Raw genomic sequence first — 70,599 nt, forward strand, 5'->3', positions numbered from 1 at the left:
TTACCTGATCTTGACACGACCTGATCTAGCCTTCTCACTAAACAAGGTTTGTCAGTATCTTCATGCTCCAACTACAGAACATTGGACAGTTGTTAAGCGTATTCTCAGATATGTGAAAGATACATTAAAACTTGGGATCACCTTTACAAAATCATCATCCACACTTCTTAGTGCCTTTTCAGATGCAGACTGGGCTGGTGACTTGGATGATAGGAGATCCAGAGGTGGTTTTGCTATATTTGTTGGACCAAATTTGGTTTCTTGGAGTGCTAGAAAACAAGAAACAGTATCTCGGTCCAATACTGAAGCTGAGTATAAAGCTTTAGTCAATGTCACAGCTGAATTAATTTGGATTGAAGCTCTTCTTGCTGAACTTGGAGTAAGGTTGTTAAAAAAACCAAGTCTTTGGTGTGACATTCTAGCAACTACCTATTTGTCTGCAAATGCAGTGTTTCATGCTCGCACCAAGCATATTGAAATTGATTTCCATTCTGTTCGAGAGAGAGTAGCTAAAAATAGACTAACCATTCATTTTATTTCAAGCAAAGATCAAGTGGCAGATGGTTTCACAAAGGCTCTACCAGTAAAGAAGCTAGATGAATTTAAGCGTAATCTCAACCTTTTGAAAGATTTAGATTAAGGGAGGGTGTTAAAATATGTATCAGGAGGCCTTTTGTGTTCTTTGTATTGGGCTTCATACGGGCTGTGTATGGAGTCCTATCTCTGTAAACAATCTCCGATCGTATCTCTATAAAACGATGGCATCGTTCTGCCCTATATAACACGAACCCGTGACCGAGACAAAGGAATACCGCTAATACCCACGACTAAGACGTGTTCAAATGCCGATCCTATTGATCTGCTGGCAACTCACAAAAAGCGTTTAAAGTTAACTACTTTGCTAACTAAAAAACTAACAATTTAACTGAAGAAAAACAACAGGTGCAACAACTAGCTTATCCAACAAATTCATCACTCCAGCATGGCGGAGCTGGTATAGAAGCGTTGGGTTAACCCAGCGAAATTCATCTATTCCTCATTGAATTAGTCCTTCAAGATTTTCTTATTAGTGGAAGAATATACCATAAGTAACATAGCCGACCCCAATGAAAACCTGCTCTAGCTTCGCCCCTTCCAGCAAGGCCTTTCATCCCTCTCAACATCCCAAATCCAATCCATCATCATCCATCCTCTCGCAGACGAAGTAGATGCAGTGAGAATAGAAACGTTGCCGCTTCTGCATGTATCATAACCACGGAAGGGCACAATTATCTCAAAAGCTGTCAAACCGACTGTTGCTCCTACTAGTTCTACAGCCTACTAGCCCTTCACTAAAATGACACATCATGTCAGCCGTTGTAGTTTCAAGCTTAACAGCACAGCAACATGCTGCTGCTACTCCCGACTGAAAGTAGTCTGTTACCATCTACGAGAAACGCAAAAAAGGGCTTCGGTTTCGCAGAAACGGCAACGCCCATGCATCAGTTCTTCTTCAGCTTCATCGCCTCCCTGAAAGCGCAAGCCCATCAGAACACCAACGGGACCGATCACTAGGCTCAGTTTCATAAGGTTACTATGATACTATCCTTTTGTCAGTTGGAGAAAAGTAAGCCGTGGTTCTCTAGAAATATGGTTGATCTCTCTTACCAGAACAGCTTGTCCATCTCGTCGTTCTCGGGGTCCAGCTCGAGGCCGCGCGTAAGGACCTCACAAGCTTTCTCATACTCCTGAGGAAACACGGTTTAAGTGCATGCATGGCCAGCCAAATGTGAGAATGCAAGAGATCTCTAGTGCACCTTCAGCATGATCAGGGCTTCTCCTTCGCGGTGGTGCGCCTCTGCCGAGTCTTTGTTACTTAGCTTGCATTTGATCGCGTCCTCCAGAGCCTTCTGCCCATCACCTAAGCGGAGCCAGCAGAGGCTCCTGTTGGCGAGCATTTTACGGTCAGAAGGATCAGCCCTGAGTGCCTGTAAGAATGAACACAACAATGTCAGCATACTGTTGCTACCAAAAAAAAACTGTTGCTGCAACATTAGAGACATGCTGCTTGCTAACTCAAAGATTTGCCATGTTTATTAGGTGGCATTGGGTTGTAAATAAAACTGAACGTTCTATCAAAAGAAAAGATAAATGGAGGACACATCATCCCAGATTAATAGTCACATTTCACACATTAAGCTAGCAGGTCTAATGAGATGATGATACTAGTCATTCAACAGATTAACTTTCTATAAGGTAGACTACCACAATAATGTACCTTTGTGTAGAGCACCGATGCATTTGTGTAATCCTGTTTTTCAAATGCTTCATCCCCTTGTTGTTTCAGGTCAGACTTCCTCATTGCAACCGCCTCATCATCCTGAGCAACATACAGTAACTTCGGTCATACATTCAGAAGTTCGATGCGTGAAATTAATTATATAATATAAGTGATTTTCGTATTTGAGATCAAGTCAAAGAGTATGGGAAACAATTAATTTCCCTTACAGAGCTGCTACAAGATTACATGGGGCAGTTAGTGGGACAGAACTGATGGGGAATGAGCAATCATAATTGCCAGAGTACCATACCATTAGCTGCATGCTCTCCAGTTTGGCATGATTGATTATCCCATCAACGCTCCAGTCTGCTACATCTGGAATTGGGGAGGTGAAAGGAAATAGAAGCTCGACATCTTCCTTTGTAGCATACAAAGCAGCTAACTCTATTGGCATTCTACCACACTGTCAAGCAAAAGAAGAAAGCTTACTAAGCAGTACTGAAGCCTGAAAGTAAATGGTTCCTTCGACGTAAACATTACTATGCTAGCCAAATAGACATCACAAAATGATTTAATACCACAAAACAAATGCCTAACGAAGCCACTAGTTTAGAATAGAGCTCTTACTTTTTTTCCAACTATTAGTTCGGCACCAGTAAGATGGGCCTAGATAGCATCCTATAACTTCCTGTATATGAAATAGATGCCAAACAGAAAAGGAAACATTGACATGCTTCGGTAAAAACTATAAAGGCAACTGATAGTAGTTAAGCTAATCATACGACACAGTAGTGTCAACCTTATTTATGTTAATTTTAAAATTAGCCCATTCAACTGATGCCCGAATGCTTTAAGACTCGAGCACTATTTTGGACAAAACTAGAGTTATTGGCTTTCACCTTCAGTTCCCTTTGCACATAGACTTGTACTGCCATATTTTCAGAAACTAGAAAGACATTATGTAATACAATTGTGACACACCAGTGTAACTTACTGTTAATACTAGTCTACTACAAATTCAAGCAGATCATTATGATATCATGAAAAAAAAAGAATGTCACCTCATCAGGACGATTTGGGTTTGCACCAGCTTCCAACAAGCACTTAACGATTTCAGTTAAGCCTTCGGTTGCAGCTCTTGCCAAGCAATTATTAATACCATTAACATTAGCTCCAGCCTACCAAACATACATGTAGAAGTCAAGGTAAACATACTGTTTATCCATATAAATTGCTGCTCGTCTCAGATATGACCAAACGCAACATCAGTAGTCAATTAGAGTAAGTCTCTCTTGTGTGGAAAAGCACATCAGTAGAAAATACCATACCTGAATCAACAGCTTTGCACAAGGCGTAGCAGAAGCAAATATTGCAGCATCTACAGGTGCTAATTGACAAGAAGGCACAAGCTTGTTGATCTGTAAGACACAAAGAACTGCTATAAACATTTCCATGCCATAGTAATGATAGACAGGCAAAGTTTTGTAGACAGGTCCTTGAGAGAGCAAAATTTAGGCCACATATTGTATGTTCGTTACATTGACAAAACTAATTTCAAGTACGGAGTAAAATAAATATAACATATGGCATGTAAGCTAGGTCAACAGATAAGAAAACGGTTATAAGCACATTACATCTGCATGGTGCTCCAACAAAACCTCCACAGTGCTCTCATATCCTTTAATAGCAGCAAAATGCAGTGGTGTCCCTTCTTCTGATTTGCCATGGACGTCAGCTCCTCTAGAAAGCAGCAGTTTTACTATTTCACACTTCCCTGGACATGGAAGGCTGAATATCAGAGCAATATACAAAAAAAATCCATCTTTGGCCAACCAAGTTTTGAGCAGATAGAGCAAAAAAGGAGAATATTTTTTCACACTTAAGAAACATAGTATAGTGGCAACAAAAGGTTGTTGTGAACAACATGCATGTTTGGACGAGGAGGATTCAAATGCTGGAAAATCTTGAGTTTCAGAGGGTAGAATAAAACAGCACAAGGTAAGAATATGTGATGGCAGTGACAGAACATAGAAGACACACCAAAATATCTAAAGTGAACAGGCTGATGGAGATGTAAAGTGTAAAGACCAGACGTGATTTGATGACAGTAAATTACAACAGACCTACAGGAATTGCAAGCAATCGAACAGAGCAGGATTCAGGATCATGGTAAAATCCCAAGGACACACTTCATCAGGTAATTAATGGGAAACAAAAAAAGAAACATGACATATAAGGATCCTTGCATTGTACCTTTGGTTGCAGCTAGTGTAAGAACAGTGTGGCCCTGCTCATTTTCCTGGTGGAGGTCAGCGCCACGGTCAAGAAGGAACCTGACGGCAGGCAGGTTGCCGCCGGCCACGGCGTGCTCCAGGGGGGTCTTCTTGCCTAGCGCGCGCGCGCAACAAGCAGAGCAACGGACGCAGTTAACCATCAATGAGCTAATGCTGCATGCGTTGGATGCGAAGAAGAAAACTGATTACTTGGGGAGGCGTCCCACATGTTGACGTCCATCCCGACGTCGTCGACGAGGTAGCGGCAGGCGGCGAGCCTGCCGAGCCCGCCCACGGCGGCGTGGAGGGCGTTCATGCCGCGGTAGGTGGTGGCGGCCACCGTGGCGCTGACCCCGCGCCTGCCGCTCGTGTCCAGCCTCCTCGCGATCTCTGCAGTTTGGTGAGGTTATTAGGAGATCGGTCGGCGCGGAAGGAGGAGGGGGAGCAGAAAAGGGCAGCTTTTTGGGGGTGGGGGGGAGGGAATCAGTTAGTAGTTACCCTTGAGGCGGCCGACGTTGCCGTAGTAGGCGGCGACCAGGAAGCGCGCCTCCGGTGGCCACCCGTCCTCATCTGCGCAGGCGAATGGACACAGAAACAGAGCATCGGTGCGCCGATCGAAGGGGAGATGAAATTAGGTGGGGTTATAGCACTGGGTAAAAGAGGGAGGGAGGACCTTCGCCGTGGAGTTGCTCGAAGAGGTTGGGTAGCGGGGTGTCGAGGAGGTCCATGGCCATGCTCCTCCGGCGGCGGCTCGCTCTATATCTCGAAGGAGAAAGGGGGAACGCCGGGTGTGGAAGGTAGCGGAGAACTCGAAAAGGAAACTGTGAGAAGAATTGGGGCGCGAGCGGGAAGGGGAAAAGGAAGCTGCAGACGGGAGGCGCAACGCAATGGGGGGTCGACACGTGCCCCCGCGGCTCTGAGCCTCTGAGCATGGCAGCAGAGCCGGCCCGTGCTGCCTTTTTGCCTTGGACTCTTGCTTGACCACGCCCACGGCATTCATCCGCATGCTACTTCATTTGAATTGTTTGGAATTCGCATTCGATTTTCAGATATACACACAAGAGAATTCCATTTTGGTTTGTTTGTTTTGACTTCTCTTTCACGTTTCCTTTCCCTAGGCGATTAGGGCTTCTTCCTCCCGACAAACTTGGTTCGACGGAGAGTTCACTATCCTTGTTCGGTTACCCGGTGGGCACCTGTGGCCATTGGGCGTGGGTGGAGTCTAAATTTTTACCTGCCACCCGCACCTACACCCGTACGTACATGGGTACATATTTTATACAATACCCACACCGAACAGGTAAAAAAACCATGGGTAATACCCACCCGGATCAGAGCAAGTGAAAAAGTGACATCAGAACAGACCACGCAAATGAAGAGAAACAACAATGCAACATATGTATAAGAAAAGAAACAACACAACCTATATCAAAAAAATCAGCATTTTAGTACAGCCCAATATATATGAAAGAACACAACATTTCAGCCCAACATAAGTTGCAAAAGAACATACCAACTATAATTCAAACACGTCAACTCCATAGATTCACAGAAATTTAAAGGTTCGAATGAGGTAACATAAATAACGCCTTCCTCTTCCAAAATAACGGTTCGAACGAGATAACATGCTAGGTGGGTATGCGAGTATGAGTTTTGCATTCCCATACCCACACCCGCCACACACATTGGGTAGAGACCTTTTACCATTTACTTACTTATGGGTTAAAATTTTCTGCCATACCCTTACCCTAATGGGTAAAAATCCGATGGGTAAGCGGTTGATGGGTACCCATTGCTATCGGGAGTTCGGTTTGAAATTTAGGCCAATTTGGGTGCAGATTCATGAGCTCCGAGAGGTGACAACTATGGCAGTTGATGGCAATAGAGGTAAATATGCAAGGGTTCAGGTCGAATGTGATGTTCGATGACCGCTAACGACAGTGGCGGAGCTTCATTGAAACAAAACCGGGCCACAGCCCGTCCAGCTCAACTCAAAACGCTGAAGAATGAGATATAAATTGGCCCATAAAATAAAATAAAAAATATGTTTTTCTTCGGGCTGGCCCGCCCAAGAATCTGGCCGAAGCTCCGCTACTGGCTAACGAGGTTCGCATCGATTCGTCCTAAGGGTGGCGACACCATTTCATGATAAGACACAGAGAAACATGCGTACTTTTGTTCGTTAGGTGGTACGGCATGAACATCAATAATGTGGGAGATGAGTGCATGTAGAAAAATACTTCAACTTTTATCAACATAGGAGCAAGATCCAATGATAAAAGTGAAGGCGATAGCGAGGTAAATATAGTTGCAGCATACAAACTTTCAAATTTTCGCGTAAAAAGCAAAGGCCTTTCATCCCGCTAAACATCCTAAATTCAACCCATCCTCATCCAATATCCTCTCACAAAAAAAAAAAAAAAAAAAAAAAACTGGATGCAGTGAGAGTAGAAAAGTTGTTGCATCTGCATGTATCATAGCCACCCAGGGCACAAACATCTCAAAAACTGCCAGTAACCCACTGCTGCTTCTACTAGTTCCAGAGTCTACTAGACCGTCACCAAAATGACACCATGAGCCATTGTAGTATGCAGCCTTAACAGCAACATGCTGCTACTACTCCTGACTTAAAGTAGTCTGTAATCATGTCAGAGAACACAAAAAAGGGCTTCGACTTCGCAGCGTCGCGGACGTGCAGGCATCACTTCTTCTTCAGCTTCATCGCCTCCCTGAAAGCACAAGCCGATCAGAATATCAAACGGAACGATCACTAGGCTCAGTTTCATAAGGTCACTATCCTTTTGTCAGTTCGAGAAAAGTAAGCCTTGGTTCTCTAGAAAAAAAAAAAGTAAGCCTTGGTTCTCTTACCAGAACAACTTGTCCATCTCGTCGTTCTCGGGGTCCAGCTCCAGGCCGCGCGTAAGAACCTCGCAAGCTTTCTCATACTCCTGAGGAAACACAGATTAAGTGCATACGTGGCCAACCAAATGTGAGAATGCAAGAAATGTGATCTCTAGCGCACCTTCAGCATCATCAGGGCTTCTCCTTCGCGGTGGTGCGCCTCTGCCCAGTCCCTGTTACTTATCTTGCATTTGATCGCGTCCTCCAGAGCCTTCTGCCCGTCTCCTAAGCGGAGCCAGCAGCGACTCCTGTTGGCGAGCATTTTACAATCGTAAGGATCAGCCCTGAGTGCCTGTAAGAATGAACACAAGTATGTCAGTATATTGCTGCTGCCACATTAAAGACATGCTGTTAAGATTTTTGCCATGTTTATTAGGTGAAATTGGGCTATAGATAAAACTTACTATTCCTTCAAAAGAAAAGATAAATCCCAGATTAATACATTCACACTTCACACACTAAGCTAGATCCAGTGAGATGATGATAATCGTCATTCAACAGATTAACTTTCTATGAGGTAGACAAACACAATAATACCTTTGTGTAGAGCACCGACGCCTTTGTGTAATCCTGATTCTCAAATGCTTCATCCCCTTGCTGTTTCAGGTCAGACTTTCTCATGTTAACCGCATCATCATCCTGAGCAACGTACAGTAACTTTAGTCATACATTCAAAAGTTTGATGCATGAAAATTAATGATATAATTGAGTGATTTGATGTAAAGTCAAAGAGTATGGCAAACAATTCTTTTCTGTTTACAGACTGCTAAAATACTGCATGGGGCAGTTAGTGGGACTGAACTGATGGTGAAAGCGCAATTATAATTGCCATAAAAATAACATACCATTAGCTGCATGTTCTCCAGTTTGGCATGATTGATTATGCCATCAACGCTCCAGTCTGCAACATTTGGAATTGGGGACGTGAACGGAAACAGCAGCTCGACGTCTTCCCTTCTACCATACACAGCGGCTAACTCTATCGGCATTCGACCACGCTGTCAAGCAAAAGAAGAAAGCTTACTAAGCAATACTGAAGTTAAATAAGCAAGAAAAGTGAAATGGTCCCCTGGTAATGTAAGCATTACTATGCTAGCCAAATGGACATCACAAAATGATAATACCACAAAACAAATGCTAATGAAGCAACTAGTCTAGAACGCAGCTTGTAGCCTTGTACTCTCTTTTTCTTCAAACTATTAGTTTGGTACCGATAGGCCTAGATAGCATCCTATAACTTCCTGTGTATGAAATATATGCCAAACAGAAAAGGAAACATTGATATATGCTTCTGTAAAAACTATAAAGGCAACTGAAAGTACTCAAGCTAATCATACGACAGAGTAGTGTCAAAATTATTTATCTTGATTTTAAAGTTATCCCATTCAACTGATGCCCACATACTCTAAGACTCAAGCACTATTTTGGACAAAACTAGACTTATTGGCTTGCACCTTCGGTTCCCTTTATGCATAGACTTGTAATGCCATATTTTCAGAAAGTACAAGACACGATGTAATAGAATTGTGCCACACCAGTAGTCTACTAGATGTCCAGAACTGACGCTGCAAATTCAAGCAGCCAAGTATGATATCGTGAAAAAAAATAAGAATGTCACCTCATCAGGACGATTTGGGTCTGCACCTGCCTCCAACAAGCACTTAGTGATTTCAGTTAAGCCATCCTTTGCAGCTCTTGCCAAGCAATGATTAACACCATTCACATTAGCTCCAGCCTACCAAACATACATGCACAAGACAGGATAAACATACAGTTTATCCATATAAATTGATGCTCATCTTAGATATGACCAAACGTAACATCAGCAGTTAATTAGAGAGTCTCTCTTGCATGGAAAAGCACATCCGTAGACAATGCCATACCTGAATCAATAGCTTTGCACAAGGCGTAGAAGCAGCAAATACTGCAGCTTCCACAGGTGTTAATAGACAAGAAGGCACAAGCTTGTTGATCTGTAAGACACAAGGACTACTATAAACATTTCCATGCCATAATAATGACACATGGGTCCTTGAGAAAGCAAATTTTAAGCCATAGCATGTATTGGCATAACTAATTTCAATTAAAACAAATATAACACAGGTCATGTAGTGTCAAACCATAAGAAAACGGTTTAAGAACAGTACATCTGCATGGTGCTCCAACAAAACCTCCACAGTACTCTCATGTCCTTTAAAAGCAGCCAAATGCAGTGGTGTCCCTTCTTCTGATTTGGCGTCGACATCAGCTCCTCTAGAAAGCAGCAGCTTTACTATTTCAGACTTGCCTGGAGAAGTATATAGAAGACCGAAGATCAGAACAATGTACAACTACAATCAAATCATCTTTGGCCAGCCAAGTTTGATTTTGAGCAGATAAGAGAATTTTACACTTGAGAAATATAATAATATATAGGGGCAACAGAAGGTTGTTGTGAACAAGTTTCAACGGCTACAGTAGCACGGTGTAATATTTTCGGATGAACGAGTTTCAGTATGTTTGTATGAATATATATGTTTCAGTTGCTAGAAAGAAATAGCACAAGGTAACATGTTTGGACGAGCAAGTTTCAGTCAGATGCTAAAAAATATAAGTTTCAGTGAGTAGAATAAAAATAGCACAAGGTAACATGTTTGGACCAGCAAGTTTTAGATGCTAAAAGAATCGTAAGTTTCAGTGAGTAGAACAAAATAGCATAAGGTAAGAATGTGATGGCAGTGAAAGAAGACGCACAAAAATAATATCTGAAACGAACAGGCTGATGGACATGTAAGGTGTAGAGACCAGAGCATGATTAGATTTGCAGCAACCTACAGGAAACGCAGGCACGCACTTAAGGGAAACTTGTTCTGATAGTCCCAACCTACAGGATTTGGGATCATGGTGAAGTCCCAAGGACACACGGCATATATACAGACACGCACTTAATTAAGGGGAAACTTGTTCTGATGCCTTGTACCTTTCATTGCAGCCAGATGAATAACAGTGACGCCCTTTTCATTTTCCTGATGGAGATCAGCACCATGGTCAAGAAGGAACCTGGCGGCAGGCAGGTTGCCGCCGGCCACGGCGTGCTCCAGGGGCGTCTTCTTGCCTAGCGCATACACAAGCAGGTGAATCGATCGATGCAGTTAGCCATCAAGGAACTAGTATATGCTGGATGTGTTGGATGCGAGGAACTGAAGGAGATGGGGCGGGCGCGCGCGCGCGGTGGATTACTTACTTTCGGAGGTGTCCCACATGTTGACGTCCATCCCGACTTGGTCGACGAGGTAGCGGCAGACGGCGAGCTTGCCGAGCCCACGGACGGCGGCGTGGAGCGCGTTCATGCCTTGGTAGGTGGTGGCGGCCACCGTGGCGTCGACCCCGCGCTTCCCGTTCTTGTCCAGCCTCCTGGCGATCTCTGCAGTTGGGCACGCGGGCGATTATTAGGAAATCGACAGGCGCGCGCGCGCGGAAGAAGGGGCAACTTTTGAGAAGGGGGTGGGGGGAAGAGATGAATCGGCTGATTACCCTTGAGGCGGCCGATGTTGCCGCGGTGGGCGGCGACCACGAAGCGCGCCTCCGGGGGCCAGGCGTCCTCATCTGCATGCGTAGGCGAATCAACAGAGAAACAGAGCATCGGTGCGGGTTTAGCACCGGCAATGGTGGAAGAGGGAAAAGGAGGAACCTTTGCCGAGCGCTTGCTCCAAGAAGCTGTTCAGCGGGATGTCGAGGATGTCCAAGGCCATGCTCTCTTCTCCTCCGGCGGCGGCGGCGGCGGCGGCGGTCTAGGGTTTCTCTCTTCTCTATCTCTCGAAGGGGAAGCGGGGGAAGATTGTGGAAGAAAGCGGAGAGCCCGAAGAGAGAGAGAGAGAGAGAGAGAGAGGCTGTGAGTGTAAAAGGCGGGAATGGAGGGGGAGTGGGTGCGCTGCTGCAGGTAGGAGACGCAATGGGAGGTCGACACGTGCCCCCTCCGCTCCCAGCCTCTGACATGCCAGCGGACTCGCCCGTGATGGCTTCTTTTTTTCGCTTGACTGGTTTGACCACACCCACTTGACTTGTTTTGAATTCAAATTCGATTTTCATAAACACTTAGTATCATTTTTTTTGAATTAAGAACACAAGATAAAGAGCAGCAAGCCGCCTCATTAAAAACCTTCCGGTCTCATTCAGTACCCTGGTAAGGAAAAAAATGCGTAAGAAACTTGCTGCTCTAAGAGTTTACATAATGTTTCTATAGTCTAATGTGACCAAATCAATGTGACCAAATCCTGAATGCAGTCAGCAGTTGAATCAAAAATAACATCTGAAAAACCTGACTTGACTAACTGAGCTAGAACATGGGCGACTCCGTTGTTCACACGGTCCACCTTTACAACGGAGATGTCATGGTAGATCTTCAGAAGCTCTCGGGCCTCTAGGATTAATGCCCAACTTGCAGATTGCTCCTTGGAATTACTTGATATGCATAGCCCGCAAACAATCTGACTCCAAAGACGCTGGCCATCGTCGGAGCGATATCAACTGTCGCAAGCCCTCCAAACACGCCAAGATCTCGGCTTCCTCCGCACTCCCACAGAACGGAATGAACCTCCATTCAGCCAGAAGGGGAGAACCAAAATGATTCGAATAATTATGCCAATACCCGCACACTTTGAGGTGGAATCCCAGCCCGCATCAACGTTTGCCTTGACAGCGCCGATGGCCGGGGCTATCCTTGTAGCCACGTTAACTGTCCCAGTCTCTTCACCTATAAACGATCGGTGGAAGTTGATCAAGTAAGGAACTGACGCTGAAACCGACGTCTTTCCGTCTCCGTGGACGATGTTGTTACGATGATGCCAAGCGTGCCATAGCAAGAAGATTATCTTAGATCTTTGTTCCTTCAGTGCATTGCCTAAGAGTGAAAACAACCACTCCTTGTTCCTTCCTCTAAACGCCACCTCATCTGGGAGAGAACAGTGCGTGCGCAATTCCTCTCGAAGAGCCCGAGCAAGCGTACAGCTGATAAGAGCATGATGTGCATCTTCTGGTGCATGTCCACATATTGTGCATATAGGTGTTATCGTATGGATGCGCCGGCTCAAATTCAGGCGAACTTCCAAAGAGTCTGATGCAGCTCTCCAAGCAAAAATCCTCAATTTTGGAGGGACGTTTAATTTCCATATAAGGTCTCAAACCTTCCGATCGCCGGTAGGATCTGGACTAGATGGTCCTCCGCTTAGCTCCAACAATTTAGGCTGCATCCCAATGCGATAAGTCGAGCGAACACTAAATAGGCCATTGCGCTCTCCACTCCACCCCACAAAATCATCCACTCGGTGTGGTGAAAGTTTGATAGATAGAATTACTGAAGCATCATGGGGGAAGCAACATTCAGGCACAACATTTTCATTCCAAGTCCTAGTGTCCTGATCAATAAGCTCCAATACCCATTTGCGCCGTGCAGCACCTCTCTTGTCATCTACATGCAATGCACCGGCCCTAGGTAGCCAATTGTCTAGGAAAATTTTAACACTTGATCCAGTGCCCGCCAAATAATTCCTTTTTTCAACAATTCAAGTCCATGAACAATGCCTTGCCAAGTCCGAGATTGGTTCTGGATGAAAGTTGTATCTAGTAAATGGCCAGAGGGGTAATACCTTGCTTTGAGAAGACGAGCACATAGACTATCTGGGTACTGTAGCAAGCGCCACGCCTGTCTGGCAAGGAGTGCCTGATTGAAAATTCGCAAGTCTTGGAAACCAGTGCCACCATGAGATTTTGGCCTTGCAACTTTGTCCCAGGCTAACCAGTGCACCTTTCGTTTATTAACCTCATCACCCCACCAGAAGTTTCGAATAATTTGCTCCAGCTCGTCGACTAGACCAATGGGAAATCTAAACACCCCCATAGCATATGTGGATATAGATTGCAGTACTGACTTAATGAGAATGTCCTTTGCACCCCAAGGACATGTATTTTTCCGACCAATCACTAGCATGCTTCGAGAATTTCCCTTTAGTTGATTTTGAATTTCCCTTTTGTCAACCTTCCTTCAGGAAACGGCAAGACTAAATACTTTTTTTCAAAGCAACTAGTATCATACTTCAGAATCTCATTGATTTGAGCTTGCACACCAGTCGTGCATTGATCCACATACATGACGGAGCACTTGCCAAGACTCACAAGTTGTCCAGTACCTCGTTCATAGTAGTCAAGAATAGATTTGACTACCATTGCTTGGTCCACCGAGCCCTCAAATAAGAGGAGACTATCATCCGCAAATAAGAGGTGGGAGATACCAGGGGCACGTCGTCATATGTGGAACTCACGCAGCGAATCGTTTTCAATTTCCTTTCGAATAAGACATGAGAGACCATCAGCAACAAACAAGAAAAGGTACGGCGAGTGGGGATCACCTTGGCGAATGCCGCGAGAAGGAATGAAGGAGTCCAACATATTTCCGTTAAAACGAATTGTATATCGAACAGTGGTCACACACGCCATCACTCACCGCATCCATTTACTATGAAAGCCCAACTTCGCTAAAACCCCTTCCAAAAACCTCCAATCTACACGATCATAAGCTTTGGCCATGTCCAACTTGTACGCATAATATTTCTTCCGAGCCACTGAACCAGTCTAGATCGAGTGAATGCATTCAAAGGCCATTAGTGCGTTATCAGTAATAAGACGCCCAGGAACAAACGCACTCTATGTCGGAGAGATGATATCTTGGAGAAAATGCCTCAACCTATTCACCAAGCATTTCGAAACAACTTTGAAAATAACATTGCAAAGACTGATTGGGCGAAAGTCCTTCAGCTCCTCCGGGTCATTTTTCTTGGGTATTAAGACGATCGTTGTGTCATTAACCTCATCAGGCACGACACCAGTATCAAAGAAAAGCTTCACCACCTGTACCACCTCCTCCTTCATGAGATCCGATTTTCGCTGCAGAAAACGTGTTGGAAAGCCATCCGGTCCAGGGGCTTTTAAAGGCCCAATCGGAAATAGAGCGTCATTGATTTCTTTTTCTGTAAAAGGGGCACATAGCTTCTCATTGGTCTCTTCGTCGACACAACTCTGCATAGCATCAAGGACAGGGAGTGGGTTAATGGCGTCTTCTCGCGAATAAAGCTTATGGAAAAAAATCCGTTGTCATATTCTCCATCTCCCCCGTGTCAGCTGTCCATGTGCCATCTTATCGCCTTAGTCGATGAACTCTATTTTTCCGTCGCCTCCATGAAGCGCGCCTATGAAAATACTTAGTGTTACGGTCACCTTCCCTCGGCCATGCAACCCTGGACCGCTGCATCCACAAAATCTCCTCCCTATAAAGAAGCTCATCCATCTCTTTCTCAATGCCAATGCGGACAGCATTGCTAACCTCATCCGTTAGATGCCACAGATCCTCCAGGAGAGCAAGCTTCTTTTCTAGTTCCTTAGGAATTGACTTGAAGTGCATTTTCCGCCAGCTTTGCAAGTTGCTCATTATAGTCTTCAGCGACACCGCAACATCGCCAAGATCCCTCACTGGTACCCTGCGAGACTAGGCTTCCTCCACGGCCGCAGCCAGAGACGGTTCCCGTTCCCAAACAACTTCATAGCGTTCAATAGGATTATTTGACCTACAGCTATTGGCCTCAACCGCCGATAATAAGAGGGGGCAATGATCGGACCGTGTAGATACAAGGTGCCGCAGACGATGTTCCGGAAACATGGTGGACCAATCTGGGGATGCCACCACTCTATCAAGCCGAACTTTAACGTTTCTTCCTCCCTTATGTTTATTGTCAAAGGTCCAGGGAGCCCCAACAAAACCAATATCATGTAGATCACAGTGCGACAAGACCTCTCTAAAGTCCATCATGAGCCTCTTAGAGCGAGCTGTTTCAGAGAAGTGCTCCTCTTGCCACATTGCTTCATTGAAGTCCCCCATCATCATCCAAGGTCTGTCCCACCGATCCGTGATCTGCCGAAGCTTCGTCCACATATGATGACGATCAGACGCTTTGCGTTCACCATAGATGAAAGTGCCCCTCCACATATGCTCAAATGGGCCGCCACTAACATGCACGTCAATGTGGTGGTTGCTGAAAGAAAGAAGATCAACAATAATATCTTCTGTCCAGTACAAGGCCAGACCACCTCCTATGCCCTTTCCTTTGACGTGGAAGCATTCTTTCATTCCAATACGAAAGCGAAGATTCTCGACCCTTTCCTTGCTTTGTCTAGTCTCACAAATAAAAACTAGGCAGGGCTTATAAGTCTGCACTAGGCAGACAAGCTCTTGAACAGTCGCAAGAGACCCCACCCCGCGGCTGTTCCATCCTAATATCGTCATTGGGCACGGCGGTCCTCCTCGGAGGAGGCCGCCGATGTTGTCAATTCAGTAGGGGTGGTACTCATCTTCCTGACCTTAGAGCGGTCCCGGGGATCAGTGTACTGTGGAGGAGGAGGTGGAATCACATCAGAATCAACTGCCTCCATAGGAATAACAATAGGTGCCTTAGAGCCAGGGTCCTCGGCGCTAAAGTTCAAATTCCTCTTAGCGCCAGCCTCAGCATCGGTCTCAACAATATCAGTAGGTTTGATTAGGCTCGAAGCATCATCCTTCAAGTATGCATCATCATCAAGCACAGCATCTTGTGACGATCGTTTCCGTGGCATGCCCTGAGTTGAACCACGGCCAGTCCATATGCCTCGGCCACGACCAGCAAAGACTCTAGGCTCCACAACTGGTGTAGCCCGACGAGTAGCGAACATAAAATCGCCATATTGTAGAACCTTAGTACCCCCAAACTCCACCACCGCATTCCTCATGATTATGGCCAATTATCCTACAGTGTTTACTAAAGAACGGGACCTTCTCATACTTCACATAGAGACGTTTCTTGCCCTCACTATCAATGTTCAGGGAAACTACCCGCTTCAGCGGGCTATTCAATTCAAGCAGAACCTGATTCTGACATAGTTGCCTTCATAGAAGAGCTTTGGGGACATTTGTACCTCCCTGGCTTTCCCAACCCGACGGGCCAAATCATCCACAATCCATGGTTTCCTATAGAGCTCCGGTATGCCATGGATTTGTGGCCAGACGTAAAGACCACCAAAAACGAATTGCTCCGGATCTTCTTTGCCATCGTAATCCTCGATCAGGACATCCCAACATGGGAATGTCCAAGGACCTTGATGAACTACCTTTTCCAATCTCCTAGACAGTGCATTTGGATAAAAGAACAGATTTTCCCGAGCCTCTCTGCTATTCGGGTCTCTGGATAGGTTCCATATTGCATTCATCTTCCCAATAAACACATCAGGGCTGAACGATCTCGAGGTGTGAACTTCAGCTATCGCTAACCAGCGGGCCTCCTTCTGCAGCTCTGTTACCTCATCTGCCCCAATCACCACGTCCTCCAGCTCATCCTTGCCCCAATCACCACGTCCTCTAGCTCATCCTCGCGGAGGTCCAGGTCAGCCAGCAGATCGTCAATTTCCTTCTGAGGGTTCTTCGTCGCGCCGCCAGAGACTTCGCCAGAACTCGGAGCCATGCCTACCAAACCCTGGGTGAATTTCGGTGGAAAAGAAAGCTCTGCACAACACGAAGAAGATCGCGGAGGTGGATTAGAGAAAGAAGATGATATGTGGTCGGAATCGGAGAAAGAAGAAAGGGATCTCACGGGGCGCCTGTACGCCGCCGGAGCACTCAAAACCCTAACGAAGGGGTACTCATAAACACTTATCACTCTGTTCTGTAATGCATAAGTTGTTTTGAGAGACTAAAATAGTTTGTTAAAATGGATAACATTACATCTACACAGCATCGTGGCTCAGCAACAAGGCAGATGATGTTGCCGTCGAGAGAGAGTTTCTTACCCCGTATTTGGTACTGCTGCTTCAAAATAATTTTCTATTTAATAATCATGGAAAACTTTTTCCTTACCTATTTGCTTTCAGGTGTAATTTTTTTCCTTATATGCCACCCGCGTCTCCATTGGCCCGTTCCGTCACTTTTTGATTTTCTTGGACCAAATTACCCCCATCCCGAATCTACAAATCTACATGAAGTCCTGGAAAATGAAAAGGAATCATGAGCCTCTTGTCGCCGGTAGCACTGGAGAGATGCAAGTGACCAAAAACGGGGCCAAATCGTGCCAAGAACGGCGCGTTGAAAGACCCCCACAAGAGGCAACGGCCATCGCTAACCCGCCTGACGAGTTCATCAGCATGATGTCCACTCCGGAGAATTTTATCTTGTCCTTTTATTCTTGGCCTGTATGGAGAGACCGCCATGTTTTTTTGGGGTTCTTCTTTTATGTTGGGCCAGTAGCAGTATACACAGAATATGATATGGCAGGGAAGGTTCTGCATATTTTAATTTTTATGATTAATTAAATAATTTTTGTATTAAAAAATTCATTCGGTGGCATAATATCTACTGTCTCATTTGATCATTTAACCTTGACCAGACTTATTATTATTTTTAATAAAAGTTGGTCACAAAATGCACTAGGGGCAATAATATCTTTCTATTCCCTAGTTAACACCGATAGTGCTGAGAATGTATTAAAGTGTCATATAGTGCTCAGAATGTACTAGAGTGTCATATAGGGAAATAAATTTACAAATGAAATAAGATTTCAAGGGCTAAATAGGAAATTAATATTTTAGTAGCCTCAAATAAGGAATCCCCCCATTCCCAGTCCATTCCCCAACAATTGAATCGCCAAGTCAGCGCAACACCAAACCCACCGAATCCCTAGCCCTAGGCTCAAATCCAGACCTCTCTAGCCGCTGGTCACCGGATATGATGAAGAAGAAGACGCCGACGGCGGCGGCACCCGCGGCCAAGAGGCGCAAGTCTGGTGGATCAAGCGGAGTTGGCCCACGGACGCGGGCACGTGATAACAACGGTGAGGTGGATCTCATCAGCACCCTTCCCGATGCCCTCCTCGGCACAATCATATCCCTCCTCTCCACCAAGGATGGCGCCCGCACGCAGGTCCTCGCCCACAGGTGGCGTCCTCTCTGGCGCTCCGCGCCTCTCAACCTCGACGCAAAACACCTCAGCGTTGATCAATTCCAGCGCGTCTCCATCGTCTCTAGGATACTCTCCGACCACCCTGGCCCCGCTCGCTGCTTTTCCTTCCCCTTTAGCGGCCTCCTCAAGGACAAATACAAGATCTCTATGGACGCTGCCAAGATCGAGGCCTGGTTTGATTCTCGGGCCCTAGACAACCTTCAGGAGCTTGAAATCAGCTTCGAAGGATTCGAACTAATGGATGAGTCCAAGAAAGGCTACCCACTGCCATCATCAATGTTTCGTTTAGCATCAACTCTCCTCGTGGCCACAATTGAGTACTGCGACTTTCCAAATGAGATCGCACATTCGGTAAATTTTCCCCTTCTCAAGAATCTCACTTTGACATTCGTTTCCATCTCAGACAAAGTCTTGCATGTCGTGCTCTCTGCCTGCCATGTATTGGAGACCCTGTATCTCCAGGAAATTTTGCAGATGGGTTGCCTCCATATTAGCTCTCCAACTCTAAGAGCCATAAGCTTCATTGCTTGTTGTTCTGTGGTGACAGAAGAATTGGTCATTGTAGACACCCCTCTCCTTGAAAGGCTTCTTTTTCCATGCTTGGATGGTGATGGTACTATCCGGGTAATTAGGGCGCCTAAGTTGGAGATATTGGGTCCTTTTTCATCGTGCATGTCCAAAATCCAGATTGCAAACATGATCTTTCAGGTAGCTGCAGGTGCCTTATTAACTGTTCATTTGCAACCCCTTGATGTATTTTCTTATGTCCATTGTTTTCATCAGGGAATGATCCCATCGAGCTTGAGCAATTCAATATGCAATGTGAAAGTTTTAGCCCTCAAGTATTCTGTCCATGATATGAATGTTGTTCTCGATGTCCTGAGGTGCTTCCCCTTCTTGGAAAATCTATGTGTCATTGTGAGTACTCATCTGTGTATTACATAATTTTCAAAATAAACATTTGATTATTATCTAATTTAGTTTGGTTGGAAGTTACATTAACACGTGTCTCTTCTTTCCCTTTGCAGTGGAACCAATACTTAAAGGTGGGCATGAAAAAGGTGCGTCGGTATGATCCACTAGATCCAATCAAATGCCTTGAGACCCATCTCAAAGTATTGGTGTTGAAAAATTACCAGGGTGATGAGGAAGAAGTTGATTTTGTCAGGTTCTTTGTTTTGAATGCCAAAGTGGTAAAAGAAATCTTATTTGGAGTCAATGAGAATATCAACAAGAAATGGGTGGCTGATCAACACATGCTTCTAGGTGTGAAAAATAAAGCTTCCCGGGATGCTCAATTCATATTCAAAAGTGGTTGTTCTTATTTCAGTGACTATTTGAATGCACATGACTTGTCAGTTGCAGATCCCTTCCACCATTCTTTCGTGGATGGGGATGTTGTTATTTCAGGAGAAGCATGTGGATGATTTTTCAATGGTCAATCCCGTTGGCAGGTTCTTTTGCAGACATGGATACTTGTAGATTGATTTTCCTCTCCTTTTTTTGTTTGAAGGGTTGATGCTGGAATATTGTGTTATCTAAGGACCAATACTTAAGTTGATATGGCTGCTCTATTTCTAGTCCAATGTGTTTTTTTAATTCCCAACTTAGTATGTTGTGCACTGTAATGAATGAGGTAAAATCAGATTTGAACTCTTCTTTTACATAGATTGTTCTCGGTTCTATCAACAATGCGTGCTCAGTAGTTTGTTCTCGTTTCTATCAACAATGCGTGCTCGGTAAACTTAGCTTTGAACTCCTCTTATCTGAAAAACAAGTGGAGTCTATGGACACAAACATAGTTTGTTCTCGTTTCTATCAACAATGTGTGCTCGGTAGTCAAGTTGCTCCAGTTTTAGTGAGCATATCATGCTACTACTACGGTTCAAACTTTAACCCCACACAAACGATACTGGCTAGTTCAGTCGGTACTATTAATTATGTTTGGTTTCCTTAAGGTTCAAACAAGAAAAAATAATCAAGTGGCTGCATATATATTCCATACTTTGACAGCAAATGGGAAGCATCATGCATTCATGTGAATTTTTTCCTTTTTCATCTTACCCACTAAGGTTTATGGTGAATAATATGGAAATGCCTAATTTCCAGATATGCGAATTATGAACAACATAGCAATTTGCATAGTGTCATACTAATATAGTCTTGTCTGTATTGATAGTGGAAGTTTGAGAGGAAAAAATATCTGGAAGGGTAACGGAGCCCAAGTCTCTGCATCAAAGCGATGCATACCACCTTTATTTGGATTTTACTAAAACAAAGATCTGCCAAGACATACAACGTAGAACAACACTATGCTTACAAATCCAACAATGGGTGAAGAAATATGTGGTCACGGTGTGTCTCTAGAAACGGAAATAAATGCACCGTCAGCTACAAAGCACCAGGGCATCGTTGAGTCACCCTAGGATGAAACAAGATCACCCGACCAGTGGCAGACCCTGGAAGTCGTCACCTCCAATCAACCACTGGTCCATCTTCAAGGTAGAGCTCTGCATAGCCCGGAAGCTGCTCCCCAAAAGAATTCCCACATGAGGTTAAGCATACGTCAGCTATGTCGTCATTGTCCGATTCAGGATACCCGAATCTAGTGTTTCCCCCGGAAGCAACTTGGATGAAGTGGAAGCACACCGCGATGACGACGCCTTCAACAAGGAAAAAGTACATACACACCACCATCGCCCACCCAGATCGGAGTTGTAGCATGGTTTTCTCCAGCAGATGCACCACCCCACTCCCATCAGGACAGCTTGCCGATCCCCTCCGAGAGAGGATGAAGCCACCACTGACTGATGACGCCATCGCTGCCAACTCCCATCATCGGAGAAAACCCTAACCGCCATGACGGAGAGGAGTGCCCCGACCCACCAGCCACCGCTACTCTCGACCATGCTGCCAAGGTATCCACGTGGGAAGCAATCGGGGTCGCCACCGCCGCCGATCTCCACCATGGCGGTAGCCACAGCCAGATTCCTGGGGCCGTCGCCCCGGATCCCGCACTGAATCCCATGGTGGCGCTCAAGGACCAGTCCCGTCCCCGGCCAGAGATGTGGCGCCGTCGATCCATCACTACCTCCGAGCGCGTGACAGGAGAGAGGAGGCCCGCCGCCGCCAGCAGCCCTGGGCTTCGCACACCAGCAACGGCGAGAGTAAGAGTACGCGGGGACCTCGACGGCGAGAGGAAGAAGCAAGGGCACGATGCTGACGACGAGGATCTGCACAGCCGCGCACGGGAATGGAAGCGGCCGGCCCGACGGCGGTTCAGCCTCTTCAGATCCGCGCCGTCGTCCGTCCAGGATACAATTTGCTCAGTAAATCAGATTTGGCCAAATCGATCGCAACGGATGCAGTACTGCAGTATTTGGTTATCTGCATTGCAAGTTCGCAACCGATCGATTGCAATGGGTTAGGCAGTTGCATCTTCTCTTCTTCCTTGGAGATTTCTGCGCTCTGTGCTCCCAAACCTAAACACGGCTTTCGCAAGGGAGGCATGTAGGAGAGGTTCCATTCCTGCACAAAATTTTCCATGAACTCCCGTGCAGACCTCCCGTGCACGTATCCAGCCTCCATTTTATTGTGTTTGCTTTGAGATTAGCATATGAAGAGAATTTTTGCATTCAAGGCTACCCTACACTAGTATCTCTCTCTCTCTCTCTCTCTCTCTCTCTCTCTCTCTCTCTCTTTACACATGGATTTAATTTCTAGTGTTGAATTTGAAGTAGCCATATTTATTGGAATATATATCTGATTAACAATATGTTTAAATATGTGTATTTCTTTCGATGATATATTTTAAACAAGCCTAAAAAGGTTCGTTTCGACAAAATTCAGAATTCGAATTCCCGAAAAACATTGAAACCTGATGTTAGGCAATAAAACCTGATAAAACTAGATACAAAAACATGTGTCTCCAAATTGGACTCTAAGACAATTGCCAAATATTGTCTGAAACTGAGTAAAACAGATGTTTCAAAGAAAATTTTCATCATGTTTCACCAAGTTTCAAAATTCGATTTTCAAAAACTTTCGAAACTATTCATATTGGGCATGTGCACGGGAGAGTTGGATTTCTCGTTCATCTGCTCATCACTTCACGTTCACTATGTCACCCCGGTATAGATCTCTTCATTTCACATGCTAAACATAATCTCAACTATGTTGTGCAGAGTACGACGTCTCAAATGAACACGTAAGCCAGGACCGCTAAATAGCAAGATGAATCAGAAAGGAAAGATAAGAGAGCAAGATCACGTAACCATAAAATAACAACCATATGGTATAACTGTTGGGGCCTCAACACAAGCAAGCCCAAATAAAACGGAAAAGAAAGAAGAAGAAAGGAATGTCAACAACATAGAATCAACGAAAACAATGATGACCCACCACCGTTGTGCCCTCCTAAGAATTCGAACCGCGATTTTCGCACTCCGGAGCGCCACATACAAGCAACACCTTCAGGAAGGGTTGCGACGACGACGTTGTTGCTCGAACTAGTCCTAGGGTTTCCCCGGTACGCGGAGGGGCGTGGAGAAGGGGCACATCCGACGCCTTCAAGATACTCGCTGACCACCTAGCCCCGCTCGCCGCTTTTCCTTCCCCTTCATTCGCCTCCACAAGGCCAAAAAGAGGTTCGCGAAGGAAGCTTCCTAGATCAAGGCTTGGTTTCATTCCCAAGGCCTCGACAACATTCAGGAGCTCGAAATCAGCTTCGACCTCTTTGAACCAATACATGAGTTCGAGAAACGCTGCCTGCTACCATCATACAGTTCTGTTTGGCAAACCCACATCATGGCCAGAATCGGGTTTTGCGACTTTCCAAATGATATCACACGTCTCGTAAATTTTCCCTTCTCAAGCAACTCACCCTGGCGTGCATTTCCATCTCAGACAAAGTCTTTCATCTTTGCCTGCTATGTCTTGGGGACCCTATATCTCGAGCAAATATTTGAGATGGGTTGCCTCCACATTCGCTCGCAAACTCTAAGAGCCATAAGCTTCGATGCTTGTTCTTCTTGGGGAAAGAAGAATTGGTCATTGTGGACACCCCACTCCTTGAGAGGCTGATTTGCCCATGCTTTTATGGTGATGGGACTATACGGGTAATTAGGGCACCTAATTAGGACCAATACTATTCCCAACAGGGCATGTTGTGCAAATAGTTAGGTAAACTCAGCTTCGAGCTCCTCTTTTACATGTCTTTTGTTTGAAAAAGAAGTATCGACACAAACGTGGTTTGTGCTCGTTTCTGTCAGCAAAGCATGCTCAAACCTTAATTCCACACAAACGACAGCTCAGATTGGTGATGTTCCTTTTTTTCTTCTAGTTTGCCCAAACAAGAAAGAATAATCAAGTGGCTGCGCATTTATCCATACTTAGCATGATACTCCTTGTGAACTCTTTCCTTTTTCATCTTATTCACTAAGGGTTATGGTGAATAATATGCAAATGCCTCATTTCCAGATAAGGGAATCATGAATATACATTTGCTCAGTGTCATGCTGACATTATCATTTTGTTTTGTCTGTATTGATAGTGGAAAGAGCAAACAATGTTGATAAGATATTGCAGATGTATATTGTGCTTGGTGACTGGGAGTGTGCTGTCGTGTGAGCTGGTACAATTTTATCTGCCAAATGTGCTCTCTTTAACTGATATGATTCCTGATGCTGCTCTACGTAGCGCACCTCGAAGGCGCAAGGAGCGATTGCAAACCTGCTCTAACGCAGATGCCGGATGGGAAAAGTAATCCGTCGGCCGGTGGTGGCTCATCTTGTCCTGACCCGGCACCGTCGAGGATACAGGATAGAGTAGCAGCGCAGCATCATAGCCGTGCCCTAATCATCCTCATGGCACAGGATATCAGTATTTGCCATCAAGATCGAAGTATTTGGCCACCTGGATTGTAAATGATCGATTGCAATGAGTAACGCAGATTTAGCAGCTCCCAAGCTGGGCCTAAACTTAGCTACCTTGTTGATGCTGACTTCAACTTCAGTCTGCTCAATTCAGCTGCTCATCACTTCACCTTCACTACGTTGCTCTGGTACAGACCTCTTCATCTGACAGTACACAGAAGCTCAACTGCGTTGGCACGTTGCAGCGTACATCGTCCCAAATGAAAACATAAAGCAGGACTGCTAAACAAAATGACGGTTCAGAAAGGGAACTAAAGAAAGCAGGATCCCGTAGAGCCATGGATCAATAACCAAAACAGACACTGGCATCAACGAACTTGATTCATGTCCAGCAACCAGCGCTCACACAATCCATACTCGTAGCAGCACAACAACCAGAACTGTGCGAGGATATCAGGCAAGAAACTGGAAGTGAACAATGCCAGCCAGCACCTCTTTCTTCATCTCAAACATTAAATTACAGAGAGAAAAATGTTAGTCCTGCAAACTTTCGTGACAGTGTTCTCTTCAGACAGCAGCTGGTGATGCACATGAAATTTCCCTGCAGGCAAAAGCTGGTTACAAAGATAAGAACCTTAGAAGTCTCGGAGAATAATAATCATCAAAACACAAAAGAACTGCCAAAGCACCACTTTAACCAAAACTCCAGCATAGGAGGAAGCTGAGTTAACGCTAACATTACCATATTACACTGATGATATGTGAGGTTTCTGCATAAAACTGGATAACAATGATAAAGCCCTACCGACAAACATCTTGTCGCCTCTAGCAAACCTACAGCACTGCGGACAGGCAAAACTAACATAAGTATGGAGCTGCAGAAAAGGTGCAAAAAGTTAATGCCAGGACAAAACATGACCAACAGCTACCGCAAAGCCCTAACGACGATATGGACAGGAAAGCCATTCGCTTTCCCTTTGTTTTAATTCCATCCAAGTTACAAAAACTAAATATGGTACAGAGCAAGAAACCATGCACTATTTGCCACTAATACTAGTGATGCTACCTGTTTCCTATGTCTTTCCAGGGGTCCGCTTCATTGCCCAAAATCTTCGAGCCAGCACCATACTGCGCCTTGAGGACAGCCACCGGGTCAGATACTGCGCTAACGAGGATTCCAGCACCCCCAAGCCGCGTGGCTTTCCCGGGTTGCTGGAACCCTGAAATCAGCTCTATCCCATTCCTCTTCTGAAGATCAGCAAAGCTTTCCAGCCGTTTTGGATCTGACGGAAGCTGCTGCATTAAAGGCTGCTGATATTCTGCAAACACACCAAGTGTGCCATTTTTAGCCGAGTAAAATGGCACACTGGCTAATGATCTCTGAGACTTTGCCACCCTGAACACAGACTCAGACTCTGTGCTCCCATCAAAGTTATAGCTCCTCACCACTCGCTCGTCCTGCCCCAGGTGAGCGTTTGTGGACCTAGATGAATAAACCATGCGATCCCTTGAACTGTTCAAAAATATAGCAGCTGCTTGTTTGTCTATCTTTGGTGAGGGAGGCTTGCTTTTGCTTCCGTTCGATGACGAGCCAGAACTTTGCAGTGATGATTGATGACTGAGAATTTTACCAAATAACTTGACATCACCAGGGCGCTTTACCTGATCATGACTCTCGGTGCTTGCATTTTGGGAACAAGGCTTCAACTGGCCTTGCCGTAATTCTTCACTGTGCCCGGTCAACAGAAAACCGGTGGACGTGTTCGAGAGTCCTGAGCAGCCAGACCTGCCATTCTGGTATTTGTTTAATGTGAACTGATCCGAATGAGAAACTCCCCCAGTACCACTTGCTGTACTTTCAGAAAAAGAAGGTACATCAGCTGCCAGACAATGATCCCGTCGGTGTTGCATGTATCCATCAATATTGCGAAAAAGAGCATCATGCTGATTACGTGATTGTTCATTAAATACTGGGAACTTGCTCATGTCCTTGGGCCCTGAAGTACTGATGACTCCGTTGGCATGATGCCCAAAACTGGGTGAAGTTATGGAGGCTATGCCCTCAAAACGAATTGATGTAGGATCAGGGAGGTCGGAACAAAACTGAACAGGCATTAAATCCTTTGGGGTAAGAGGAGTAACCTGTGGTTTTGGCTTTGGTGGGAGAGGGTCTGTTGGCACAATTTGCTGATAACTTGAAGTAAATGAAGGCCTATTACAGGAAACACCAGCCATGTCCGAGAAGTGGACAACATTTTCCTTTCTGCCACGATCTGCGGATAAGCACACAGAGGGCGTTGAATTTCTCTCAGGTGCATGGTGTGGAGGTCCTTCTATGCTGGATACCTCAGTGCAGATCACTTCAGACGCCTTGCCTGACTGCGTAACTCCAGGTAAGCAAACAGAGGGAGTCAAATTTCCAGCCTTCATGAGCGCACTATCAGATGCATGGTGCGAAGGCCCCTCCATACTGGATACCTGAGTGCAAATCCTCTCAGACACCTTGCTCAGCGGGATAACTTCAATATTATGTTGACTGGACCTGATTTCCAGGTGTGCCCCCACAGGCTGTTCCCTTGGAGAGGTGATGGCATCATTCTCATGCACACTCACTTGGCTACTGTGCTCTGTGATCTCAATACTCTCTGTGTTCTGAGAAGAATTGATGTCGATATGAGCAGATGATGGTGATGACTGATGAGTGGCCTCACTCAACTGTCTATGATCAACACCAGTGTTACAATTTTTATCGTCTGCTTTGATCTCACCTTCCTCTAATTTTATGTCAACACCATCAGGCCCATCTGATGTGTCAGTTTTTGGCTGCTTAAAGGTAATATCAGAAAGAGTATGCCCCTGAATAGTTCGATCAGCAGCAGGGCATACATCCATCTCCGTTTTCAGAGAGGACTGTCTACTACAAAAAGCTGAATCCATCTCAGCAGCACATGCCTCGTCAGTATCACTCCTCCCTCCATTGGTATCACTTGTCAGCAAACCAGCATCTGTGGTCCGTTGATGGATCATATCCAAACCAAGTGATATGCGAGCTTTGCTGAAAAATACTTTGCATTGCTCATACGACTTGCTTTTCACATATGAGGAGATCTGGGCGAAATCCTTCCCATAGTTATTCATAGCCTCAATGAAAGTTGACTTTTCATCATCATTCCAATCAACAGGGTCAACTTCACATTCCTGATCTGAGAGAGTGCCTTCCTCATCAAAGCTTTTGACTACTCCTGGCACTAAAAGATAATCCATTCTTGTGACGCCAATCTTTTGGCCAGGATCAGCAGAACTGGTTATGCATGAGCCCATTCCTTCAGGGGAGAGAGTACCGCATATACCTGCCAAGACATCAGCAGCTACAGATTCTCTCTCGTGCAAAGATGCATTAGCAACAAAATCCTTTTCCAAAGAACCTTTGGCCACAACCGAAACATCAGGCTTACAAGAAGTTCGAAGTATAGATTTCGAAGGTAATCTCTCCACTCTGTTTGCATAATCAAGACCATGGGCTGCCACGACTGATGCCACCCCGAGCATATCAAGAGATGCAGCATTTCCCTCAGGATTCCATTTCTTCCCAGATTTCGTTCCCAGGTAATTGCTGGTGGGCTGTTGCTGCCGACGATCCAGAAGTTTCTTAACTTCTCGGAAACTGTCAGATTTATGGTGCTTGTAGTAGAACTCAACACAATCAGCAGTTGTCTTGTGCTGAAGGAAACTTGAGATTTTGGAGAAATCCTTGCCAAATGAAGCAAGCATCTGCATGAAAACTTCCTTCTCTTCATGAGTCCATGGATTAATCACAGCCCGCTCCTTCTCAACTAAAACAGGATCTTCAATCAAGCCATTCTTGCTGACAAACTTAGTACTCCTCTTCTCTTTCTCATCTATAATTAGTGCTGGCATTTTCAAGAAATTTCTGCAGCGCTTGAACTGAAATTCAGTAAACATCTTGTTTGCGACATCTGATATTTCCGTGGTAGGAAACGTGCTTAAATTAACAGCTGCATATTAACAGAACACAGAAGTCAAATAGGGATCAAATATACAAATACAAAGGATATAACAGCAAATAAAATAGTAACAACCATGAGTGAAACAAATACAGGAGTAAGCGCATAAGAGAAGTCAAGCAGGTTAAAAAAGTTGATAGAGGCTAACAAGGTATATTCAGGAGCTCATCCTAGAGATGCAAGGCATGTGTACAAAAATTAAAGAAAGCAGTGTATTGCTTAATTTGTAAAACAAACATTTTTTTATGTCAGCTATCACCACAAAGTAGACTATACTGGATTCCACTCAGACAACTATACCATGTTCCGAGCCCAACTTACCCTTGTGATAGATTAGAAGAAAAATTACACTTAAATACTATTGTATTTCCAAGAGTTTTTATAAATAAAGATGGGAAAAGGGGAGTATTGTTCAATAAACTTTTCGCTAGAATTTGACAATTTGAGATCACATATCATTTTTTCCCTTTTTTCAGCCAAGGTCTGCTATATATTGTGCCACGAAAAAAGTGACGCAAAACATCTTCAACACTAGATCAGCAGGATGTAATTTAGGAAAAATAGCTATATATGCTCTGCTAAGAAAACAATACGAGTAACAGGTGTTGCTAAGGATGTCCTGATAATTTATCTATCTGTATGAAACATGTAGTGAACATTCATAGGAGTTGATAATTTATCATCAAAAGGAATTTATGAAGGTCGAGAAAGGCATCGATGGATAGTAGTTTCAGAAGTTGAATGTAGGATTATTGTACTTTGAATAAGTAGAAAGAAATACTGACCAGGCATGCCCAATCGAGAGCGATTAGAGGAGCGCTGCCTCTGAGATCCACTGTGTGATGCACGGTTGCTCTGATCAGTGCGCTTGCTAGACTTTGGACGCTGCTTTCTTACAGTAAGGAGACGCACATCCTCTTTCCACAGGTGCCTCAACACCTTGAATTTAAAGGTGAGTGTTTGCTCTTTGAATCTTAGTTCAGTTTTGCGTATGGCAAGCTTCTTCCTTACACTCAGGTCATTCTTCCTTTGGCTTGAAAAATGAGCCAATGCCGACAAATCAAGACAAGGCTGATCAGCAGGCAAAGGTTTGAATACCAATTCGTTGAATTCTCTGGCTATTTCATTGTTCGCAGCAATAATTGAAGGGATTAAATTATTGCTGTCAAAATGATGAGAGCAAGGCCTGACTGATAAGTCTTTGCCACCGTCTGCTTTGAGGGAATTAACACCATCATGGCATGGACTAGGATCCTGCCTCTGCCTGTCAGCATCAATGCGAGGAGATTCAGTTCCTTCAGAAGGTTTCAACGGGGAAACATCAGCAGCTGAAGCGAGCTGGGCTACAGCAAATCCAGGACATGCAACACTCCCTTCTGGAGAGACTGCTATTACATTGTGAACAGGAGCAGTCTCAACTTCCATGGGGATCTTGCAAGGAGAGAGCTCCCCTTGTTCTTTCACAGGAGATGATGTTTCACACGTCTCAGGCTTGACTGGAACCTTTGGCGTCCCACTAGAAGGTGAAGGATTTTGTGCATTTTCAAGAGCCCTATTTTCAGATTCAGTAGTCACTAATTTGAGATCGCATTCCAATGAATCAATCTCAAGTTCAGTCTTTTCGAGCTCCTTGGCAATGTTTTCTTTCAGTAGCAATAACTTACTAGAGTTGGTCAGTCTTCTAGAATCCCCAGAACAAGAATCTTCATGCTGCAGTAGTTCAGCAAGGACATTTGCAAGAGAACCAATTGGATCACCATCAAGCTGACATAACTTGACAGGGATTTCGTCATTGTAAGCCTGGGCTTCAGCCCCAGGGGTATCTTTACTGGACATTGCGGCCATATTTGCTGTCAGTTCACATGATTTATCTTCACGGGCTGCAGTTAAACATGCAACGGAGAAGTCAGCTATCAAGAAATTTGATGAGCATTGTTTCTACAGACTCAATTACATTACATAAAAAGATCATGACACTGCAACTACAGGAATTTCAACTGAATCAAAGAGAAAGGTTCATATAAGGGGATGGAAGGTCATGCTGTCTACAAGGAGGGCCATCTGGATATATGCATTTGGTAATATTACGGTAAGTTGGGTAAGATGAATATAACACCTATGCTATCTCGTGGCACATTTATGAATATAACACCAATGTTAATTCCGATACTTATCCACATGCCCTAATGGTTGTGAAAATTACATAACAACAATTCAGCAGTAGAATGGAGAGCTAGATTTAAAAGGAAGTAATTAAACAAGGGATAAATCAATTGGTCGACAGCAAGGAAAACAAGGTCAAAAGAGGTAGCATACCTGGGGAACTAGATGCAGGTGCAGATGATGGTGCCGGTGCCGCCACCGGAGATGCAGCACACGGTGCAGGTGCCGACGATGGTTCTGGTGCCGCCACCAGAGAGGCACATGGTGCAGAAGCAGGTGGTGATGATAGTGCCGGTGCCGCCACCGAAGATGCACACGGTGCAGAAGCAGGTGGTGATGTTGGTGCCGGTGCCGCCACCGGAGATGCAGCAGACGGTGCAGGTGCGGATGATTGTTCCGGTGCCACCACCAGAGGTGCAGCACACGGAGCAGAAGCAGGTGCCGATGACGATGGTTCCGATGCCGCCACCACCAGAGATGCAGCACACGGTGCAGATGCAGGTGGGCCAAAATCTTCCTTGTGTTTGCCGTCATCTGGGCTCCCATGAGCAACAGGTTCATCAAGATCTGCGGAACCAGGCACCTTGCGCTTCTCATACTTGGCCAAGCCCTGCCCCCACCCGAGGCGGGGCTTCTTCCTGGGCGCCTCGTCCTCAGCCATCTGCTGCGCCGCGGCCTCAGCAGACTGCTCCGGGCCGCCGTTCTTCTCCGACGACGAAGCCGCCGCCCTCGCCGCAGCGGTGTGAGCAGCAGCAGCAGCCGCGTCCGCCCCGTCAGATCTGCTCTCCCTGCGGCGCAGGGGCCGCCAGGGGGTGGCCCGGGGATGGTGCTCCCTGTCCTCCCGGGCGCCGGGAGGGTCGTAGGAGATGGGCACGGCGACGGACCGCAGAGGCGACCTCCTCATCGGCGGGGGCGGCGGCGGCTCCTGGTGGCTCCTGGGGAAGTCGCCGCCGTAGCTCCTGAACGGGGACCGCCGGTAGGATCCCCGCATGTCCCGGCCGGGGTCCCGGCCGGAGTCCCTCCGGCCGCCGCCGCCGCCGCCGTAGCGGCCGAAGCCCTTGTATGCGGCCCCGCCGCCGTCCTCGTCCGGCCAGTAGCGGTCGGAGCGGGACGTGGCGTAGCCGCCCAGCGGGTCGTCGGGGTAGGAGCGGTCGTAGGCGCCGGCGCCCTGGCGGTAGTAGGCGTCTGCAACGGCGGGGAGGGTCGGGGAAATCAGCCTGGCGGGAGGATAAGCGCGCGTAGGGGGGGGGAGGCATCAGATCTGAGGGGAGGAACCTACCTGAGGATGCGGTCCTGCGGGGGGACGGCCTGGCGTGGTCGCGGAGCGGCGGGGGCGGCGGCGGCGCGTGGTATGGCGAGTCCCGCCAGCGCTGCGGCGCGGGCGCCGGCGGCGGGAGCGGGTCCCCGCCGTCGTGCCTGCGCGCGTCCCGGTAGAGGAAGTCCCGCCGATCCGGCGGCGGCGGCGGCATCCACGAGGTCGTCGTCGTCCTCCTGGCCAAGTCACGGGTCCCCGGCTCCGGCGAGGCGCATCCGCGCGGCGGAGCGTAACTCCGCGCTGGCCGCCTGCTATCCAGTGGTGGTCACCTGCACGGGGGAGAACGCGCGGGTGAGATGGTTAGGTCGGGAAGGGAACCGATGGGTGGCCGGCCGGCGGCCGGACGGAGGATGGAGCTTACCTGTGATGACGGGTCCCCGGTGGAGGCGGCGCTGGGCAGGTGCGAGGGGTGGATGAGTTGGGGCCCTGGAGACGCGGAGAGAGACCCGGCGGCTGCGGCTGTAGCCGTGGAGAAGGAATTAGGTCGTCGTGGGGCGGCCGCCGGTGTGGAGGCGGCGGCGGTGGGAGATGGGGACCGCGCGGCGTCCGGGGCCTGGGGGCGGGCGGCAGGCAGACCGGTGGGCCGGTGCTGATCTGCGGCGGCGGCCGGTGGTGGAGGAGGAGAGGGGAGCGGAGCCCGGGAGAAGGAAGAGAGAGAGGAGGGAGAGGGAGAAAGAGAGGAAACGGAGGCTGTGGGGAAGGGAAGAGAACGTGAGCCGATAAAGCGGACGCAGGCAGGCGGTCCTTAACCCCATTTGATTCGCGCACCCGCTCGCGTCCGCCTGCCCTGCCCTGACCCACACCCTACCCAGCCTGCCCAAAAAAATCAAATCTTTTTTGTTTTCCGGAATTAAAGTAGCAAATCTTTTTTAATTAATATATGTTTTGTCGATTTCTTCTTTCCAGCCCGAGAAGAATTAAGAAAAAGGAAGGGATAAACGATAGGGGGGAAGGCAACGCGCAACGCAAGCAACAAACCTGGAGCCAGCGCAGGCGAGGCGGGGTTTACCTTGCCTGCCCCTGGTAGACCGAGATATTTACGGGAGTGCCACCGCGCCCGCGATCAGCGGCCAGGATCGGGCGGGGCCAGCCTGGCAGCGGCCGTGATCGGCACCCGGATCCCATCGTCGGAATCTCTCCCCACCGGCGACGACGGACGCCGGCGACGAGCGGCCGATCTCCGGAGGCATTAAGCGGCGAGCGAGGGAGAGAGCAAGAGGATCGAGCGGAAGCGAGGGGAGGGTGAGGGAGGAGCGGCATGCTGCTACTAGTATCGGGCGACGGAGGGATTGATTCGTGGTGTGGTTGGTTAGGCAGCTGGAGTAAAGTTCGGCGAGGCAGGTGGGTGGACGGACGGACGGGGAAGGTGACCGGAGCCCGGAGGCCATGCTTTCTACTACCAGCAAAACTCCACCGCCGTGCTAGGATAGGAGGCGGATCTGGGCGGTCGGCTCGACCACCAACGGCTGCGATGCACTCTCTCTGCCCCTCATAGCGTGCGCAAAGGAAACGGGGCTAGCAGCTAGCAGCGACGGACACGATTGGGATCTGACTCGTTTCGGGATGGAGATGATTTCGGGTCTGCCATCTCTGGTTGCCGCTTGTGCAGGGCGAGATTGATTGTTAGGGACGAGATTTGTTGGTGTGGTTGCCTGCCGCTAATGGACGTGCTTTTCGCGGGGCCCGCCTCTAGATCAGTAATTCTTTGCTTGCTCGATTTTGGCCTAGAACATAAATAGTATATCTCTATATCTCTACTACTTAAAAAGAACGAACGTGTTCCCCTTCTCCCCCAGTTTGGTCGTCCTTTGGTCGTCCACCTCCCCTCCCTTGGTCGCCCACCCGCCTGGGCCAGGCATCAACATGGGCCGCCCGACTAGTGGCCCACCTGACGCCCGACCTGATTTTTCGTTCGCACGAATGAGAGGCTCGAGAGAGCGAGAGAATGTAGGGTTCCGCCGCTGCTGTCTCCGCCCCTTGCTCTGGCCGTCCCTGGCGATCTGGCGAGAAGGAGCTTGTCCCGGTCCAGTAGAGATCCGCCAGCGACAGGAAGGCGCTTCTTATATGGTGCTGGCCGGCGGCACTAAGATGAGCGCCGCCAGCGACGGGAAGGCCGCCTGGCACCAGAGGCCATGGCATCAGGTCCAAGTCTCCCGATGGCCACCGCGACCAATCTGCAGATGCGTCCATGTAATGATCTAATTAGTCTTGTAAATCTATAAATAATTAATCGATTCGCCCTGGATGTTTCTCTGCCGCGTGCCGGTACGATACCGACGAAGAAGCCGGTCCACCTCCGGCGAGGCAGCTGCCTGCTGCCGCTTCGATAGATCTTTTTCTCGCGTGGTGAGAGAGGACGGTAGGATTGACTTCCAATCCCTCAATCATTTTCGAGGGAGAGAATTCCAGATCTCGTGATTAGGTATGGCGGATGATGAGGCCACCTCCCTCAATCCGGCCAGGATGACGCCCGTCAAAGAATCAGAGAGGGGAAAGCCCACTAAACGTGGGAGGCAAACGATGGGGAGGTCTTTGGAGCGCTGGTGGCTGAATTCCGATCACGGAAGGGGACGGATAGCCAGGTGGTGGTGGCGCTAGAAGGGAAAGCCACCACTCCTCGTGGGAGGCAAAGGATGGAGTGGTTCCTGTAAAAAAATTGGGAGATCGAAAGAGATAAACTGGGAATAGATAGATAGATAGATAGAAGAACGGCAAAACAACATGACTGATGCCCCCTATTTTCCAAATCTTCTGTTTCTATTCCACTCTTCATTGATGTGCTACGTAGATTTGATCACAAATCTGGGGAGCTCCTAGCTAGCCTCCCGTCAGCTGGATGCATGCATCTTTCTACTGTGTCGAAGACGGTGTTGGCTGCAAGGACGCCGATGAGGCCGCCTCCTCGGTCTGTTTGGTGCAAATATCTTGGTCGCAGGCCGTTCGTCCACTGTTGAGCGTCTGGTATGTGCTTGCTGACTCTTTGATGAAATTGTTGTATAATTTTTCATCCAGATCGGTTCATGGAAAGGTGAGCATTTTTTCTGTATTGCTCATGAAAAAGGTTGGTATTGTTTTCGTATCCAACAAATAAATACTACAAATTACATATTGAGTCGATGCAAGCTGATCGTGAATCATTATATGCTGGTCCGTACGTGCTAGAGACGAGACAAATTCTAGCTGATATTTGCTAGACGATAGCTTGCTGCTGCTGCTAGATATACATAAATTTTGACTGAATTTTTTAGAGGATTGCTTATACTGAATTTTGGTACACCATTGCTTGTCCTTAAGTTTGTTAGACGATTCCTTGACCCGCTCTTTTGTAAACAGGAATGACATCCTAACTAATCATGTTTAATGGAGAAGAAAAGAAGAAAAGAGAAATGAAATGCTGCGATTTGGCTATGACATAGCTTCTACAGTGAAATCAACTGATTTCCTACTGATAAGAAGAAGAGAATCCTCGAGAAGAAAGAAGGCCCACTGAAATGGCAGCAAAAACATTATGAATATGCGACCAACATCTCATGGAGCCGCTCATGCATTATCAAACACCACCACGGGTTTGTTGCTTTCTCTTATGGTGGGTTGCAAAATATTTGGGGAAATTGCTGCTTATTTTTTTGGGCCATTTGTGCACATCCTAGCAGATGTTACCTCTGTTGGTTCATGTATGAATGAATTTCCGTTCTATTGGATATATGCTTCTCGATATTTGTATGTATGCTGTGACCTTCATGATGCTCTACTTTCAACATGAATAAGTTCACATGCATATCTCTGATTTTTTTTGCAATTCATATCTCGGATGTCACATGAATGTTCGTGATTTGCATTCTTATTCATATGTACACACTTGCATCTTAAATGTGCATCTATGAATGATTACTTGACTGGGTTCTGCATTATGGCCAAGAAGGAATGCTATTATCCTTAGCTTGTGTTAGATATGATGTACTCCATATTGGGCAGCATAATATATTCAACTATGCTGGCACCTGAAAGATTCTTTATCTTTTTGGTGCTTTGTGATACATTCAAAATCTGGAAGAAGAATTAACCATCCTCTGTTCGTCGTGAAGATGTATCCACTAAGTAGTTCAAGATTTATGAGTGAAGTACTGAACATTACTTTGCACAGCTCTGTTGACATGCAGCCATTTTGTTGTCAGGATTCCATAATTCAGCTAGTAACATAATTGGCCATCATGCACGACAGTAGAACAAAATGTGTGCAGTTAGTTAATTTGCAGCCATGTGGAAAATTTTCTATTAGCTACCCCTCGTCAACAGCCATTGATACTTTAGAACTGAGATAGATTATTGTGTTTTTACAGGTATCATTTTACGTGATATGCAAAAAGAAAAGTTAAAGAAGGATGGTGGCACAAAACGGGAAGCAGGTCATGTGATTACTTGAGGTGGAGATGCATTATGTGTAGTATTGTAGTGAACACCTGGAGGATATTAACAAGCTAACATAAGCTTCATTCTTTCTCTTTGCCTCTTTTCTTTCTCATTACTGATTCCAGTACAAAATTATAAAACGTTTTGTATGATGGAGCTGCTGAAAACAATGATAATGAACTTGCTGCTTGGCTTGGGTTTTCATATGATAAATATTAGTACTTGTCAAATTATGCATTCAGTTTTCGTATCTTGGCATATTTCATTGAACCACCATATTAGCAGAGCTATCGTGCGTCAAATGATACTTGATACTGTCATATCTCCCGTTCACCGTTGGACTGTCTAAAACCTAGACTCTTTTTCTTCAGGTGGTACATTCACTAGATGGGGACTGGTCATAAGCTAATTATGGCTTCTTGATGCTCATTTAATTGATTGCTGCGTACGGAAGTTACATGTTAATATACTCATGTATATACTTTGTTAACGCTACAAAGTTAACAGATAACTTGGGGCTTGTATATGTGTCAAATGAGACTATCTTATTTGGCACAATAAGATACTGTCTTCCGTAAATGTGTTGCTGGACATAGCATGAAGAATGAATTCAATTTTTTTCTTCTAATTTGCAAGATTAAAAGCAAGAGTATGGATATTTGAAAATGTGAGAGATATCCAAGCCAGAGGCTAAAAGGTGTTGTGAGCCCGCAACAGCAAAAAGGAGCATGGATCGATCCGTGGCACCCCGGACAAAGTGGTAAACAACCCTCCTCCACTCCATTATTCATGAAGTTTTTTTTATTTAGAAGCTTTACAATGTTTGACATTTTGGATGCCCCTGATTGTTAGGTGTAGAACCAAGAAGAATGATCAAGGGTGAACACATGTCTAGCGCGTTCTTAAAGGTGTTTCATTTTTCCAAGACAAATTTAGATGGTTATAGATTTTGCGTTTACTGAACACTCATTTTCTATGCTTCTTTTATTATATAGCCAGGGGCTAACAGAACCATATAATTTCATATTCCTATTATAAAATGTAGCCATTAAGATTTCTCACAGTTGTACAGAATTTCACGAGGCAGAAATTTCAGCTCTTCTTGGGGCCTATTGCATTATGGATTATGAGTTCTCATGACTGGTTGCTTCAGCAAGACTCCTAATGCTTCAAAAACATTTAGCGGCAACCCCTAGCGGTCATGATGGTTGGCGATAGGCGCGGGAGTGGTAGAGGCCAAGTCTATAGCTCCGCATGCTCAGCGCAGAAGGCCGAGGAGGGGCCGGGAAAGCCGAAGAGGGCGTAAGAGGAAGACAACATGGTCATTGGTGGTGGCGGCTGGACTGAGGCATGGTGGTGGAGTTGCCTGAGGGTGGGCGGCTCCTTGGGAAGGAGATGGAGGCTTGTGAGATTGTTGGAGCGGATGGGGTAATGCACTAGGTTAGGGACAGGTTGGAGGAGGGTATCTCGACTCGGCAGCGGCGCACTAGAGGGTAAGAAAACCACCAAGGTGTGATTCAGAGCAACCCGTCGCAATTCCTGGTGTAGCTGGTGATTCATGGTGTGGTTGAACATCCGTAGCGTCGAACTCCACGTGGCTCCAACTTCTGTGTTAAAATGATGGCTTACAAGACTGATCTAATATCCTTGGAAGATTTTTTTTTTGTAAACAACCCGATGGTAAGTTTCTTTGCCTAATATACTGCAAGTTGTTCGTGTTGGTCTCCAGCATGAAACTAGAGATAGACGAAGGTTTTAATAATGAAAAATCACGCGCCTAAAAACCAAGGCGGGGACAAAATTACGTACCTAGATTCATTAGGCGTACCACCACCGTCTAGAGGTGGAGGAATCGTGTGGTGGAGAGTGGCCGGGGGGATGGCTGCCTTCCGCAACTGCTTTGCTACAGCGGCAGGGACTCTGCCTTCGATTTCCGCCGCACCCGAGCAGCCGCCTTGGCCAGTCACGGTTTAAGTTGATGCATTATGTTTGTTCATCTAAAAGAAATAGATTAGTTTAAGTTGATGCATTATGTTTGTTTGTCTAAAAGAAAGAAATTAAAATGGTTAGCTTTCAATAACCAGTCATGGTGAATCACAACATTTTAATATTTCACTAATTTTGAAATAATAGAAATAAAAAGGCAGCGTACTAAAAAATGCTTACTCGTAACAAAATAAACAGTGCATTAGAAAAACAATGTTCATGTTCATGTTATCCAACAATTGTTCACAGATATTCAAAAATGTGTTCATTATTTTACAAAAATGTTCTATTTCTGAAAAGGTTCACCAATTTAAAAAAAGTTCATGCATTTCAAGAAACTGTATATGTGTAAAATTTAATAACCCGTGGCAACGCACGGGCATTTGTACTAGTATATGGTAGAAATACACAAGATGTCTCCAACGACTACAAGATAAAGTCTAAAAGATACGCAAATCTTCGAGATCTTCAAACTCTTTCTTCTTCTTCCAAGACACAATCTTCTACTTTTCTGAAGGCAGCCAAACATGCGTAGCAAACCATAGACATCTAAATACCAACGAAGGTTCTCCCATAATTTTAATTTGAGCCGCAAGACCGCGTGCGCACGGCGCGCGCCCATATAAGTAGGCAATCAACATCGGCAAGGGTATCAGCACCAGTACGTCGGGGATGATAACCGATCAGCTTTGTCGACGTCGATGGAGAGCCGAGAGTACGAACCACCATTGCCGAGGACGTAGCAACGGGACAAAGACTAGATAATTGTAATCTTTCAACGCCACCGTTGATGTCGGGAAGGAGATCTCGTCGTCGAACGAAAGGCCGAAGATCACTTATTGCAGACGATTACATCTCCATTAAGGGGAAACCAACAAGAAAACGGCTGTCAAAATACTAACATAGACTACTGAAAAGACTACTTTTATTGAAAACTCCACGCATAGATCGGGTTCCCCACTCCTCCCGACACCGACGAGGCCGGCCGGGGGAGGGGGAACCAATGAGGCTGGAGTGGAGGAGGCTAGGGTTTTCTCTATAGGCGACGGCTTTTGGGAGCACATTCTCTACATGGTCAGGAGATTTCTTGTGGGGGGACAATGAAATGATGTAGTTCTAAGTTTCTAACCACGGTGGAAAACGTTTCGGCCTGCCTTGGTCGCGGGGCAATGGGCAGGCGACCGAAAACCCCCACCCCAGTCGCACCCACCCTCCCCTTTCTCTGCCGCCGTCGAGCGAAGCTCACGCGGTGCCGGCGGCGGCGGAGCAGCCTTTCCCCGCGCGCGTGGAGGGGAGGCGCGGGGTCTCCTCGACCGGTGGCGGTGAGCTCAGGTCAGCGTCGGTTCCGGCGGTGGCGGGTCTTCCTGGGTGGCGCGGGCGGCGCATCCCGGGGAGGCCCGACATCGGGTGTCGGGGTGACAGCGGCGCAACCGCTTGGTTGCAGGGTGGCGTGGTGGCTAGGGCTGGCGCCTGTCTCGCCCAGATCTAGGCCCTTCAGAGCCCATCTAGGTCCGGGTGGGCCGGGTCGTGGCTCTGCTGCTTCCGGTGGTGAGAGGGGATGGCATGGGCTGGGTGTAGCGGTGTTGGAGGCACGTGTACTACAGTGCAGAGACGGGAGCTTCATGAACCCCTTCGGGTTCGGCCGGGCCAGGAGGGCCTCGTTTGCTCCTATCGATGCCTCCGGCCGGTGCTCGAGGTGGCGGTGGAGGTGGGTCCCTCCAAGGCGTCTACCGACCTATTGCCTCTCATTCTCGGCTAGTACTCCTTGATCCTCTTGGTCTCGTTTCGTTTGCCTCGGTGAGATGGCGGTGGTGTCTGCAAGGCCGTGGTGGCACGTGGTGGTGGGCGGCAAGTATGGTGGAGCACGGCGGCGCGTCCAGGGCGAGGCTGCGAGGGTCGGGAGAAATCCCTGTCGGCTTGGCTGGCACCGACGCGGTGACGCCCGAGGGAACCACCCTACCTTCCTGAAGGGCGTTGGGTGAAGCCTTCCTCCCCTGCCTCTGCGCGTACCGGAGGAAACCCTAGGATCCGTCCGGGCAGCAGCGTCGTCATGTTGCATCCCTTCCTGGAGGTGCTGCTTGGTACGTGGCATACCAGAGTACTAGGAGCGTGGTGGAAATTTCCGGAAAGCGCAACGGCTGCGAGAAATCTCCGTTTTTCGTTGATCCGACCATGTCGACATTCTTTCTCTTTTCTTTCTTTTATGTGTTTCTCTTAGGTGTGCTTGTGCTAATGCCCCACCAAGTTGTACCGGGTTGTTGCTATATTAATATAGCGGGGCGAAAGCCTATTTCGAGGAGGAGAAGATTTCTTGTGCGTTCAAGCCTAACTTTTTTCAGGGAGTCTTAGACCAACTCTTAGTTTTTTGCTAGGGTTTATACGATCTACTCAAAGCTTGTGAGCTAGTATCTTTTTGTGCGAATATGTCTTGTACTTCCATGTCCTTAGCAGCCTCTGCCCACCACGGTGATTCTTCTTCTCGTCTTGCCATGCAAAAAAGATAACATAATTATATTCCTACTCACTCTAATCCCACCCGACGAGGATAAACCTGGCAGGTGGGCCCGAGGATAAGAGATCTCCCAAGAGGCCCACCACGAGCCGAATTATTGACGAATGGCGGGGGAAATATAGTGACATGCCGGCCACGACCCCAAAGAACCCCGCTTGAGAGGCGACTGGCCAAAGGCAAGACTCGGACAACCGGATCACAAAGTGACACCCGAACTCTTGGGATGAGCATTAGTCCATCCTAGAACATTCCGTTGGAGATGAACTTTTCTCGTGGAGTGGGAGCATGTTCACGTGGATGATCAGGAGATTTTTGTTTGCATCTTACTCCAAATCTTTTTGTTGTTAGGGAGTCTTGGACTTGAGAGTTCCCTCCGTGACAAGACATGTGAAGTTTGTGTTTCAATCAAGATATGTTATAAAGATGATGTGGCATGCATGAATAAGAGATGAACAAACTGTGAAAATGGCAGTATGTACTGGTTCCTTTCTGTCATGGTGTTTCTCCTCCTCGTCTTAACATGAAAAAAATGAATGGACGTTGAGTTTCTAAAGTATTTGTCTCTCCCACACTAGAAGCATCAAAACAAGCTTTTAATTTTCCACTCAATCACCACAAATGTGTACATCTTTCTCCAGCTTTACCTTATGTGGCAACCACCATATGGTTTCATTTCTTACACTACGATTAACCTTCTCCGTCTCACCATGCAAAAAAGAGAAGATGTATTAATACTCTAGTTGTTGAATAGTTTGTGGCGTTAATGTACTTAGTTGGTGAAAAAAATACCCACGTATAATATTAACGATTAGCTAAGCACAACCTAGGCTATCAAAGTACATATAAATAATTTTGTAGGCACAAAACTAACTACTTAGGTGCATGTTTCCATGAGCGAAAAATACCAAGCCAAGTTACTCGAATTTTCTATATAAGTTAAACCACCAAATATTTAATGTTCACACGCAAAAAAATAGGTGGGGAGGCATTCCTGCAGAATTTTTTCTATGCACATAACACTTAAGAAACATTAAACCATGTTAATCAACTCGTTGTATTGTGACTAACTCAAGCACACAACACATCTTATAGTAACAAAGACAATATATACTAACTATATGATGATCGTGCACAATCACGACACTTTGACAGGGTGCACAAAAAATGCCAATGAACACTTTGCTTACTTAAACATGGTTAGGAAACAATAACATAATTAAATGTCATGGTGAACAAAAAACCTTGGTTGAGTTTCTACGTAGCATGATTTTAACTACATCAAGAACAACAAAAATAGCAATTTAATCTAAACATCATGTAATCATATCGTTTGATGTTTTATGTAGCATGATTTTAACTACATCAAGAAAAAAATGGAAATTTAATCTACACATCGTGTAATCATATTGTTTTATGTTAGGCGTATTGCCACAACACACAAAAAACAAGAGAAGATAGAGCATTAGAGCCACAAACATAATGTCACACAAAGAATAATCTTCGTAGCATTTTTTTATTAGTGAGCATGATGGATTCAGATTTTTTTTGTTAAAGGGCATAACACCATAATTTATAGAAATAACAACATGTATACAAGGACACCAACTTACAACACTAGTTCTACATATCCACCCTTTAAGAAAAGACCTTATTAGGAAGGAAATATGAGATCAAAGCATGTCTTCAACATAGAAGATCCACAAGTAGTTGTACAAGAATACAAGGTAGCGTGTGGTACTGGGATAAATGTGGTGTGCAACATGTTGATCAAATGTTGGAGTTTTCTGGCATCTCATGCACATGATCCAACCTCCTTACTAGCACTATTACACTAGAAGTGGCAAGAATTTGTAAAGTATGTGAAGGGTGAAAAAAATATTTGCTTAAACATAAAAAGTATTATCGACCACCCAATCACTTCTCGGAGCTCCAACGCGTGTGGTTCAGCAGCCAAACACTTCACTAATCCACGATAACAAAATGAGATAGGGAGCACCACGACTCCACGAGATCAAATGTACTAATTCAACATCCACGCAAACTTATACCAACTATATATCTTCCTATTATCATCTTTTGAATATGTTCATGTACTGGTTCTTGGATGCATTATTAATGCGGATTTTTTTAGTGTCAAACGCTGGTTCTACATGTCCTATTTTTTTAAAGAAAGAAATACGATAGGAGAAGCCCCTAGAGTGTTTTTTAGATAGTATAAGAACCCAAATCCGCGTCCTTGGGACTTGAATCTGGGTGGCTTGATTGTATATCCACTTCCCTAACCAAATGAGCTAGGCTCACTTCTTCTACATACATGTCCTATTGAACCATATGGTACACTTTATCATCACCTACTCCTTTTCTAGTGTCAAGCCACCCAGAGCATCGTGTTCGCCTCCCGCGTGCTGGAGGGGGGCTGGAAGGGGAGTCGATGACGCGGCAGTCTTTTCCCTCCACGAGGGAGATGTCATCAATGATGCAGCGTACCGTAGAGAGCTCGTCCGCCGCCTCCGTCGAGAGGCGGGGCTGGAGGTGCAGTCCTCCCTCCACGACAGAGGCCACCGAAGCGTGTGGCCGGGTGCAGTGGGAGAGCAGGGCAGGGAAGTGCGTCGCAAGCGCCCCACTAGGGAGCCACTTGTCCATCCAGAAGGACATCGATCTCACGTTCACCACCGTCGACCTGGTGATGGCACGGTAGAGAGGGAGGCTCTCTGCAACGATCCTCTCAAGGAACGAGGGAGTGGAAGAGCAGTCGCCGAGATCCGGTCCAGAGTGAGCAAATAACCATTCCTTCCATGGAAGGGAGTCAGAGCAGTGTAACCTACGCACGAAACTAAGCAGTAAACACACGTTCTGCCGGTGGAGGTCCTTGATGTCGAAACCGCCCTCATGTTTAGATAGCAACACCTTGTCCCAAGCAATTAGACATCGAGCACTGGAACAGGAGTCCTTCCCAGTCCAGAAAAAAGCGTGGCGTCTCTTATCAATACTTTCCAGCACACCCACAGGCAACAAGTATGAGCACATGTAATAAGTAGCAAGGTTATTCAACACAACATTACACAGGACAAGTCGGCCACCAGAGGAGAGGAGGTGCGCCCGCCATCCAGAGAGACGTCGGTCGAAAGAGAGAATAAGGGGGGCGGAGGCGGAGGCATGCAGCTTGGTAGGGGAGAGTGGAAGCCCAAGATAAGGTTGGGGAAAGGATGCGATAGGGCAGCCAAGTGTGGAGGCCATCTCGTTCGCACAAGAGGGGGTCACATGCATGGGAATGAAATAGGACTTGTGGAAATTGGTAGCAAGCCCAGTAGCAGACGCAAAGTCCTCAAGGACCCTCTTGAGGCAGCTAGCTACCCCTGCTCAGCCTTACAGATGATCAGAGTGTCATCCGCGTATTGCAGGACCGGACACGGTGAGTTCGGGGAGATTGGGTGGGAAAGGGAGCCCTCGGACCAGGCTTTGCGAATGAGGCGTTGGAGGACGTCGGGAACGATGGTGAAAAGGTACGGGGAGAGCGGATCCCCCTGGCGTAGTCCATTTTTGCACCGGATCCAGTCCCCAAGAACCCCATTGAGGAGGATTGCCGTATGACCGGATCCGAGGATGCGCTCCATCTAGACACACCAAAGGTCATCGAAACCACGGGCTCTGAGGATGGCAATCAGGCTATCCCAGTTGACGGAGTCAGAGGCTTTCCGGAAATCAATCTTGAAGACAATGGCAGGGTCTTTCCTTATGTGGCAACACTGGATAAGGTCGGCATTGTTGGAGATATGCCCAAGAGGCAATAATAAAGTGGTTATTATAATATATCTTTGTGTTTATGATAAATGTTTGCATACCATGCTATAATTGTATTAACCGAAACATTGATACATGTGTGTTATGTAAACAACAAGGAGTCCCTAGTAAAGCCTCTTGTATAACTAGCTTGTTGATTAATAGATGGTCATGGTTTCGTGATCATGAACATTGGATGCTATTAATAACAATGTTATGTCATTAGATGAATGATATAATAGACACACACCCATATGAGCGTAGCATAAGATCAAGTCATTAAGTTCAACTTGCTATAAGCTTTCGATACATAGTTACCTAGTCCTTCGACCATGAGATCATGTAAATCACTTACACCGGAAGGATGCTTTGATTACATCAAACGACATTGCGTAAACGGGTGGTAATAAAGATGGGATTAAGTATTCAGAAAGTGTGAGTTGAAGCATATGGATCAAGAGTGGGATTTGTCCATCCTGATGACGGATAGATATACTCTGGGCCCTCTCGGTGAAATGTCGTCTGATTAGCTTGCAAGCATGTGACTAGGTCACAAGAGATGACTGATACGTCTCAAACGTATCTATAATTTCTTATGTTCCATGCTAGTTTTATGACAATACTCACGTGTTTTATATACACTTTATATCATTTTATGCATTTTTCGGCACTAACCTATTAACAAGATGCCGAAGCGCCAGTTCCTGTTTTCTGCTGTTTTTGGTTTCAGAAATCCTACACAGGAAATATTCTCGGAATTGGACGAAACAAAATCCCACGGCCCTATTTTTCACGGAGGGTTCCAGAACATCGAAGAAGAGTCAGAGGCGGCCAGCAGAGGGGCCACCCCATAGGGCGGCGTGGCCCACCCTCCTGGCGCGCCCAGGTGTGGGGAGGGAGCCCCCTGGCTCCCCGGACGCTGCCTCTTCGCCTATATATTCTTCCAGAAGCGAAAACCCTAGGACAATCGGTCTTCCGCCACGAAAACTTATGTAGCCGCTGCCATCGCGAAGCCAAGTTCGGGGGATAGAAGTCTCTGTTCCGGCACGCCGCCGGGACGGGGAAGTGCCCCCGGAATCCATCTCCATCGACTCCATCGCCATCTTCATCGCCGTTGCTGTCTCCCATGATGAGGAGGGAGTAGTTCTCCCCCGAGGCTGAGGGCTCTACCGGTAGCTATGTGGTTCATCTCTCTCTCCCATGGTGTGATCTTTATGTGATCATGAGCTTTGTATCATGTTGAATAAGTAGATGCTACTCTTCATCTATGTGCTATTCTAGTGGTGTTATTAAAGTAGTCTATTCCTCCTCCATGATGTAAAGAGGATATCGTGTGCATCATGTAGTACTTGGCGTAGGCTATGATTGTAATCTCTTGTGGATTATGAAGTTAACTATTACTATGATAATATTGATGTGATCTATTCCCCCTTTCATAGGTATTGTTGACAGTGTGTATGCTATGTTAGTACTCGGTCTAAATTGCAACGGTATTATCTTGGATTATGATTTGATGAGGATATCCCTATGAGTGGTGTTTGTCAAGTACTTGATGAACTTTGAGTGGAGCTTTTGTAGCCACTACGTGATGATTAGTGATTCCAATAGGAGAGTAATTCAGAGTAGCACAAGTGAAGAGAAGTTATCTAATTGTTCAATTATGTGATCATTGTTGAGAGTGTCCACTAGTAAAAGTATGATCCCTAGGCCTTGTTTCTAAGCATTGAAACACCGTTTTCAACAAGTTCTGCTACATGTTCGCTTGCTGCCATTGTTATTTCTGTTGATCGCCAAAACCCACCGGCGGGCAGCGGCCTGTCAACACGGTAGAGCCGGGAAGAGCCTAGAGCTGCGGCTGGCTGAGACCCCTCCGAGCGACGGCCCGCAATGCTCTTCTGGTCACACGCGGCGATGCGAAGTGCAAGGGCGTGCCACCTGACCTATACCTGGTCAGGAAGGTGATGGGGATGCCTCGCTTATGTTCCTGCATGGCATACACGTAAACATTAAATACGAGCCTCGATCGGCTCTCAGGTTATCCTGTGAATCGGCTCAAAGAGCCGATCCACCCATGATCCGTACGGGGTGCACGAATACTTGGTGATCCTGCTTGATCAAGATGAAGCTAATGAGATCTACGACGATTTAGGGTTTTCACCGCATAATCGGATCATCCTACTCCAGGTTGGGCCTCGCGGCCACGCACGGTGCTCATAAGCCGATCCTAAACAAGGCCAAAGAACCAACAATGATGTTGATCCGCGGAACATCCTGTTTAGGACTTGCGAACGCCACCCTACGTGCCACTGGATCCTCCCCCCCTTTGTAAGGCCTAACTATTGCAGATATTAAACTAATCCTTGCATAACAAGGAGCAATCGTAACGGATCAGATCTACTAGATGATGAACAAGCAGGGTGCCGCCCCCACGCCTGAGATAGGCGTGAGGGCGGCTAGACATGCAAGGGTTGCACTACGTAAGCATGTTTATACGAAGAGCTATGCTAACCCTAACACATCTATGATAACTACGTTGCGCGCCATCAAAGACGCTTCAGTACGCGCAACGCATGAACAACGTGGGGCTTGTCGCCTAGATCGCAAGATGCGATCTAGGCGACATGTCGCTACCTGATTGAAACCCTCGAGACGAAGGAGTTGGCGGTGCGCCGAGATTGGTTTGTTTTGGGGTGAACGTTGTGTTGTTGTTTATTCCATAAACCCTAGATACATATTTATAGTCCAGCGGACTTTCTAATTCGGACGTGCACCTAACCGTGCACGAGTAAAACTCTAACTTTTAATCTAAAGATACGATCTACTATATTACAGATACAATGAGCAATTCAGCCCAATTTCGTGTATAAGGCCAATTCTTGTTTTTCCCTTCCATGTATATCTTCAAGTCTTTCTCAATCGTGGCCCACCTCTGACTCGGTCAAATTCTGGTGATAACAATTTCAGATTGCAATTACTACTTATAATCATCCATATTACTTGTATTTCACTATCTCTTCGCCGAACTAGTGCACCTATACATCTGACAAGTGTATTAGGTGTGTTAAGGACACAAGAGACTTCTTGTATCTTAATTGCAGGGTTGCTTGAGAGGGATATCTTTGACCTCTACCTCTCTGAGTTCGATAAACCTTGGGTGATTCACTTAAGGAAAACTTGCTGTTGTTCTACAAACCTCTGCTCTTGGAGGCCCAACACTGTCTACAGGAATAGAAGCGTGCGTAGACATCAAGCTATTTTCTGGCGCCGTTGCCGGGGAGGTAAGGTAAAAGGTATTCGCATCCTCCGACTACTAAGCTATTTCCTAGCACTGTTGCCGGTGTGTGAGTGCTCGAAGCTATTTCCTTTAGATTCTGCAATTATATCTTTTTGTTTCTTATTTTTATTTCACTAGTTAGGCTTAATGGAAAACAACAACAAAAATTAGAGATCTTTATGAAATTTATATTGAATTAGGACATGATGCTTTTGAAGAGAAAATTAAAAAACCTATGGAAGTTTGTCTGCATAATAGTGGTAGTAATGTTATTAGTATAAATTCTTTGGACACCATTATTTTTAATACTATGGAAAAACCCAAGCTTGGGGAAGCTAGTTTATATAAAAATAATCTTTTTTGCTCCTCAGCTTTGGATGAAATATTTTGCCTTGATAATGCTTTGTCTCCAATATGTGGTAATTCGAATGATGCTTGTGATATTCCAAATCAACCTGTTGAAAGTATTCCTTTTAAATTACCTATGAAAATTGTTGAAAGGGTTATGAATGATCAGTATGTAGGGGATGGATCAGTCCATCCAAGTGTTCACTTGTCTAAACTTACAGAACTTTGTGAGTTATTTGAGATTGCAGGCTTATCAAGAGAAAATTTTATGAGGAAACTATTTCCATTGTCACTTAAGGACAAAGCAAAGGAGTGGTATAAGCTGCTGGATGAACAACCATCGAATTGGAAACAGCTTGAATCTCTCTTTTATTCTAAATTTTATCCTCCTCATGAAGTGCATGTTGATAGGAATTACATTTATAACTTTTATCCTCGTGATGGAGAGAGTATTTCCCAAGCATGCGGGAGATTTAAGTCACTAATGCTCAAATGTCCCATTCATGAGCTCCCCCGTAATGTTATTATTAATAATTTTTATGCAAGGCTTTCAGGACACCATAAGGATTATCTAGATGCTTGTTTGGAGGGATCTTTCACAAGCAAGGAGGTTGAAGCTAGATGGAATCTTCTTGAAAGAATTCAAAGCAACACTGAAGATTGGGAGAACAACAAAGGTAAAGAATCAGGTATAAACTATGAATATGAATGCATTAAGTCTTTCATTGAAACTGCTGGTTTTCAAAAGCTTGGTGATAATTATGGTCTTGATTCTCAAATTATTGTTGATTGTTGTAGAACCTTTGCTTATCATATTAATGTTCCTAAAGAAAATTGGGACGTGTATCATGAACCTTTCACAGACACTTGCATGGAAAATGAAATTGTTGTTAATGATTGCAATAAACATGCCCAAACTTCTGAAAATACTATTTCTTATAAGCATGTTAATTTTTGTGGAATGCATAGACCTTGTGGAATTAATCAAATCGAAGATGAATATTGTATCCATCATAGGAATGAAGAAACTAGAATGTGGTACAAGGCTCTAAAAGATCTTGGTGAAAAAGTTTGTGACCTCCATCCTTTTATTTGTGAACTTTGCCATAGAGTGGGTCATTTTAATTTTCAATGCTCCTCCAATAATAATTCGAACCTCATGAGTGCTGCAAATTTGTATTGTGATGATGAAATTACTGATAATCAGCATGATGAACTTACTTTATTTTTGGGGTGTGAAGAGTTATCAAGAAAAATTTATTTGTTAGATATGAGTGATCTTGATATGAATAGTGTGTTGCATGGATGTTATCTCTATTGTGTTAATAATTGCCATGCCAACACCTACATACAAAGAGTTATAAAGGATGGGACTTTACCAAAATATGACATGACTAATATGTGTTTTGTTCTTATTAATGAAAGAGAGGTATCCTCCCAAGTTTCTCCCCTATTGTTTCTAATAATAAACCAGGTTATGTGGAGAAGCTTCCTTTCAAGCCTCTCCCTCCTAAAGGGGAAAAGAAGAAGAAGAAGAGGGGGAATAAAAAGAAAGAGGTAACGGCATATCCCCGCGTGTATGAGATAACAATAGGTAACCGTAAGTATGTTGCTCCTAATGATTATTATGATAATGAATCTGAGTACAATGATCTTTGTATGCCCTTTACCTATATTAGTGATCATGATTTGGAAGAGCACACTACTTTTGATACTGAAAATCTCTTTGGTACCGATTATGAAAGTAATGATGTTAGCACTATCCATGTTTCCTCAAACGATGATATTGAAAGCTCTAAGCTTGGCAATGTTGTGCTTGAAGATCCTATATTTGAGATCTTTACTTTTAGTGAAAATGATGATATTATATCTTCGGGCTTAGATAATCGTTATAGAGATGGCTATGACACAGGTTATAATTATCCTTATGAAACTTGTCATAGTTATGATGGGATTGCCAAAAACCATTCCCTTAGTATGCAACTTGTTTACCATGTTCAAATTCTTGATAATGATACTGCTCCAATTACTATTAATGAGAAGAGTTTTTCTTATGCCAAAAATAATGATACTTTATGCATATGAACCATGATAAGAATGTTTTAAGTGATGGTTATATTGTGGATTTCGTCAATGATGCTACTGAAAGTTATTATGAGAGAGGGAAACATGGTTATATGCATCTTAATAAAATTAAGTTTCCTCTCTTTATGTTGAAAATCTTGAAGTTGCGCTTGTCTTGTTTTCCTATGCTTATTGCATTATGCTTACATGACTTGTTTATTTACAAGATTCATTTTCATAGGAAGTGGGTTAGACTTAAAAGTGTTTCTTATTTGCTTTTGATGCTCTCTTTTGCTTCAACTCTTATTTCTTGCGAGAGCATCATTAAAATTACTGATCCCATCTTAATGGCTATAAAGAAAGCACTTTTGGGGAGATAACCCATGTTTTTATTTTGCTACTGTTTTGTTGTGTCTTGGAAGTTGTTACTAATGTAGCAACCTCTCCTTATCATGTTTATTTCGTTTTTGTGCCAAGTAAAGTCTTTGATAGAAGGTTGATACTAGATTTGGATTTCTGCGCAGAAACAGATTTTTAGCTGTCACGAATTTGAGCTATTCTCTCTGTATGAGATTCTAAAAATTCTGTAAAAATTCATGAGTAATCCGCAGATATGTACGCAACTTTCATTCAATTTGAGCTTCTTCATCTGAGCATGTTAAGTGCCTCGAAAAAAATTGTCTTTACGGACTGTTCTGTTTTGATATATTCTGCCTTTTATTTCACATTGCCTCTTTTACTGTGTTTGAGTGGATTTCTTTGCTCCATTAAATTTGAGTAGCCTTGGGTAATGTCCAGAAGTGTTGGGAATAATTGTTTCCTCGCTAAACATGTGAATTTTTGATTATGCACTAACCCTCTAATGAGATTGTTTTGAGTTTGGTGTGAAGGAAGTTTTCAAGGATCAAGAGAGGAGGATGATATAATATGATCAAGAAGAGTGAAAAGTCTAAGCTTGGGGATGCTCCCGTGGTTCATCCCTGCATATTTCAAGAAGACTCAAGCATCTAAGCTTGGGGATGCCCAAGGCATCCCCTTCTTCATCAACAACTTATCAGGTCACCTCTAGTGAAACTATATTTTTATTCCGTCACATCTTATGTGTTTTACTTGGAGCGTCTGTGTGATTTTATTTTCGTTTTGTTATTTTCATTCTCTGAATAAATCGGATCCTAGCATGATTGTGTGGGAGAGAGACACGCTCCGCTTTTTCATTTGAACACTCGTGTTCTTCGTTTTATTTTTAATGTTCATGGCAAAAGCTGAAAGCCGCTGCACTTATTGCTATTTGGTTGGAAACAGAAAATGCTTCATGTAGTAGTTGGTATATGTCTTGAATAATTTGATACTTGGCAATTGTTTTGAGCTATCAAGTAGATCATGTTTAAGCTCTTGCATCATTGACGAGGGATCACCTCGGCAATGCCTACGTATTGTAGACTTGGGTTTCGGGAGAGAGCGACGATGGAGTTTCCGGGGACGAGATTAGGCACACGACGTACCCAGCTTCGGGTCCCCTCGGTGGAGGATCCCTACGTGCTGCTAGCAATCCAGTATATGATCATATGTATGTTTACAGGGTGCCGCCGTAGGCAGAGCTATGGTGTCTATTTGTTGTCTATCTGTTGGGCTCCTTTTCTCGGGTGCCCTGGCTAGCTTTATATATGCAACCAGCCTAGGGTTTTATAAGAGTCTGATACGTCTCAAACGTATCTATAATTTCTTATGTTCCATGCTACTTTATTGATGATACTCACATGTTTTATGCATACTTTATGTCATTATTATGCATTTTCCGGCACTAACCTATTGACGAGATGCCGAAGAGTCAGTTGCTGTTTTCTGCTGTTTTTGGTTTCAGAAATCCTAGTAAGGAAATATTCTCGGAATTGGACGAAATCAACGCCCAGGGTCTTATTTTTCCACGAAGCTTCCAGAAGTCCGAAAGGGAAACGAAGTGGGGCCACGAGGTGGCCAGACAACAAGGCGGCGCGGCCAAGGAGGGGCCCGCGCCGCCCTGTTGTGTGGGCCCCTCGTGACGCCCCTAAACCTACCCTTCCGCCTACTTAAAGCCTTCGTCGCGAAAACCCCAGTACCGAGAGCCACGATACGAAAAACCTTCCAGAGACGCCGCCGCCGCCAATCCCATCTCGGGGGATTCAGGAGATCGCCTCCGGCACCCTGTCGGAGAGGGGAATCATCTCCCGGAGGACTCTTCATCGCCATGATCGCCTCCGGATTGATGTGTGAGTAGTTCACCCCTGGACTATGGGTCCATAGCAGTAGCTAGATGGTCGTCTTCTCCTCATTGTGCTATCATTGTACGATCTTGTGAGCTGCCTAACATGATCAAGATCATCTATTTGTAATGCTACATGTTGCGTTTGTTGGGATCCGATGAATATGTAATATTATGTCAAGTTGATTATCAATCTATCATATATGTGTTGTTTATGATCTTGCATGCTCTCCGTTGCTAGTAGAGGCTCTGGCCAAGTTGATACTTGTAACTCCAAGAGGGAGTACTTATGCTCGATAGTGGGTTCATGCCTCCATTTAATCTGGGACAGTGACAGAAAGTTCTAAGGTTATGGATGTGCTGTTGCCACTAGGGATAAAACATCGATGCTTTGTCTAAGGATATTTGTGTTGATTACATTACGCACCATACTTAATGCAATTGTCTGTTGTTTCCAACTTAATATTGAAAGGGGTTCGGATGATAACCTGAAGGTGGACTTTTTAGGCATAGATGCATGCTCGATAGCGGTCTACGTACTTTGTCGTAATGCCCGATTGAATTCCACATTACTCATCATGATATGTATGTGCATTGTCATGCCCTCTTTATTTGTCAATTGCCCAACTGTAATTTGTTCACCCAACATGCTAATTCTTATTGGAGAGACACCACTAGTGAACTGTGGACCCCGGTCCATTCTTTTACATCGAATACAATCTACTGCAATACTTGTTCTTACTGTTCTTTGCAAACATCATCTTCCACACTATACATTTAATCCTTTGTTACAGCAAGCCGGTGAGATTGACAACCTCACTGTTAAGTTGGGGCAAAGTACTTGGATTGTGTTGTGAAGGTTCCACGTTGGCGCCGGAATCCCTGGTGTTGCGCCGCACTACACTCCGCCACCATCAACCTTCAACGTGCTTCTTGGTTCCTACTGGTTCGATAACCTTGGTTTCTTACTGAGGGAAAACTTGTTGTTGTACGCATCACACCTTCCTCTTGGGGTTCCCAACGGACGTGTGTCTTACACGCCATCAAGCATTTTTTCTGGCGCCGTTGCCGGGGAGATCAAGACACGCTGCAAGAGGAGTCTCCCACTTCCAGTCTCTTTACTTTGTTTTTGTCTTGCTTTACTTTATTTTATTTACTGCTTTGTTTGCTTTCTTATTATCAAAATACAAAAAAAATTAGTTACTTGCTTTACTTATTTATTGTCTTGTTTGCGTTCTCTATATTAAAAACACAAAAAAATTTACTTGCATTTACTTTATTTAGTTTGCTTTATTTACTACTGCTAAAATGAATACTCCTGAAAATACTAAGTTGTGTGACTTCACTAGCACAAATAATAATGATTTCCTATGCACACCTATTGCTCCACCTGCTACTACAACAGAATTTTTTGAAATTAAACCTGCTTTACTGAATCTTGTTATGAGAGAGCAATTTTCTGGTGTTAGTTCTGATGATGCTGCTGCCCATCTTAATAATTTTGTTGAACTATGTGAGATGCAAAAGTATAAGGATGTAGATGGTGACATTATAAAATTAAAATTGTTTCATTTCTCTTTAAGAGGAAGAGCTAAAGATTGGTTGCTATCTTTGCCTAAGAATAGTATTGATTCATGGACTAAATGTAAGGATGCTTTCAGTGGTAGATATTATCCTCCTGCTAAAATTATATCTTTGAGAAGTAGCATAATGAATTTTAAGCAATTGGATAATGAGCATGTTGCTCAAGCATGGGAAAGAATGAAATCTTTGGTTAAAAATTGCCCTACCCATGGACTGACTACTTGGATGATCATCCAAACCTTTTATGCGGGATTGAATTTTTTCTTCGCGGAACCTATTGGATTCAGCTGCTGGAGGTACTTTTATGTCCATCACTCTAGGCGCCGCAACAAAGGTTCTTGATGATATGCTGATTAATTACTCTGAATGGCACACGGAAAGAGCTCCACAAGGTAAGAAGGTAAATTCTGTTGAAGAAACCTCCTCCTTAAGTGATAAGATTGATGCTATAATGTCTATGCTTGTGAATGGTAGATCTAATGTTGATCCTAATAATGTTCCGTTAGCTTCATTGGTTGCCCAAGAAGAACATGTTGATGTAAACTTCATTAAAAATAATAATTTCAACAACAATGCTTATCGGAATAATTCTAGTAACAACTATAGGCCATATCCTTCTCATAATAGTAATGGTTATGGGAATTGTTATGGGAATTCTTACAACAATAATAGGAATGTACCCTCTGGTCTTGAAGCCATGCTTAAAGAATTTATTAGTACACAAACCGCTTTTAATAAATTTGTTGAAGAAAAGCTTGGTAAAATTGATATTCTTGCTTCTAAAGTTGATAGTCTTGCTGCTGATGTTGATCTTTTGAAATCGAAAGTTATGCCTAATGAAGATAAAGATATTAAGTCATTTGCTACAGCAAACGCCATCCAAGTTCGAATTAATGAAAATATTAGATTGATGGCTGAATTGCGTGCTAGGTGGGAAAGAGAAGAAAATGCTAAAGAGAATAATGTAGCTAAAGTTTGGACTATTACCACCACTAGTAATGCTAATGCTTCACATGTTGCTACACCTCCTACTATCAATGGTAAAATAATTGGTGTTGGCAATGTTTCTACTCCTAATGCAAAGTGTGCAAAACTGCACAAATCGCTAAAGCTACTGAAGCGCATGTGATAAAACTGCTGAAATTTTTCAAAATATTGGGGACAATGATCCCATTGCTTTAGATCATAATGGTTTAGATTTTGATGATTGTCACATCTCTGAAGTTATAAAGTTCTTACAAAAACTTGCTAAAAGTCCTAATGCTAGTGCTATAAATTTGGCCTTACAAAACATATTACAAATGCTCTCATAAAAGCTAGAGAAGAGAAACTAAAACGTGAAACTTCTATTCCTAGGAAGTTAGAGGATGGTTGGGAGCCCATCATTAAGATGAAGGTCAATGATTTTGATTGTAATGCTTTATGTAATCTTGGTGCAAGTATTTCTGTTATCCCCAAGAAACTCTATGATATGCTTGACTTGCCACCATTGAAAAATTGTTATTTGGATGTTAATCTTGCTGATAATTCTACAAAGAAACCTTTGGGGAGGATTGATAATGTTCGCATTACAGTTAACAATAACCTTGTCCCCGTTGATTTTGTTGTCTTGGATATTGAATGCAATGCATCTTGTCCCATTATATTAGGAAGACCTTTTCTTCGAACTGTTGGTGCTATTATTGATATGAAGGAAGGTAATATTAAATATCAATTTCCTCTCAAGAAAGGTATGGAACACTTCCCTAGAAAGAGAATGAAGTTGCCTTTTGATTCTATTATTAGAACAAATTATGATGTTGATGCTTCATCTCTCGATAATACTTGATTCACACTTTCTGCGCCTAGCTGAAAGGCACTAAAGAAAAGCGCTTATGGGAGACAACCCATGATTTTACTTCTGCACTTTTATTTTATATTTGAGTTTTGGAAGTTGTTACTACTGTGCAACCTCTCCTTATCTTTATTTTATTGCATTGTTGTGCCAAGTAAAGTCTTTGATAGTAGAGTTCATACTAGATTTGGATTACTGCACAGAAACAGAATTCTTACTGTCACGAAATTGAGTCGCCCCGTCTGTAGGTAACTCAGAAAAATATGCCAATTTACGTGCGTGATCCTCAGATATGTACGCAACTTTCATTCAATTTGAGCATTTTCATCTGAGCAAGTTAAGTGCCCCAGAAAAATTCGTCTTTACGTACTGTTCTATTTTGACAGATTCTGCCTTTTATTTCGCATTGCCTGTTTTGTTATGTTTGATGGATTTCTTTGTTCCATTAACTTTCAGTAGCTTTGTGCAATGTCCAGAAGTGTTAAGAATGATTATGTCACCTCTGAACATGTGAATTTTTGATTATGCACTAACCCTCTAATGAGTTTGTTTTGAGTTTGGTGTGGAGGAAGTTTTCAAGGATCAAGAGAGGAGGATGATACAATATGATCAAGGAGAGTGAAAGCTCTAAGCTTGGGGATGCCCCCGTGGTTCATCCCTGCATATTTCAAGAAGACTCAAGCATCTAAGCTTGGGGATGCCCAAGGCATCCCCTTCTTCATCGACAACATTATCAGGTCACCTCTAGTGAAACTATATTTTTATTCTGTCACATCTTATGTGCTTTACTTGGAGCGTCTTTATGTTTTTATTTTTGTTTTGTTTGAATAAAATCGGATCCTAGCATTCATTGTGTGTGAGAGAGACACGCTCCGCTGTTGCTTATGAACACATATGTTCTTAGCTTTATTCTTAATGTTCATGGCGAAGGTTGAAACTGTTTCGTTAATTGTTATATGGTTGGAAACAGAAAATGCTACATGTGATAATTGGTATAATGTCTTGAATAATTTGATACTTGGCAATTGTTGTGCTCATGTTTAAGCTCTTGCATCATGTACTTTGCACCTATTAGTGAAGAAATACCGTAGAGCTTGTTAAAATTTGGTTTGCATGATTGGTCTCTCTAAGTCTAGATATTTTCTTGTGAGGGTTTGAACAACAAGGAAGACAGTGTATAGTCTTATAATGCTTGCAATATGTTCTTATATAAGTTTGGCTGTACCGGTTCATACTTGTGTTTGCTTCAAACAACCTTGCTAGCCTAAACCTTGTATTGAGAGGGATTACTTCTCGTGCATCCAAAATCCTTGAGCCAAAAACTATGCCATTTGTGTCCACCATACCTACCTACTACATGGTATTTCTCTGCCATTCCAAAGTAAATTGCTTGAGTGCTACCTTTAAACAATTCAAAAGTTATTACCTCTTATTTGTGTCAATGTTTTATAGCTCATCAGGAAGTATGTGGTGTTTATCTTTCAATCTTGTTGGGCAACTTTCACCAATGGACTAGTGGCTTCATCCGCTGTTGCGGTCAAAACCCACCGGCGAGCAGCGACGGGCAACACAGTAGAGCCGGGAACAACTTAGGGCTGCGGCTGGCCCTGGTCCCTCCGAGCGACGGCCCGCAAAGCCTCTGGTACACACGTCCGATGCTGATGCAAGGGCGTGCCACCTAACCTATACCTGGTCAGGAAGGTGATGGAGATGCCTCGCTTAGTTTCCTGCATGGCATACACGTAAACATTAAATACGAGCCTCGATCGGCTCTCAGGTTATCCTGTGAATCGGCTCAAGGAGCCGATCCACCCATGATTCGTACGAGGTGCACGAATATATGGTGGTCCTGCTTGATCAAGATAAAGCTAATGCGATCTACGATGATTTAGGGTTTTCACCGCATAATCGGATCATCCTACTCACGATTGGGCCTCGCGGCCACGCACGGTGATCGTAAGCCGATCCTAGACAAGGCCTAAAAACCAACACGAGGTTGATCCCCGGAACATCCTGTCTAGGACTAGCAAACGACACCCTACGTGCCGCTGGATCCTCCAACCCTTTGTAAGGCCTAACTATTGCAGATATTAAACTAATCCTTGAAGAATCAAGGAGCAACCGTAACGGATCGGATCTACTAAATAATAACCAAGCGGGGTGCCGCCCCTACACCTAGGATAGGTGTAAGGGCGGCTAGACATGCAAGGGTTGCACTACGATAGCATGTGATACGAAGAACAATGCTAACCCTAACATATCTAAGATAACTACGTTGCTCGCCATCAAAAGGGCTTCAGTACGAGCAACGCATGAACAACGAGCATAAGCTTGTGCTGCCTAGATCGCAAGATGCGATCTAGGCAGCATGATGCTTACCGGTAGAAACCCTCGAGACGAAGGAGTTGGCGATGCGCCGAGATTGATTTGTTGGTTGAACGTTGGTTGTGGTTTATTTCGTAAACCCTAGATACATATTTATAGTCCGTAGACTCTCTAATCGTGGGAATAATCCCAACCGGGCACGGGCCAAACTCTAACTAACCGACACGTATCCTAATATGTTACAGATACACGGGCAAACTAGCCCAAACTTTGTGTACAAGGCCGATTCACGTATTTCTTCAACGTATAATCTTCAAGCCCAAATCTTGATCGCGGCCCACCTCTGATCCGGCCAAATTCTGGTGATAACACATGCCCCCCTGGTTTTGGAATTGATAATTCCAAAATCACTCTGCTTTCTCCTCGTCGGGTCATGTCGTGGCAGAACCGTCGCAGTATCCTTCATTTGTTCTGGCCATCGGCACAGTCTTGCGTATATCTTCTGGATATTGTCAACATAAAGTAATATAACAAGTGCAATATGCAAATATGTAGGAATCAATGCACAGTTAACACAAGTGTTTGCTTCTAAGATAGAGAGAAATGGGTAAACTGACTCAACATAAAAGTAGAAGAAAGGCCCTTCGCAGAGGGAAGCATGGATTGCTATATTTGTGCTAGAGCTTTTATTTTGAAAGCAAAAAACAATTTTGTCAACGGTAGTAATAAAGCATATGTATTATGTAAATTATATCCTACAAGTTGCAAGCCTCATGCATAGATTACCAATAGTGCTCGCACCTTGTCCTAATTAGCTTGGATTTACATGGATTATCATTGCATAGCATATGTTTTAACCAAGTGTCACAAAGGGGTACCTCTATGCCGCCTGTACAAAGGTCTAAGGAGAAAGCTCGCATTGGATCTCTCGCTTTTGATTATTCTCAACTTAGACATCCATACCGGGACAACATAGACAACCGATAGTGGACTCCTCTTTAATGCATAAGCATTCAACAACAGATAAAATTCTCATAAGAGATTGAGGTTTGTTGTCCAAACTGAAACTTCCACCACGGATCATGGTTTTAGTTAGCGGCCCAATGTTTTTCTCTAACAATATGCATACTCAAACCATTTGATCATGATAAATCACCCTTACTTCAGACAAGACGAACATGCATAGCAACTCACATGATATTCAACAAAGAAATAGTTGATGGCGTCCCCAGGAACATGGTTATCGCCCAACAAGCAACTTAATAAGAAATAATATGCATAAGTACATATTCAATACCACAATAGGTTTTAAGCTATTTGTCCCATGAGCTATATATTGCAAAGATAAAGAATAGAAATTTCAAAGGTAGCACTCAAGCAATTTACTTTGGAATGGCGGAGAAATACTATGTAGTAGGTAGGTATGGTGGACACAAGTGGCATAGTGTTTGGCTCAAGGATTTTGGATGCATGAGAAGCATTCCCTCTCGATACAAGGTTTAGGCTAGCAAGGTTGTTTAAAGCAAACACAAGTATGAACCGGTACAGCAAAACTCACATAAAAGACATATTGAAAGCATTATAAGACTCTATACCGTCTTCATTGTTGTACCTTTTATCATTATATCGAAACCGATCGCTTGAACCAGCCTCCTCTTTGTCCTTGCCACCAGAGTGACTGCTCTCTTCTTTGTCTTTGCCATGGCGGTAATGTTGCCCTCGTTCGTCTGCCAGGGTTGTGATCCTTCGAGCTTGCTGACGTTCGATCCTGAATCCATCGAACCAGCTACCCCCAAGGCGGGTGAAGAGCTAAGTCCTAGCACGGTTCGTGGCCCACTCCAGCGCCTCCAAGCTTTGCTCTCATCCTCAGTTGAGACCCTAGTCGAGAACCCTGAGGAAGTCAAGGGCATCCTTGAAGACACCCAGTCCCATCTCCCGGTGGCGCTGCAGGTGAAGCTTTGGCCAACTGTGACTCTGTCGGTCTTCAAGTCGAGGGTGCAGTCAGCTCGTCAGAGAATTAACCTTCGCCACGCCCAGCTTCCTTTGAGAGCCGACATTGCAGACAAGTGTCAGCGACTCAACGAGAAAAAGGCTGCCTTAGACGTCAAGACTGACACCTCTGCCACTAGTGCCGACCTCAGTACCCTGCGTAAGGAACTGGAGAACCTTGAAGAGAGGGTCAGGGTGACCAAGGAGCTTATCCACGACAAGGAAGCCCTCATTGCCCGTTCTCAAGAGGAAGCAAAAGGTCTCACAGCCGATCTGTTGGGGGGATGACCCCCGGTATGCCAAAGGCATGCCAAACCGGATGGTTTGAGCCCTCAAGATACCGATTTAATATTGATACCGGAGGAAAGAACCAAGGATTTGGCTAAGTTAATCTAAGCCGGAATCCCCAAGAGGGGTGTACCGGAACCGGGTAAAGAAGATACCGGAGGGAGAGCGTAACGGCACAGCTGGTCAAAGATTCCCTCTGGAGCAAGAAGACGAAAGATGAGCGAAGCAAAAGTAACTTTAAGCGGAGCCCTGACGTCAAAGGTGGAGGATGACGCCAAAAGCAACTGGGGGCGTCATCCCCTGCGGTTAAAGAAGCCGGCGCCGCCCTTTTTTACTAAAGTAACGTTGTAAAGGTAGTTTGTCTAGTCAAAGATGCTGTAAGATGCCATTAGATGCTGGAATATCCTATTGGATGCTATCTAGATGCCATTAGGGTTTCTTGTTCTCCAAGCCATTAGGGTTTCTTGTTCTGCAAGCCACCTCTCCACCATATAAGGAGAGGGGGTAGCTCCATTACGGGCACGAGATACGATCTAGGAGAACATATAGAGATCACGTGTAAGTACATTCTGTGGCCACAAACCTGTAATTCGAAAAGAGCAATAAAGAGAAAGATCTAGAGCGGAGTTCATCCTTGTGTTCTTCTTCTTGTTTCACTACCCCAGGTTGTGTTCTTGAGGAAAGCATCCGGAAGTTCATCCAATCTCATCACAAACCCTCCCCCGAATCCTCTAGCGCACATTCGGCCCCAACTCAAGCCATCCCATGGCATCTGCTCGTTCACCACGACGACAGTTGGCGCCCACCGTGGGGCCAGCAGCTGCGCTTGCTGGAGTACACATTCGGGCGGGCCTCCTCACCGTCGACGGCGAGCGCGTCGTCACCGCTCTCGTCGACCACGTCCTCGGCATGGACTACCTCAACGACAACACCGGCTACTTCGCCAGCGGCGGTAAGTACCCCAAGAAGAAGCACACCGTCGAGCTCGGGAGCTTCCGCGTCTACTACGGCACCATTCCTGAGCGCCAGCGCCTATCGCCGGTGCTGGTGGCCCCGGATCCTCCAAGATCTGCGCTCTTCAACGGCCATGCCGCCGGCAGCGTCGAGGTGCTGGTCGTCGGCACGGGCGACACCGGCAAAGGAGCTGCGGCTGATGCGGCTGCAACAACAAAGTCCACGCGCACGGCCAAGCCGCCAACCGAGCGCGACCAAGTGGGTGCCGGTACCTCCGCAGCGCCACCGGAAACTCCGCTCCAAGCGGCGATGAGCGTCCTCGCCACGCCCATCGCGCAGAACATCGACCCGGCAGCGGCTCAGGCGGAGCTGGAGGCGCAGCGCCAGAGGCTGCTCGAGAACGGCAAGGACATCATCCGGGCGCAGCGCGAGCTGAACCTAACCCTACGTGAGTACAACGCTGCCCATGGCTTTGCTTCCGTTAGCGCTCATCCGGCTAGGCAGCCGGAAAACCGGCTAAAAGGCCGCAATCTAGAGCAGGATTTGCGCAAAGAGGTTCTTACCGGCAAAAGTGCCTCCGCATCTGTTAGCATCGTAGAAAGGCCAAAGTACAGTAGCCCGGATAAAACCTTGAAAGCTGCCAGGGCTGCAGTAGAGTTGTGCGACTCGCTTACCGGTGACGCGTTGGCGAAGCAGGAAGATCGTGTAAAAGAGTTGCTTGATATGATTGAGGTGCAAAATGCAGAGCAGCAAGCTAAGATAAACAAAGCTGTGGCATCGAAATCTCTGCGTTCCGCGAGGAATGCCGGTAGCAAGTCCCATGGGCAGGCGTCGTCCCCCCATCCGGACAAAAGAAAAGAAAAAACAAATGCGCACCAAATGACGGTGTACGACCCGGTTCTTGCCGGAAAGCAGCAAGCCGGTGCCGGAAAACAACAAGCCGGGCGGTATGAGGCCGGTAGAAAAAATCAAGGGGAAACAAATGCCCCCGCCGGAAACGGCAATGCCGCAAAAGAGTATGCCGGCAGAGAAGGAAGTGGGCAAAACTTCCGCGCTGCAAAAGCAGCGTACGTGGAAGAAGAAATGCCTCCACCAAGGTACCGGCAGGCAAGAGCCGCGGCACCGGAAAGATATGAAGAGGTGGACTCAGGAGATGAGAGAGTTGTGGTCTACCGGAACCCGTTGGGAGGCCGGTTAGGCGAAAGATGCCTACCAGATCGGGATGCAAGGCACCGTCTGGATAGAGTGTATTTGTCTGAAATGATTGAGGCGGAAGGACCTCCAGGCCCAAATGCTTCGGTCCAAGGATCATGAAAGAAGGACCACCGGTTCGCAACTTCCAGTTGCCCCGTGACACTAAGACATACGATGGCACCACTAAGCCGGAAGACTGGCTAGCGGATTACGTTACCGCGGTCTACGTCGCTGGTGGCGGAGGAACTGTAGCCGAAGGAGGAAATCGTCGTTGGGCGGTAAGAATCGTGCCCACATACCTAGTGGGACCGGCAAGAATCTGGCTGAACAACTTGCCAGCCGGAAGCATAAACGGCTGGCTGGACTTCGAGGAAGCTTTTGTGAGCAATTTTAGCAGTACCTATCGAAGGCCAAACAGGCCGCAACAGCTCGCTTTATGCGTGCAACGCGCAAACGAAACAGACCGGGATTACCTGGCTCGATGGAACACCACAAGAAACTCCTGTGAAGGAGTGATAGAGGCACAAGCCATAGCTTGGTTCAGTAGTGGGTGCAGAAGAGGATCGCCATTGTGGCAAAAGCTACAGCGGAGCATGCCGACAACGTTGGCTGAGATAATACGTGTAGCTGATAGCTACGCATTGGGAGACCCAATGCAGCCGGCAGTACAAGCTGATCCGGAACAAAACCAACCGCACCAGAGGCAAGAACAATACCGGGACAACCGGCAAAACAAACGAAGGGAAGAGTTTCCGGATCGAAGGTATGGTCCACAACAAGTAGCCGCGGTGCAGGAAAATTCCGGCGCCAGCGGAAGCCAAAGGCAAAAAACCGGATCGCAGCCGTGGGCGGGTCCAAAGAAACAATGGGTTGAAAAGAAGCCCTGGCAAAGTAATGAGGAAAGATACACCATGGAATCCGCTATGGATCAACCATGCCGGTGGCATACACCAAACCCCGGAAGACCGGCTAACCACTTGACAAAAGATTGTACCTGGACCAAAAGGTTAATGGGCCAGAGCGCGGCAAAAGATGCCGGAAGGTTACCACCGCCACCTCCGCTTACCGGACCAAACGCCGTACCGGTAAACCCGCAAAACCGGCCCCCGCCACAACAAGTTCACCAGGTGGGAAACGGCAACGGCCAACCACCTCCGCCGGCACCTTTAGGCCGGAATATTTACCATGATCCAGACATGTGCTGCGTCGTGTTCGTAACTGAGCCAACAGACCGGCAAAGTTTGCACCGTCGCTCCATGGAGGTAAACGCAATGATGCCAGCTGTCCCCAAATACATGCTATGGTCTGATCAAGAGATCAGCTGGTCGTTCAGGGATCACCCAAAGCTAATGCCTAATCCGGGTGGTTATGCTCTTGTGGTTGACCCCATCATGCATGGGCCAAGCACTCGAGTCAAAGTCAGCAAGGTGCTGATAGACAATGGGAGTAGCATCAACATCATGTACCGGCACACTATGCGCACACTTGGGATAACTGAAAACATGCTACAACCAACACACACGACTTTCCATGGAATCGTTCCGGGTTTGTCTTGCTCACCCATGGGAAAAGTCCGGGTGGATGTGTCCTTTGGTGGACGTGACAATTGCCGGGTGGAAAACCTTCAGTTCGAGGTAGTGGACCTAGACAGTCCCTATCATGCGCTGCTGGGGAGACCGGCACTGGCAGCCTTTATGGCCTCAACTCACACAGCCTATCTCAAGATGAAGATGCCGGGGCCTTGCGGACCCTTAACTGTGGTGGGAAATTACAAAGTCTCGCTGGAAACCGCTTCCGCCGGATCAAATCTAGCCGAATCGCTGGTGATTGCAGAGGAAAAAAGAAGGATGCAAACTGCTGTTGCGCTGGCTCAGTCTTCACAGTTGAGTTTAGCGGCAATGAGCGGAAGCTTGGGCACACCAGCATTCAAGCCAACCAATGAAACAAAGGACATCGTGCTGGATCCGGCTCACCCAGAGCGCACCGTCCGTATCGGTGCCGGCCTCAATGATGCATAGGAAAGCGCGCTCACCAGCTTCCTCCGTGAGAATCGGAATATCTTTGCCTGGTCTACTGATGACTTGGTAGGTGTTCCGAGGGAGCTGGCTCAGCACTGTCTTAACGTCCGGAAAGATGCCAAGCCGGTAAGGCAGCCGCTGCGCCGGTTTGCTGAAGACAGAAGAAAAATCATTGGAGAGGAGGTAACAAAGCTGTTGGTTGCCGGTTTCATCGTGGAGGTACTACACACTGAATGGCTGGCCAATCCGGTGATGGTCGAAAAGAAGAAAGAAGAAAACCTTGAAGCAAAAGCTCCAAAGGTATGGCGCATGTGTATCGACTACACCAACCTGAACAAGGCTTGCCCAAAAGATCCTTTCCCGCTACCCCGGATCGATCAAGTGATTGATTCCACCGCAGGATGTGAACTGTTGTCTTTCCTGGATGCTTATTCCGGTTTCCACCAAATCCCCTTGAAAAAGGAAGACCAAATAAAGACTGCGTTTATCACCCCGCACGGGGCTTATTGCTATGTCACCATGCCTTTTGGTTTGCGCAACGCTGGTGCAACGTATCAGCGCTGTATGCAAAAATGTTTATATGATCAAATCGGTAAAAACATGCAGGTATACGTGGACGACGTCGTGATAAAAACTAAGAAAAAAGAAACCTTAATCGACGATCTCCAGCAAACATTTGATAACTTAAGAAGGTTCCGGATGAAACTCAATCCGGCAAAATGCACCTTTGGTGTTCCAGCCGGCAAATTGCTTGGTTTCCTTGTATCAAGCCGGGGCATAGAAGTGAATCCGGTAAAAATCCGGGCAATCGAAAGAATAACCATACCGCACGATCTAAAGGACGTGCAGAAATTTACCGGAAGCTTGGCATCGCTAAGCCGGTTCGTAAGCAGGTTGGGAGAAAAAGCTCTGCCCCTCTATGCTTTGATGAAAAAATCCGATACGTTCGTCTGGACCCCTCAGGCAGACGCGGCGTTTAAAGAACTAAAAAAGATGCTGGCTACCGCGCCCATACTGGCTTCGCCTCTGGAAAGGGAGCCCATGTTGTTGTACATCGCGGCAACAAACCGGGTTGTGAGTGTAGTAGTTGTAGTTGAAAGAGAAGAGGAAGGAAAAACCGTGCAGCGACCGGTATACTACCTGAGCGAGGTGCTCTCCCTCTCGAAACAAAACTACCCTCATTTCCAAAAAATGACTTATGGCGTGTTCATGGCCGCCACAAAGCTTAAACACTAGTTCGAAGAACACCCCATGAAGGTGGTGAGCAAGGCTCCCATTTCCGATATCATGTGTAACAAAGATGCAAGCGGCATGATCGCAAAATGGGCAATCCAAATATCGCCCTACGTACCGGAATACGAAAGGAGAGATGCCATAAAGTCGCAAGCGCTGGCTGACTTTCTTGTCGACTGGGCGGAAATGCAATACAAACCGCCAGACCAAAAGATAGAGTACTGAAAAATGCACTTTGACGGGTCCAAGCTCAAGGAAGGTCTAGGCGCCGGTGTGGTACTTACCTCGCCTAAGGGAGATCATCTCCGGTATGTTCTGCAAATACACTTCAGAGCATCCAACAACGTAGCTGAGTACGAAGCTCTGGTTCACGGCCTCAAGGTCGCGAAGGAAATCGGCGCGCACCGGATCCTTTGCTATGGAGACTCAGATTTGGTGGTGCAGCAATGTTCCGGAGATTGGGACGCAAAAGATGCCAACATGGCCTCATACCGATTTCACGTGCAAAAGATTGCCGGCTTCTTCGAGGGTTGCGAGTTCCACCATGTGCCACGCGCAGAAAACGAAGCCGCGGATACTTTGTCCAAATTAGGCTCATCTAGGCAAGAAATTCCTCCCGGAATAGCCTTGGAACACTTAAGAATACCATCCATAAAACCAAGCCCGGAATCGGAATCAATTTTCGTACCGGAATCGCATGTTGTGCCCATGGATATTGATGAAGCAAACCCGGGGACTGCTCTGGTAAACTCGGGGACTGCCGCATCCGAATCAGGAGAAGCAATGATGGTGGACAACATGGAGATAGACGTACCGGTGTTTCTGGTTCGAGAAGCACCATCTTGGGTCGAACCTATTAAGGAATTCCTGATCAGCGGCACCTTGCCGGCTGACGAAAATGAATCAAGACGAATCCAGAGAAGATCCAAAGCTTACACCATCATCAATGGGGAGGTGTACAAAAGAAGTGTTACCGGTGTCCTTCAAAGGTGTGTGGAGCCGGAAGAGGGAAAAGAAATGCTCAAGGAGATTCACCAGGGAGAATGTGGGCACCATGCTTCATCAAGGGCGTTGGTTGCAAAAGCTTTCCGGCATGGGTTCTATTGGCTCACCGCTTTGGAAGATGCTGAGGAGTTGGTGCGAAAATGCAACGGGTGCCAGAGGTACGCCAAGCAAAACCATACCCCAGCTTCCGGTTTAAAAACGATACTGTTAACCTGGCCATTCGCTGTATGGTGCCTTGACATGGTTGGCCCATTTAAAACCGCTAGAAGCAGTTTTACTCACATCTTGGTCATGGTAGACAAGTTCACCAAATGGCTGGAGGTAAAACCTATCGCAAAATGTGATGGGCATACGGCAGTAAAATTCTTAAAAGATGTCATCTTGCGGTATGGATATCCGCATAGCATCATCACGGACAATGGCACAAACTTTGCTCAAGGTGAGTTCAAAAGATTTTGTGAAGATCACAATATCCGGTTGGATCTGTGCTCAGTCGCGCACCCACAAGGCAATGGCCAAGTGGAGAGAACAAACGCCTTGGTACTTTCCGGTATCAAGCCCAGGCTAATTGAACCTCTAGAAAAGACACCGGGGTGTTGGCTCGATGAGCTACCTTCAGTGTTATGGAGCATAAGAACGACTCCAAACCGGTCCACCGGGTACACTCCATTTTTCATGGTCTATGGGGCTGAAGCCGTGATTCCAACCGATATCATACATGACTCACCAAGAGTACAACAATACACCGAAGAGGAGGTGAAAGAGGCAAGAGAAAATGATGTGGACTTGCTAGAAGAAGCAAGAGAACTAGCTTTGGCGAGAACAGCCATTTACCAACAAAACATGAGACGCTATCATAACCGGAAGGTTAACCCAAGAACATTCCGGGAAGGAGATCTGGTGCTGCGCCTGGTGCAGCGCACTGAAGGCCGGCACAAGCTTTCTCCCCCATGGGAAGGACCTTTTGTTGTGAGCAAGGCTCTGCACAATGACGCATATTACCTGATTGATGCACAGGAAGCAAAGAAAGGAAAGGCGGACAGGTCCAGAGAAGAAACCAAGCGCCCATGGAATGTAGCTCTTTTGCGCCCCTTCTATGCATAAGGCTGTGTTGTAAGAAGTTCCTTTTTTGTACCTTATATGTAATGAATAAAAGATGCCGGCACCCTCGATAAAATCTCGGGGACTGCCTCTACCAAAGTTGCATGTAACTTGTTTATTTTTTTCAGTTACCGGTTGGTTGCAGAACATTTTTTTCTTTCCGGCTTAGTAGCGTGTCAAACTTACCGGAGTCTTCGACTCTGCTGCTGTCCGAAACCCGGCTTCATGGCAAGCAAGATAAACCGGTAGGAATTAAGCACGCGAACGACGAAGAGGAGAGATGGGAACAAACAATCCGGAAAATTAACAAACCCCGGTCATACCGGTTTTTTGTGAAAAATTTCGAATTATTTCTAAATTCAAGAAAATGCTTGCTTGGCAAAAGAACTTTGTGACTCATACGCCAAAAAACCCAGAGGGTAGGCAGAGCCAAAGCAAAAGAACCAAGTGTGCATCGGATTGGATGCCGAAACAATTCCGGAGTCTTCACAGTGCAAGATAAAAAGCAAAAGATCGCAAGCAAAATGCTAAGTTAGGCAAACATAACATAATAACTTACCGGTATAGCATACCGGCACAAACTGTTGTAGCACAGCCAAAGGCCAAAAGGCCAAGTTTTAAGTTACATCAAAAGACCCCGGCATACCGGGGCAGAATTTAACCAAATGTTTCAAGTGAAGCAGGACCAACAGGCATTTTGCAAACAATCAAGCAGCAGGGGCTTCAGGGGGAGCATCGCCAGCGCCGGGAGCGTCCATAGGCTCATCTTCAGCTTCCACCTCCTCTTCATCTTCACCCTCCTCGCCTTCGCTCAGATAATCTTGTACGTCTGGGGGAGCAGGGATGAAGGTGCGCGCGTCGACGAACTCCGCGAGGTGATACGCGCAATCCTGCCGCTTGGCGGTGAGGACCGGGTCCACGTCGGTGGGAGCTCCTTCGCGCACACCAACAAGGGCGTCCAGGTCCAGATCGGGGTACCAGGAGCAGGCCACGCGCAGCGCGGCATCAGCTCCAGCGCGGGCAGCGGAGCACTGCCACTCCCGGATCCTTCGGCCGGCACCTTTGAGGCGGTCGCTGATGAGGGAGAAGGTGTCGGGCACCTCTTCTCCGGGCCAGAGGGTCCTGAAAAGCTGGGTGGCCACCTCAGGAATATCGGAGAGGTTGCGGTCGATGACGCGCATGTGAGACACCCGTGCGTTCAGCGCAACAAGGTGGTCATAAGGGTCCCACGGCGCGTCCAGGTTCTGGTAACCCTGGGCAACCCGGCGCTCTCCAACTCTCTTTGAGGCAAACCCCTGGGAGTCCGGGAAGAGCCCTGCAAGGCAAAAGAAAGAACGTAAACAAATGCTACCGGAAAGATAAGCTTTTAAGCAGGAAACTGAAAAGGAAGAAGGAGGAAGCTTACGGAGGGCAAGCGCGTCGGTTTGCATGACCAGAAGGTCATACTCCTTCTGCTCCGCCTCTAGCCGCGCGGCTTTCTCCTCGGCAGCCTTCCGCGCCTTCGCCATCTCCTCCAACTCAGCATTGAGCACTGCGGTGGAGTTGCTGGCGTCCTCCAGAGCCGCATCCAGCTTGCTCGCGGCGGCAGCCTCGGCGGCCTTCATGGCCTCGCCGTGCTTTAGCCCGGCTTGGATAAGCTGGTCCTTCAGCCCTCTGGCATAAAGATCCAGGGAATCCAGAGCCTCGCGGTGCTTCAGGACGAGCTGCTCTTTTTCGGCTAAAACACCGGAAAGAAAATGTCAACGGAATAAAAATGGAAAAGACAAGTTCACCCGGAAAGGAGGCAACCGTACCTTGGAGCGAGGCAACCTGCCGCTGGAGGGCATCAATGGAAGCTTCCGGGATTGCTGTAAAACAAAGAACTGTCAGAGTTAGGAAGGAAAAAGTTTACCAGAAAAAGTTTACCGGAAAAAGTTACCGGAGCTACAAAAGGTTACCTTGGCACTTCGCGTGTGCCTCAGCAAGCTCCTGGTGCTCCCATAGAAGCTCCTCAAAGAGGACCTTCCGGCCATCAGCTGTGTGCTGTTCAAGACAAAAAGATTGGTTAGAGTTTCGCCCTAAGAACAGGGATCTTAGCCCAACACTCGGGGACTGGGCATACCGGTTTCTCGCGTTTCTAAGTTGAGTTTCGTGCTAAGAGCTACGCTCTCAACACAAAACTCGGGGACTGGGCATACCAGTTTCTCGCGTTTCTAAGTTGAGTTTTGTGCTAAGAGCTACGCTCTCAACACAAAACTCGGGGACTGGGAAGATAGAGAAGATCGGATAAAAATAAGAGAGAAACCGGCATGAAGAAAAGATCCGGAAGCAAGAGAAAACCGGAAAAAGATAGAGAGAGTTAGCAGGACTTACCGTCAGATTGTTCGTGGAATCAAACCACGCACTGTCCAGCTCCTTGACGGCCCGGCGTAGCCGCATAAAGTGCTCCTCGGAAGATTTATTTCCGGCGGGGTCAAGCAGCGGCAGCCGATCTTTGCCTATGCCGCGGGTCGCCGGGGACATGTCCGCGGTGTTCCACTTCTCAGCGTAGGGCAGGAGGTGCCCCAGCTCCCGACCTTGGCGCTTGAAGTCAATGATTCGGCCAAGAAGGCCGGTTGGCCTTTCGCTGGCAGCGCTGGCGGCGCGGGAGGCGTGCAGCACCAA

The 70,599-nt window shown here is 46.0% G+C and overlaps 3 protein-coding genes and 1 long non-coding RNA gene across 11 annotated transcripts; 2 read left to right on the forward strand and 2 right to left on the reverse strand.

Annotated features, from left to right (window-relative positions):
• Positions 1 to 1,209: 1,209 nt before the first annotated feature.
• LOC127344636 (uncharacterized) lies at positions 1,210 to 11,280 on the reverse strand. Of its 3 annotated transcripts, none has more exons than XM_051370973.2 (12): positions 11,105 to 11,280; positions 10,948 to 11,019; positions 10,658 to 10,837; positions 10,394 to 10,528; positions 9,582 to 9,721; positions 9,318 to 9,407; positions 3,322 to 3,438; positions 2,571 to 2,723; positions 2,258 to 2,359; positions 1,797 to 1,967; positions 1,648 to 1,727; positions 1,210 to 1,509 (listed from the first exon to the last, which is right to left on the reverse strand). In XM_051370973.2, exons 1-12 carry the CDS (start codon positions 11,163 to 11,165, stop codon positions 1,482 to 1,484), a joined length of 1,329 nt encoding a protein of 442 aa, XP_051226933.1. In that variant the 5' UTR covers positions 11,166 to 11,280; the 3' UTR covers positions 1,210 to 1,481. The 3 variants fall into 3 exon arrangements, with proteins under 3 accessions (XP_051226933.1, XP_051226927.1, XP_051226911.1); XM_051370967.2 differs by lacking the exons at positions 1,797 to 1,967; positions 2,258 to 2,359; positions 2,571 to 2,723; positions 3,322 to 3,438 and adding exons at positions 7,556 to 7,726; positions 7,972 to 8,073; positions 8,280 to 8,432; positions 9,053 to 9,169 and having other exon boundaries at positions 11,105 to 11,271; XM_051370951.2 differs by lacking the exons at positions 1,210 to 1,509; positions 1,648 to 1,727; positions 1,797 to 1,967; ... (1 more) ...; positions 2,571 to 2,723; positions 3,322 to 3,438 and adding exons at positions 6,761 to 7,262; positions 7,402 to 7,481; positions 7,556 to 7,726; ... (1 more) ...; positions 8,280 to 8,432; positions 9,053 to 9,169 and having other exon boundaries at positions 11,105 to 11,265.
• A 6,928-nt stretch (positions 11,281 to 18,208) lies between these two features.
• LOC139831842 (putative FBD-associated F-box protein At1g78730) lies at positions 18,209 to 19,869 on the forward strand. The gene is made up of 5 exons (XM_071821190.1): positions 18,209 to 18,793; positions 18,905 to 19,066; positions 19,226 to 19,360; positions 19,471 to 19,610; positions 19,773 to 19,869. Exons 1-5 carry the CDS (start codon positions 18,209 to 18,211, stop codon positions 19,867 to 19,869), a joined length of 1,119 nt encoding a protein of 372 aa, XP_071677291.1.
• A 4,197-nt stretch (positions 19,870 to 24,066) lies between these two features.
• Positions 24,067 to 32,587, reverse strand: LOC127344667 (uncharacterized). 4 transcript variants are annotated; one of them, XM_051370991.2, is made up of 6 exons: positions 32,180 to 32,587; positions 31,783 to 32,087; positions 30,657 to 31,688; positions 29,126 to 30,220; positions 25,382 to 28,331; positions 24,067 to 24,929 (listed from the first exon to the last, which is right to left on the reverse strand). In XM_051370991.2, the coding sequence occupies exons 2-6, from the start codon at positions 31,970 to 31,972 to the stop codon at positions 24,833 to 24,835; spliced, it is 5,364 nt and encodes a 1,787-aa protein (XP_051226951.1). In that variant the 5' UTR covers positions 31,973 to 32,087; positions 32,180 to 32,587; the 3' UTR covers positions 24,067 to 24,832. The 4 variants fall into 4 exon arrangements, with proteins under 4 accessions (XP_051226951.1, XP_051226967.1, XP_051226961.1 ...); XM_051371007.2 differs by having other exon boundaries at positions 24,868 to 24,916; positions 32,180 to 32,586; XM_051371001.2 differs by lacking the exon at positions 24,067 to 24,929 and adding an exon at positions 25,008 to 25,149.
• Positions 32,588 to 34,661: 2,074 nt separating this feature from the next.
• Positions 34,662 to 37,463, forward strand: LOC127344685 (uncharacterized). 3 transcript variants are annotated; one of them, XR_011752553.1, is made up of 3 exons: positions 34,663 to 36,051; positions 36,159 to 36,224; positions 36,600 to 37,463. It is a non-coding gene; the product is annotated as an uncharacterized lncRNA (long non-coding RNA). The 3 variants fall into 3 exon arrangements; XR_011752543.1 differs by having other exon boundaries at positions 34,664 to 36,051; positions 36,159 to 36,702; positions 36,865 to 37,463; XR_007878138.1 differs by lacking the exon at positions 36,600 to 37,463 and having other exon boundaries at positions 34,662 to 35,384; positions 36,159 to 36,478.
• The last annotated feature ends 33,136 nt before the right edge of the window (positions 37,464 to 70,599 follow it).

This window comes from Lolium perenne, chromosome 1 (assembly GCF_019359855.2).
Source record: "Lolium perenne isolate Kyuss_39 chromosome 1, Kyuss_2.0, whole genome shotgun sequence".
NCBI classification, from domain to species: Eukaryota; Viridiplantae; Streptophyta; class Magnoliopsida; order Poales; family Poaceae; genus Lolium; species Lolium perenne.

Excerpts from the sequence above, each read along its gene's own strand:
- LOC127344636 (XM_051370973.2), bottom strand. The coding sequence starts at position 11,165 with ATGGCCTTGGACATCCTCGACATCCCGCTGAACAGCTTCTTGGAGCAA. Across the intron at positions 9,408-9,581 it reads TGTTGGAGCACCATGCAGAT|ATCAACAAGCTTGTGCCTTC; the intron begins GTACTGTTCTTA and ends TGTGTCTTACAG. Across the intron at positions 1,728-1,796 it reads AAGCCCTGATCATGCTGAAG|GAGTATGAGAAAGCTTGTGA; the intron begins GTGCACTAGAGA and ends GTGTTTCCTCAG.
- LOC139831842 (XM_071821190.1), top strand. The coding sequence starts at position 18,209 with ATGATGAAGAAGAAGACGCCGACGGCGGCGGCACCCGCGGCCAAGAGG. Across the intron at positions 19,067-19,225 it reads ATGGTGATGGTACTATCCGG|GGAATGATCCCATCGAGCTT; the intron begins GTAATTAGGGCG and ends TGTTTTCATCAG. Across the intron at positions 19,611-19,772 it reads GAAGAAGTTGATTTTGTCAG|TGACTATTTGAATGCACATG; the intron begins GTTCTTTGTTTT and ends TTCTTATTTCAG.
- LOC127344667 (XM_051370991.2), bottom strand. The coding sequence starts at position 31,972 with ATGCCGCCGCCGCCGCCGGATCGGCGGGACTTCCTCTACCGGGACGCG. Across the intron at positions 28,332-29,125 it reads CTCTCGATTGGGCATGCCTG|CTGTTAATTTAAGCACGTTT; the intron begins GTCAGTATTTCT and ends GTTAATATGCAG. Across the intron at positions 24,930-25,381 it reads TGGAAAGACATAGGAAACAG|CTTTTGCCTGCAGGGAAATT; the intron begins GTAGCATCACTA and ends CTTTGTAACCAG.